At 46.3% G+C, this 71,843-nt stretch overlaps 1 protein-coding gene and 9 non-coding genes across 10 annotated transcripts; all 10 read left to right on the top strand.

Moving 5' to 3' along the window:
• The first annotated feature begins 58,330 nt into the window (after positions 1 to 58,330).
• Positions 58,331 to 60,575, top strand: LOC125536337 (40S ribosomal protein S3-3-like). The gene is made up of 6 exons (XM_048699535.1): positions 58,331 to 58,489; positions 58,575 to 58,722; positions 58,826 to 58,997; positions 59,877 to 59,931; positions 60,015 to 60,146; positions 60,242 to 60,575. The coding sequence occupies exons 1-6, from the start codon at positions 58,460 to 58,462 to the stop codon at positions 60,395 to 60,397; spliced, it is 693 nt and encodes a 230-aa protein (XP_048555492.1). The 5' UTR covers positions 58,331 to 58,459; the 3' UTR covers positions 60,398 to 60,575.
• Positions 60,576 to 60,955: 380 nt separating this feature from the next.
• Positions 60,956 to 61,099, top strand: LOC125541985. The gene has a single exon (XR_007297773.1). It is a non-coding gene; the product is annotated as a small nucleolar RNA snoR135 (small nucleolar RNA).
• Positions 61,100 to 61,174: 75 nt separating this feature from the next.
• LOC125541984 lies at positions 61,175 to 61,319 on the top strand. Its single transcript, XR_007297772.1, has one exon. It is a non-coding gene; the product is annotated as a small nucleolar RNA snoR135 (small nucleolar RNA).
• Positions 61,320 to 61,365: 46 nt separating this feature from the next.
• On the top strand, positions 61,366 to 61,510 carry LOC125541986. The gene has a single exon (XR_007297774.1). It is a non-coding gene; the product is annotated as a small nucleolar RNA snoR135 (small nucleolar RNA).
• A 214-nt stretch (positions 61,511 to 61,724) lies between these two features.
• LOC125541830 lies at positions 61,725 to 61,816 on the top strand. Its single transcript, XR_007297676.1, has one exon. It is a non-coding gene; the product is annotated as a small nucleolar RNA SNORD96 family (small nucleolar RNA).
• A 166-nt stretch (positions 61,817 to 61,982) lies between these two features.
• Positions 61,983 to 62,074, top strand: LOC125541834. The gene has a single exon (XR_007297679.1). It is a non-coding gene; the product is annotated as a small nucleolar RNA SNORD96 family (small nucleolar RNA).
• Positions 62,075 to 62,195: 121 nt separating this feature from the next.
• On the top strand, positions 62,196 to 62,283 carry LOC125541983. The gene has a single exon (XR_007297771.1). It is a non-coding gene; the product is annotated as a small nucleolar RNA snoR118 (small nucleolar RNA).
• Positions 62,284 to 62,636: 353 nt separating this feature from the next.
• On the top strand, positions 62,637 to 62,732 carry LOC125541941. Its single transcript, XR_007297735.1, has one exon. It is a non-coding gene; the product is annotated as a small nucleolar RNA Z43 (small nucleolar RNA).
• A 240-nt stretch (positions 62,733 to 62,972) lies between these two features.
• Positions 62,973 to 63,066, top strand: LOC125541881. Its single transcript, XR_007297721.1, has one exon. It is a non-coding gene; the product is annotated as a small nucleolar RNA snR60/Z15/Z230/Z193/J17 (small nucleolar RNA).
• Positions 63,067 to 63,746: 680 nt separating this feature from the next.
• LOC125541876 lies at positions 63,747 to 63,834 on the top strand. The gene has a single exon (XR_007297716.1). It is a non-coding gene; the product is annotated as a small nucleolar RNA R16 (small nucleolar RNA).
• The last annotated feature ends 8,009 nt before the right edge of the window (positions 63,835 to 71,843 follow it).

Raw genomic sequence — 71,843 nt, 5'->3', positions numbered from 1 at the left:
TATCAAGTGCTGGTGATGTAGGTTTAAGTGCTTCCTCCTCTAATCGGGGTAGCACCTGCGCTTTGGGTAGCTCTTGGAGGGGCGTTCGAGTTTATGCTCTTCGGCCGCAAGGACTTCAGTCCATCTGTCGACTAGCAAATCTTGATCAGCTCTAAGCTGTTGCTGTTTTTTCTTGAGGCTTCTTGCCGTGGCCATAAGCCTGCGTTGAAAACGCTCTTGCTCGACGGGATCCTCTGGCACGACGAATTCGTCGTCGTCGAGGCTTGCCTCGTCTTCGGAGGGAGGCATATAATTATCGTCCTCGACCTCTCTGTCTGCCGCTCTCTCATGAGGGCTGGCTTTCTCCATCCTCCTGTTGAACTCTTGCTGGAGGGGGTTTTCTTCGGCACTCTCCGGAGTATTATTATCTCCCGTGCTAGAATCACCGTTATTTGTTTGGTGGGATTTTGAGCGGCGCCGCTGACGCCGGCGCTTAGGCTGTTTCTTGGAGGGGTCATCCTCCGCTGTTCCATCGCCATCTCCTTCTTTTGGGGTGTCCACCATGTATATGTCATATGACGAGGTGGCTTTCCAGGGCCCAATAGGCGCTGGTTCTTCATCGTCTCCTGCATCGGCGTCCATACCGTCGATGTCTTCGGAGTCGAAGTCGAGCATGTCGGTTAAATCGTCGACAGTGGCTACAAAGTGGGTGGTGGGTGGGCTTTGAATTTCTTCATCGTCCGTATCCCAACCTTGCTGACCGTCCCAACCTTGCTGACCGTAGTCCGGCCAGGGCTCTCCTGATAAAGAGAGAGACTTTAGTGTCTTCAAAATATCGCCGAAAGGTGAGTGCTGAAAGATGTCCGCGGCAGTAAACTCCATGATCGGCGCCCAATCAGATTCGATTGGCGGGGGCGTGGAGGGTTCGGAGTCCGGAGAGGAGTCCGGCTCCTTGGAGTCACGAGTCTCGCGGAGTGTGGGGCTAGTGTTCGGCTCGATCACCGTTGGGATCGCAGCCCCCGAGGCGGCGTCCAACCACCCATCCTCGATCGGCGCAGTTGGCTCCGAATTAAGGGTCGGAGCCGATGCGGGTGCGGCCTCTAGGGCACTGTTCGGCGGCAGAGCTAGATCATGCTCGTCGTGACAGTGCGGCGCGCTCGGCAGTGGCTTGAATCCGCCGAAGATCAAGTCCCCGCGGATGTCAGCCATGTAGTTTAAACTTCCAAATCTGACCTGACGGCCAGGGGCATAGCTTTCGATCTGCTCTAGATGGCCAAGTGAATTGGCCCGCAGTGAGAAGCCGCCGAAGACGAAGATCTGTCCGGGGAGGAAGGTCTCACCCTAGACTGCATCGCTATTGATGATCGTAGGAGCCATCAAGCCTAACGGCGACGACACAGAGGAACTCTCAATGAAAGCACCAATGTCGGTGTCAAAACCGGCGGATCTCGGGTAGGGGGTCCCGAACTGTGCGTCTAGGCCGGATGGTAACAGGAGGCAAGGGACACGAAGTTTTACCCAGGTTCGGGCCCTCTTGATGGAGGTAAAACCCTATGTCCTGCTTGATTAATATTGATGATATGGGCAGTACAAGAGTAGATCTACCACGAGATCGGAGAGGCTAAACCCTAGAAGCTAGCCTATGGTATGATTGTTATTCTGTATGTCGTCCTACGGACTAAAACCCTCCGGTTTATATAGACACTGGAGAGGGTTAGGGTTACACAAAGTCGGTTACAATGGTAGGAGATCTACATATCCGTATCGCCAAGCTTGCCTTCCACGCTAAGGAAAGTCCCTTCTGGACACGGGGCGAAATCTTCAATCTTGTATCTTCATAGTCCAGGAGTCCGGCTGAAGGTATAGTTCGGCCATCCGGACACCCCCTAATCCAGGACTCCCTCACTAACCCTTGCATCTTTTTTCTTTTTAGAGCCAAAGCTAGACCCAGTAAAAAGGCTCGGGTGACTAATCCGCCCGAAGACCAGGTGATTATTGAACCGGAGCAGACTGCTGAACTTGAGGGTCCAAGTGCTGAAGCCACCTTTGATGAACCACCCCCTCAAGATCACAATACTGATGAACAAGCAGAAGTTGATATTGTTGTGCCAGATGATGAACCGGCCAATCCAATCCGGACTAATGACAGACCTTCTAGTCCGGTGAGAACCACTGACACTCCAACAACTCCAAAAAAGACTACTGGAGACAAAGAAGACAAGGTTATCGTTACTGGTATTGGTCACACTTCTCCTGGCCATCCTGTAATTTTGGCAAAACATAGTGCCAAGGAAGAGCGTGCTGCTATGGAGAAAGGCAAATGGAGCACTGATTTATCCAGCTATGCCCATCTTAGTGCTCAAGAGCTCCACTCTGGTTTCCTAAACCGTCTGCACTCAAACCGTGATTATGAAGCCGGTTTGGTGACCTGATGAAGGAGCGCTATGAGGTATTTTCCTCACTTCCCCTTTTCGTAAATCCAAATTTGTCAATATCAACTCAAGTAGCCCCCAAGGGCCGGTTTATGATAACAATCATAAATCGGGACTTTGTAATATATCAATCCTTGCATGCTAATCCTCCATATGTCAAATGATCTTTGGAAACAAACCGTTACGTTAACATTGTATTCCTATAGTTTTCATCGGTGTAGCCCCCAAGGGCCGGTTTAGCTTTCCAAAGTAAACCGGGTCTTGAATCAATGCGTCAACTTTGAACTGATGTACATTAGCCCCCAAGTGGTAAGGATAATGCTTGCATTGTACTTGAGACTTGTGAAAAATATGTTGATGATAGAGCAAATAGGCATTAGCCCCCAAGTACAAAGTGCATAACTTGTTATACGCTTGGTACTTCATAACCTGTTTTGATGATATATCGCACCTTTGTAGGCTGAGCTGAGTAAAAAGGATGCTCAAACCATGGATCTTTAAGAGAATGTTAAATCTCAGCAAGCAGAGGCTTCCAAAGCCAAAGAAGAGATGACCAATGCCCTAGCAGCTATGGAGAAACTGAAAGAAGCCTTTAACAAAGAGCGTGCAGATTGGGAGACAGAAAAGGCCGGTTTAACCAAGAAGGCCGAAGACGCAGAAGCAGCCCTGAAACTGGTGGTTGAAGAACTAACCGAATTGAAACGGTAGATTAATGCCATGACCTCTGATGTCTTTGGTAAGTATCTGCACCTAAAGTTTGTCCAATCCATAACATCTTAGCAAAAGCCGGTTTACTGATGCTTTACTATGACAGGGACCCGCATTACTCATCTGGGCGCCGACGTGCAGATGAAGCTTAAAGCGGCCTATACTTTGATTGAACAATTGTATTCTGGATCCTAGCGAGCCATTTGTACTGCAGCCTATAACGAGCATCCGCCATCGCTGATAAAAAGAAACTATCGAAAAGCTGGCCATGTTGCCTGCCTGGATCAACGAACTGAAGAGATCAGCCGCTAGGTCAGGTGCGCTGACTACGCTAATCCGGGCCAAGGCGTGGATTCCGGATCTTGAACCGGCAGATATCATCAAAGGCTATCCTGGTGTGAAAGAAGACGGCTCAGACTTCAATAACGACGATCTTTGAAGGCTGACAAAGGAGATGCGGCCAATAGCAAGCAAACTGGTGGAGGACACAGATTTATCTCATTTCCAACCGGTTTATGATGCTGAGGGAAAAAGACAGCCTGCGTTGATCCATAATGTTGAAGATCTTGTGCCACCAATCCGTAAGCATACTTACGCTCCTGAGATTGATCCCTCCAATCTTATCCATGAAGAGGCTGTTTTTTAAGCTTTAACCGGAATCGATTGGTCAACAATTGATTTCCAGCATCTGGGGAGGGATGAAGAGATTGTGACCGCGCAAGATGATCCTCAATCGTCAAGCCATCCCGATGAGGAATCCCAAACCGGTGGCCGGTTTATCAGTTGCAGTCTGCCACTTCTTGAAAACAATTATTCAATTTGGGCCGTTTGAAGCGCCTTGTAATAGGATAGCATGAACAACTTATCTACCATGCCATCGAGCATGTTTGTTTTGCTTGTTACTGTAAAACTTGCCATGCCCTTGGGAGTTATGATATGCATAGTCCATTATGATTTTTGCTCCTGCATATAAAAACTTTGAAAGTGTCCAAGTGGTTTACCACTGGACGGGTCATAATGCCCAAATATATATATATATATATAACTTGGATGGATAACCAAGATTGTAATAACCAAATATAAAATAGATGATACCTGTGATATACCTCGTTGGCTGACCAACTGTATGTATAGTAAGGGTGAAAACACCAATCTGGAGTGTTGATGACTCCTTGCCCTCTTGTCGGTTCAAAAAACCATACTGGGCTATAATAGCCATCGATTTGTTCGTATAATGCTGGTGACATCTAGTCAAAACCATACCGGAGCAACTTACTGCCGGTTTAAAAATGATCATGTACTGACAACTAAGCGTTGAAAGCCACGCCGGGTTGTAGAAAAACCGGTTTATCAGAAAATATTCATGCCATCCCTTATAAAAAGATTTAAAACACAAAACACAAAAGAAACATGCAAGGCTTTTCATGGGCTGCCAGGCCCTAAATCGAGGCTTTTCATGGGCTGCCAGGCCGCTGAGTTAAACCATTTTGCAAAGCCTTTTTAAGATGGACCTCAATCTTTAACCAATCACCATTTTAACTTTGACAAGTTCAGGGTCTATGAGATTGACTTGTCAAACGTTCGATGGGTCATACCAAGTTTACCTGGACGGAGTGGCTTACTTAAAAAAAGGCAGGATAACTCGGGGTTTTAGGTGTAGACACCTGGCTTCCAAGCCTGGCTTGATAGCCTATCACAAGGGTTCAAACTTGTTGTTCTTTGAGAAGCAAGGAGCCCCCAAGTAATATTTGAGCTATGCTCAGTGGTTACCTATGTTTGAGTTGTGCTTAATGCAACAGACTCTCTTTGGTTCCACATAATTTCCTTTTGGCTTTAAGCCTATCAAGAGGTGCAGCTATGGCCTGAATACAACCAAGCCCCCTAGTGATTTCCCTTTTTGGTTTTAAACCGATCAAGAGGTGTAGCTATGGTTCGTATACGACCAAGCCCCCTAGTGATTTCCTTCATATCTGTGTGGCTTTATAAGCCGGGTTAATAGAACTCCGCTTTGTAAGTAGAAGCCCCCATGGAACCACACATGATGTAAAAAAGAAACAGAGACCCCGCTTTAACCGAAGCTCCGGTTTATTATATAATATATACATTGTCATAAGTATGTACATAAGAAGAGCATGTGGCTCAAGCGTAGTAAGGCCGGAGAAGAGCTATATTCCGCGGCCGCTTAGTCTCCTCCTCCGATTTACGTGAGTCTTTGTGCTCTCGAACATCGATAAGGTAGTATGACCTGTTATGCAGGTTTTTGCTGACCACAAAAGATCCTTCCCAAGGTGGGGATAATTTGTGCATATCGGTTTGATCCTGGATGAGCCGGAGCACCAGGTCACCCTCTTGAAAAGTTCTGGTTTTAACCCGGCGGCCGTGATAGCACCGGAGATCTTGTTGATAAATCGCCGAACGTGCCGCTGCGAGATCACGCTCCTCATCTAACAGGTCCAGTGAGTCCTGACGTGCCTTATCATTGTCAGCTTCAACGTAAGCCATCACATGGGGCAAGTCATGACGGATGTCACTAGGGAGAACCGCCTCTGCTCCATAAACCATGAAAAAAGGTGTGTAACCCGTCGATCTGTTTGGTGTGGTGTTGATACTACATAACACGGAAGGTAATTCCTCCACCCAACAACCCAGCGTCCGCTTTAAAGGAACAATGAGCCGGGTTTTGATACCTCTCAAAATTTCTTGATTTTCCCTCTCTGCTTGACCAGTAGACTGGGGGTGAGCCACTGATGCTATATCAAGCCGGATGTGCTCACGTTGACAAAATTCCTCCATCTCACCCTTAGATAAATTAGTACCATTATCAGTGATAATGCTGTGTGGAAAACCAAATCAGAATATCACCTTTTTGATGAATTGAACCGCTGTGGCTACGTCACACTTACTGACTGGCTCTGCTTCTACCCACTTGGTAAACTTGTCAACTGCCACTAACAGGTGGGTCTTTTTGTCCTTGGATCTCTTAAAGGGTCCAACCATATCGAGCCCCCAAGTTGCAAACAGCCAAGTAATTGGAATCATTCTCAACTCCTGAGTCGGAACATGAGCCCGGCGTGCAAATTTTTGACAACCGTCACACCTTTTGACTAAATCCTCAGCATCAGCATGAGCCGTCAACCAATAGAAGTCGTGACGAAAAGCCTTAGCCACCAAGGATTTTGAACCGGCATGGTGACCACAATCTCCTTCGTGGATTTCTCGCAAAATCTCACAACCCTCTTGAGGAGACACACAACGCTGAATTGCTCCTGTGACGCTGTAACGATGTAACTCCCCATTGATTATGGTCATCGACTTGGAACGCCGGATTATCTGCCGGGCCAAGATTTCGTCCTCCCGTAACTCGCCCCGGTTCATGTAAGCCAAGTACGGGACTATCCAATCCGGTATAACATGCAAAGCTACCACCAATTGGGCCTCCGGGTCAGGAATAGCCAACTCCTCCTCTGTGGGTATCTTGACCGACGGATTATGCAGTACGTCGAGGAAGACATTAGGTGGCACCGGTTTACGCTGAGAGCCAAGGCGACTTAAAGCATTCGTCGCTTCATTCTTTCGCCGGTCTATATGGTCAACTTGATAACCCTTGAAATGACCAGCCACTATGTCCACCTCTCGTCGATATGCAGCCATGAGTGGATCCTTAGAATCCTAAGTGCCAGATACCTGTTGAGCCACCAGGTCCGAGTCACCAAAGCACTTAACCTGGCTTAAGTTCATCTCCTTAGCCATCCGAAGACCGTGGAGTAAGGCCTCGTACTCAGCTGCATTGTTAGTACAAGGGAACATTAAGCAAAGAACATAACAAAACTTGTCACCTCGTGGGGAAGTTAATAAGACTCCAGCCCCCGAGCCCTCCAATTGCCTGGACCCATCAAAGTGAATAGTCCAATAAGTGTTATCTGGCTTTTCCTCTGGTGCCTGCAACTATGTCCAATCATTGATGAAGTCCACGAGTGCTTGAGATTTGATCGCTGTGCGAGGTGTATACTTGAGCCCATGAGGTACAAGCTCAATAGCCCACTTGGCAATCCGGCCAGTTGCTTCTCTGTTTTGAATGATATCTCCCAGAGGGGCTGAACTGACCACTGTGATAGGATGACCCTGAAAATAATGCTTGAGCTTCCGGCTTGCTATAAACACCCCATACACCAGCTTCTGCCAATGCGGATACCTTTGCTTTGATTCGATAAGCACCTCACTGATATAATAAACTGGTCGTTGAACCGGATACTCCTTTCCAGCCTCCTTGTGCTCCACACCAATAGCCACACTAACAGCCCGGGCATTAGCAGCCACATATAGCAGTAAAGGCTCTTTATCGACTGGAACCGCAAGGACAGGTGGTTCAGCTAACTGCCTCTTCAAATCCTCAAACGCTTTATCAGTCGCATCACTCCAGACAAAGTCATCTGTTTTCTTTAGCATCTGATATAAAGGGATAGCTTTCTCCCTGAGACGACTGACAAACCGGCTCAAAGCTGCAATCCGGCTAGCTAAACGTTGAACGTCATTGATACACGCCGGTTTAGCCAGGGACGTGTGATACGTCTCCAACGTATCTATAATTTTTGATTGCTCCATGCTATATTATCTACTGTTTTAGACTATATTGGGCTTTATTTTCCACTTTTATATTATTTTTGGGACTAACCTATTAACCGGAGGCCCAGCCCAGAATTGTCGTTCTTTGCCTATTTCAGTGTTTTGGATAAACGGAATATCAAACGGAGTCCAAAAATAAAATCTTCGGGAACGTGATTTTCTCACCGAACGTGATCCAGGAGACTTGGACCCTGCTCCAAGGAACAAAAGAGGCGGTCACGAGGGTGGGGGGCGCCCCCCCTAGGGTGCGCCCCCTGCCTCGTGGGCCCCTCGTTGCTCCTCCGGCGTACTTCTTCCTCCTATATATACACACGTACCCCCAAACGATCAGAACAGGAGCCAAAAACCTAATTCCACCGCCGCAACTTTCTGTATCCACAAGATCCCATCTTGGGGCCTGTTCCGGAGCTCCACGGAAGCGGGCCGTCATCACGGAGGGCTTCTACATCATCCTAGCCTCTCCGATGAAGTGTGAGTAGTTTACCTCAGACCTTCGGGTCCATAGTTAGTAGCTAGATGGCTTCTTCTCTCTCTTTGAATCTCAATACAAAGTTCTCCCCCTCTCTTATGGAGATCTATTCAATGTAATCTTCTTTTTGCGGTGTGTTTGTTGAGACCGGTGAATTGTGGGTTTATGATCAAGTCTATCTATGAATAATATTTGAATCTTCTTGAATTCTTTTATGTATGGATTGGTTATCTTTGCAAGTCTCTTCGAATTAGGCATTTTGGTTTGGGCCAACTAGTTTTGGTAGTTCTTGCCATGGGAGAAGTGCTTAGCTTTGGTTCGATCTTGCCGGTGTCCTACCCAGGTGACAGAAGGGGCAGCAAGGCACGTATTGTATCGTTTCCATCGAGGATAACAAAGATGGGGGTTTATTTCATATTGCATGATTTATCTCTCTACATCATGTCATCTTGCTTAAAGCGTTACTCTGTTTTTAACTAATACTCTAATGCATGTGATAGCGGTCAATGAGTGGAGTAATAGCAGTAGATGCAGAATCGTTTCGATCTACTTGTCACGGACGTGATGCCTATATACATGATCATGTCTAGATATTCTCATAACTATGCTCAATTCTGTCAATTGCTCAATAGTAATTTGTTCACCCACCGTAGAATACTTATGCTCTTGAGAGAAGCCACTAGTGAAACCTATGGCCCCCGGGTCTATTCTCATCATATCAATCTCCATCACTTTAATTTTGCTTTGCTTTTTATTTTGCTTTTACTTTTACTTTTCATCTTTATACCAAAAATACCAAAAATATTATATCTATCAGATCTCACTCTCGTAAGTGACCGTGAAGGGATTGACAACCCCTAATCGTGTTGGTTGCGAGTAGCTATCGCTTTGTGCAGGTACGAGGGACTTGAGCGTGGGCTCCTACTGGATTGATACATTGGTTCTCAAAAACTGAGGGAAATACTTACGCTACTCTGCTGCATCATCCCTTCCTCTTCGGGGAAAACCAACGCAAGCTCAAGACGTAGCAAGAAGGATTTCTGGCGCCGTTGCCGGGGAGTCTACGCAAAAAGTCAACATACCAAGTACCCATCACAATCCCTATCTCTCGCATTACATTATTTGCCATTTGCCTCTCGTTTTCCTCTCCCCCCAATTCACCCTTGCCATTTTATTCGCCCTCTCTCTTTATACTCCCTCTCTATTTGCCTCTTTTTGCCCGCTTGCTTTTTGTTTGCTCGTGTGTTAGATTTCTTGTTTGTCGTGATGGCTCAAGATACTACTAAATTGTGTGACTTCACCAATACCAATAATAATGGTTTCCTTAGCACTCCGATTGCTCCTCTTACTGATGCTGAATCTTGTGAAATTAATACTGCTTTGTTGAATCTTGTTATGAAAGATCAATTTGCCGGCCTTCCTAGTGAAGATGCCGCTACTCATCTGAATAGCTTCGTTGATTTATGTGATATGCAAAAGAAAAAAGATGTCAATAATGATGTCGGTAAATGGAAGCTATTTCCTTTTTCGCTTAGAGATCGTGCTAAAGCTTGGTTTTCGTCTTTGCCTAAGAATAGTATTGATTCATGGAACAAGTGCAAAGACGCTTTTATCTCTAAGTATTTTCCTCCCGCTAAGATCATCTCTCTTAGAAACGATATTATGAACTTTAAACAACTTGATCATGAACATGTTGCACAAGCTTGGGAGAGAATGAAATTAATGATACGTAATTGCCCTACTCATGGTTTGAATTTGTGGATGATTATACAAAAAATTTATGCCGGATTGATTTTTGCTTCTAGAAATCTTTTAGATTCGGTCGCGGGAGGCACTTTTATGGAAATCACTTTAGGAGATGCTACTAAACTCCTAGATAATATTATGGTTAACTATTCTCAATGGCGTACTGAAAGATCTTCTAATAAAAAGGCGCATGCGATAGAAGAAATTAATGTGTTGAGTGGAAAGATGGATGAACTTATGAAATTATTTGCTACTAAGAGTGTTTCTTCTGATCCTAATGATATGCCTTTGTCTACTTTGATTGAGAATAACAATGAATCTATGGATGTGAATTTTGTTGGTAGGAATAATTTTGGTGACAACGCTTATAGAGGGAATTTTAATCCTAGGCCATATCCTAGTAATCCTTCTAATAATTATGGGAATTCCTACAACAACTCTTATGGAAATTATAATAAGATGCCCTCTGAATTTGAGACTAGTGTTAAAGAGTTTATGAATTCACAAAAGAATTTTAATGCTTTGCTTGAGGAGAAATTGCTTAAAGTTGATGATTTGGCTAGAAACGTTGATAGAATTTCTCTTGAGGTTGATTCTTTAAAGCTTAGATCTATTCCTCCTAAGCATGATATCAATGAGTCTCTCAAAGCCATGAGAATTTCCATTGATGAGTGCAAGGAAAGAACCGCTAAGATGCGTGCTTCCAAAGATGCCTTTATTAAAGCGTGTTCTTCCAATACTTATGAAAATCAAGATGAAGATCTAAAAGTTATTGATGTGTCCCCTATTAAATCTTTATTTTGCAATATGAATCTTGATGAAACTGAATATGATCTTCCTTTACCTATAAGGCGTTCTAAAAATTTGGAGTATTTAGATCTTAATGGTGAAATTGATGAAAGTGGGATTGAAAGAAATAAAAATCTAGATGTTGCTAAACCCACTATATTGGATTTCAAGGAATTTAATTATGAAAGTTGCTCTTTAATTGATTGTATTTCCTTGTTGCAATCCGTGCTAAATTCTCCACATGCTTATAGTCAAAATAAATCCTTCACCGAACATATTGTTGATGCCTTGATGCAATCTTATGAAGAAAAACTTGAGTTGAAAGTTTATATCCCTAGAAAACTCTATGATGAGTGGAAACCAAGTATTAAAATTAAAATTAAAGATCATGAGTTCTATGCTTTGCGTGATTTGGGTGCTAGTGTCTCTACTATTCCCAAAACTTTGTGTGATTTACTAGATTTCCATAATTTTGATGATTGCTCTCTAAACTTGCATCTTGCGGATTCCACTATTAAGAAACCTATGGGAAGGATTAATGATGTTCTTATTGTTGCAAATAGGAATTATGTGCCCGTAGATTTCATTGTTCTTGATATAGATTGCAATCCTTCTTGCCCTATTATTCTTGGTAGACCTTTCCTTAGAACGGTTGGTGCGATTATTGATATGAAGGAAGGGAATATTAGATTTCAATTTCCATTAAAAAAGGGCATGGAACACTTTCCAAGAAAGAAAATAAAATTACCATATTAAAATATCATGAGAGCCACTTATGGATTGCCTACCAAAGATGGCAATACCTAGATCTATCCTCGCTTTTATGCCTAGCTAGGGGCGTTAAACGATAGCGCTTGTTGGGAGGCAACCCAATTTTATTTTTATTCCTTGCTTTTTGCTCTTGCTTAGTAATAAATAAATTATTTAACCTCTGTTTTGGTTGTGTTTTTTGTGTTTAATTAGTGTTTGTGCCAAGTAGAACCGTTGGGAAGACTTGGGGAAAGTCTTGTTGAACTTGCTGTAAAAAACAGAAACTTTAGCGCTCACGAGAACTGCTGTCATTTTTATTTGAAGAGTGATATTTAGTTAATTCCTTTTGAAGATGATTAATAGATAAATTCCTCACGTCCAGAAATTTATTTTAGAATTTTTGGGGTTCCAGATCTTGCGCTAGCTACAGATTACTACAGACTGTTCTGTTTTTGACAGATTCTGTTTTTCGTGTGTTGTTTGCTTATTTTGATGAATCTATGGCTAGTAAAATAGTTTATAATCCATAGAGAAGTTGGAATACAGTAGGTTTAACACCAATATAAATAAAGAATGAGTTCATTACAGTACCTTGAAGTGGTCTTTTGTTTTCTTTCGCTAACGGAGCTCACGAGTTTTCTATTTTGAGTTTTGTGTTGTGAAGTTTTCAAGTTTTGGGTGAATTCTTTTGATGGATCATGGAACAAGGAGTGGCAAGAGCCTAAGCTTGGGGATGCCCATGTCACCCCCAATATAATCCAAGGACACCAAAATGTCAAAGCTTGGGGATGCCCCGGAAGGCATCCCCTCTTTCGTTCACTTCCATCGGTAATTTACTTGGAGCTATATTTTTATTCACCAACATGATATGTGTTTTGCTTGGAGCGTCTTTCATTATTTGTGTCTTTGTGTCTTAGTATGCCACAATCATCCTTGCTGTACACACCTCTTGAGAGATCCATACATGAATTAAAATTTGATAGAATACTCTATGTGCTTCACTTATATCTTTTGAGCTAGATAATTTTGCTCTATGTCCTTCACTTATATCTTTTGAGCATAGTAGTTTTGCTCTATGTGCTTCACTTATATCTTTTGAGTGTTATAATTTTGCTCTATGTGCTTCACTTAGATCTTTTAGAGCACGGTGGTGGATTTGTTTTAAAGAAACTATTGATCTCTCATGCTTCACTTAAATTATTTTGAGAGTCTCTTAATAGCATGGTAATTTGCTTAATAATAATATGCTTGGTATTCAAGATTTGTGAAACTTTCTTTTGAGTGTGTTGAATACTAAGAAAAGATTGAAGCATGATAATTGTTTTGAGATATGGAGGTGATAATATTAAAGTCATGCTAGTTGAGTAGTTGTGAATTTAAAGAATACTTGTGTTAAGGTTTGTGATTCCCGTAGCATGCACGTATGGTGAACCGTTATGTAACGAAGTCGGAGCATGATTTATTTGTTGATTGTCTTCCTTATGAGTGGCGGTCGGGGATGAGCGATGGTCTTTTCCTACCAATCTATCCCCCTAGGAGCATGCGCATAATACTTTGCTTTGCTAACTTCTAGATTTTTGCAATAAGTATATGAGTTCTTTATGACTAATGTTGAGTCCATGGATTATACGCACTCTCACCCTTCCACCTTTGCTAGCCTCTCTAAATACCGGGCACCTTTCGCCCGTATCATACACCTACCATATACCTTCCTCAAAACAGCCACCATACCTACCTATTATGTCATTTCCATAGTCATTTCAAGATATATTGCCATGCAACTTTCCACCATCTAGTTCATCATGACACATTCATCATTGTCATATTGCTTAGCATGATCATGTAGTTGACATAGTATTTGTGGCAAAGCCACCGTTCATAATTTTTTCATACTTGTCACTCTTGAGTCATTGCATATCCCGGTACACCGTCGGAGGCATCCATATAGAGTCATACTTTGTTTTAGAATCGAGTTGTAATCATTGAGTTGTAAATAAATAAAAGTGTGATGATCATCATTCAATAGAGCATTGTCCCAAATAAAAAAAAGAGAAAGGCCAAAGAAAAAAAAGAAGGCCCAAAAAAAAGGGCAATGCTACTATCCTTTTTCCACACTTGTGCTTCAAAGTAGCACCATGATATAGCGAGTCTCATATATTGTGCTTCAAAGTAGCACCATGTTCTTCATATAGAGAGTCTCATATGTTGTCACTTTCATATACTAGTGGGAATTTTTCATTATAGAACTTGGCTTGTATATTCCAATAATGGGCTTCCTCAAATTGCCCTAGGTCTTCATGAGCAAGCAAGTTGGATGCACACCCACTAGTTTCTTTTGCTGAGCTTTCATACATTTATAGCTCTAGTGCATCCGTTGCATGGCAATCCCTACTCACTCACATTGATATCTATTGATGGGCATCTCCATAGCCCGTTGATACGCCTAGTTGATGTGAGACTATCTTCCCCTCCTTTTTGTCTTCTCCACAACCACCATTCTATTCCACCTATAGTGCTATATCCATGGCTCACACTCATGTATTGCGTGAAGATTGAAAAAGTTTTGAAAAGGTTAGAGTATGAAACAATTGCTTGGCTTGTTATCGGAGTTGTGCATGATTTAAATATTTTGTGTGGTGAAGATGGAGCATAGCCAGACTATATGATTTTGTAGGGATAACTTTCTTTGGCCATGTTATTTTGACAAGACATAATTGCTTTGTTAGTATGCTCGAAGTATTATTATTTTTATGTCAATATAAACTTTTGTCTTGAATCTTTCTAATCTGAATATTCATACCACAATTAAGAAGATTTGCATTGAAATTATGCCAAGTAGCACTCCGCATCAAAAATTCTCTTTTTATCATTTACCTACTCGAGGACGAGCAGGAATTAAGCTTGGGGATGCCTGATACGTCTCCAACGTATCTATAATTTTTGATTGCTCCATGCTATATTATCTACTGTTTTGGACTATATTGGGCTTTATTTTCCACTTTTATATTATTTTTGGGACTAACCTATTAACCGGAGGCCCAGCCCAGAATTGCCGTTCTTTGCCTATTTCAGTGTTTCGGATAAACGGAATATCAAACGGAGTCCAAACGGAATAAAATCTTCGGGAACGTGATTTTCTCACCGAACGTGATCCAGGAGACTTGGACCCTGCTCCAAGGAACAAAAGAGGCGGTCACTAGGGTGGGGGCGCCCCCCCTAGGGTACGCCCCCTGCCTCGTGGGCCCCTCGTTGCTCCTCCGGCGTACTTCTTCCTCCTATATATACACACGTACCCCCAAACGATCAGAACAGGAGCCAAAAACCTAATTCCACCGCCGCAACTTTCTGTATCCACAAGATCCCATCTTGGGGCCTGTTCCGGAGCTCCACGGAAGCGGGCCGTCATCACGGAGGGCTTCTACATCATCCTAGCCTCTCCGATGAAGTGTGAGTAGTTTACCTCAGACCTTCGGGTCCATAGTTAGTAGCTAGATGGCTTCTTCTCTCTCTTTGAATCTCAATACAAAGTTCTCCCCCTCTCTTATGGAGATCTATTCAATGTAATCTTCTTTTTGCGGTGTGTTTGTTGAGACCGGTGAATTGTGGGTTTATGATCAAGTCTATCTATGAATAATATTTGAATCTTCTTTGAATTCTTTTATGTATGATTGGTTATCTTTGCAAGTCTCTTCGAATTATGCATTTGGTTTGGCCAACTAGTTTGGTAGTTCTTGCCATGGGAGAAGTGCTTAGCTTTGGGTTCGATCTTGCGGTGTCCTTACCCAGTGACAGAAGGGGCAGCAAGGCACGTATTGTATCGTTTCCATCGAGGATAACAAGATGGGGTTTATTTCATATTGCATGAATTTATCTCTCTACATCATGTCATCTTGCTTAAAGCGTTACTCTGTTTTTAACTTAATACTCTAGATGCATGCTGGATAGCGGTCGATGAGTGGAGTAATAGTAGTAGATGCAGAATCGTTTCGATCTACTTGTCAAGGACATGATGCCTATATACATGATCATGCCTAGATATTCTCATAACTATGCTCAATTCCGTCAATTGCTCAACAGTAATTTGTTCACCCACCGTAGAATACTTATTGCTCTTGAGAGAAGCCACTAGTGAAACCTATGGCCCCCGGGTCTATTCTCATCATATCAATCTCCATCACTTTAATTTTGCTTTGCTTTTTATTTTGCTTTTACTTTTTTACTTTGCATCTTTATACCAAAAATACCAAAAATATTATATCTATCAGATCTCACTCTCGTAAGTGACCGTGAAGGGATTGACAACCCCTAATCGCGTTGGTTGCGAGTAGCTATCGCTTTGTGCAGGTACGAAGGACTTGAGCGTGGGCTCCTACTGGATTGATACTGTCGGTGTACCAGAGTAGGGGTACCCTAGTATCCCGAACTTGTGCACGGGCAGTCGCAGCATCCCGCGGCAAGGTTTGCCGGGTGACCGCCAAGATCCTCCGCGGCTACTTTGAAGACCATTCAAGAACAAAGTACTCAAACCAAGGCCCCGGCAAGAGGAGCTTGCCGGGAGGGCCAACCAAGGCCCCGGCTAGAGAAGCTGGCCGGGAAGAAGACAAGACCCCAGCAAGAGGAGCTTGTCGGGAAGGCCACTCAAGGCATACCAAGAAAGCTTGCCGCGACGCGCCGTGCGTCCCGGCAAGGCCCGGTGAGCGACAAGTTCCCGAACACGACAAGACGACGACCGCGGCAAGGAGCTTGCCGCGGGAAACCCCCACTTCGTGCCCGCGCTCCAGCACACCCGCCAACGTGTCGCTCTAGGACTCTCCCAAGCACACGTGGCAGGAGGCCGTGCAGCTAGGGGTGCGAGGTGGCAAGCAGGCGCTGACAAGATAACCATCGTGGCAAACGGTGGCGTCCCTAGCGGTCCATTTCGGTACTGTTTAAGCGACACAGACGGGCAATTAATGCCCTTGTCCCCTGTCGCCAGGGTTAGGTATGATAACACTGTAACAGGTAGCTGTACCTACCACAGCACCTTTTCCGTTTTTGCCCTTTACCTCCATTGCCACCTGTGGGTAACCCCTTGAGCATATAAAAGGAGGCCCGTGTGCAACGTAGGGGGGGTTAGCCAGTTCCAACTCTCACACTCGGTCTTGCTAGCCGCCGGTGTGTACTGTAGCACTCCGCGCTCCCGAGCTAGAAATCAATACCAAACCACAAAGCAGGAGTATGGTTTTACGCATCCGTGTGGCCCGAACCTAGGTAAATCGCTCACGTGCTTCGCCTCGATCTGCTCTTTGCGCGACCTCCGCCCCCGCCGAACCGAAAGGGACCCGGTCCGCCGGTCCCATAGGTGCCCGTGGATCAGCAACCCCGGCATCTCTGGCGCGCCAGGTAGGGGGCGTCGAAGTTGTGTGAACCAGATCCGGCGTTCTCGCGAGCTAGATCTTCATCATCTTCATCAACATGCCGCCGAAGAAGAAAGTTTTGGAGGCCGTTGCTCCGTCCGCGCCGAGCCAGCCACCGCCGGAGCAAACGGTTGGTGGGGCAGGCACCGGCGGAAGGACACGCGTCGACGAGGGGACTCACGGTGCTGCCAGGTCCCAGGACAAGGCTGCGCTGCCCATCGGCGGCGTAGCCGGCTCCCACAATGACCGGGCGCACTCCAAGACCTCGGCGTTCGTGCATGCACCGCGCCCATCTCAAGAGGCGCGGGACCGGCAGCGTCATGGTACCCACGGTACCATGCATTCGCTAGATCAAGATCGAGCTGGTGGATCTCGGAGCGCTCAGGACCACCATGCACGTCAACCTGCTGGCGCGAGCGAGACACGGTCGCCTGGACGAGATACTGCTCCTTCTAACGTAGTTAGAAGTCCGAGCATATCCCGCTCCTCGCACCGTTCGCCACCGCCACCCGCCACCGCAGCAGAAGCTTTGGCGCGAGCTCAGCTGCTCCTAGACTACCGTCCAGCGGCGGACAAGGTCGACGACTGGAGAGCCACTATCCAGAGTCTCATCGGCTTCGCCAACGGCGACACTCCACGGCAGCTGAGCGCGTCTCAGCCGCGGCAAGCCAGCCAGGCACGAGCCAGAGACGACAAGACTGGTGGGGGTGCAACTACTGTGCACTCTCCACCCCGAAGGCCAAGATCGTCGACTCGCTGGGTCCACCTCGACAGCGACTCCACCGCGTCGTCAGATCCGCGAGCTCGTCGCGATCAGCGCCAAGTTCTTCAAGAACGACAACAAGAAGACGCTCGTACTCGCATCGAGCGCCGGAGAGAAGTGCGGCGTCAGTCTGACCAGCGCGCTGGGCCCTCTGTTGACATGCATGCACTGGAGGAGCCAGGCGACTTGCCGTACGCGGTAGGTTGCCCTGCGTTCACTCGAGAGCTGCGGCAAGTCCAGTGGCCCAGTACGAAGAATTTCAAACCAGATGTACCCGAGAAGTACGACGGCAAGTCGCATCTGTCGGAGTTCCTCAGCATCTACACCATCGCGGTGCAGGCTGCTGGGGGGCGGGACGAAAAGATCCTTGCCAACTACTTCCCGTTGGTGCTCAAGCCCAACGTCAGGTCCTGGCTCATGCACCTGCCGGACAACTCCATATCCTCCTGGGCTGATCTATGCCATCAGTTTGTCGGCGCCTTCACAGGCGGCCACAAACCTCATGGCCAAGAGAGCGATCTTCACCTGCTCGTCCAGAAGGAAGGAGAGCCCCTGCGCAAGTATATCCAGAGGTTCAGCCATGTACAGCACAACATCCCAAATATCCACCCTGCCGCGGTAATCAGCGCGTTCCATCAGAACGTGCGTAACCGCAGGATGCGGGAGGAGATGGCGATGTGCAAGATTCGGGACGTCAGCGAGCTATATGCCCTGGCCGACAAGTGTGCATGCGCTGAGGAAGGGAGGAAATTCCCCGGAGAAAGCACTGGAGCAGGGGGATCTGACAGCGAGGATGCCGCCCCGGCAAAGAAAAACCGGCGGCGCAACAACAGGAAAAAGCAGAACAAAGAGGTGCTGGTCGTTGAGCAGTCCGGCAGTGACGGCGGTGCCCAGCGAGCCAAGGTCAGTAGCTCCGGCAAGGAGGTTGCCACATGCACCAACTGCCAGGCTGTGGCGGCCGCCGACAAGCAGGACGGCTCCGACAGCCAATACTGCAAGATTCACCACACCAAGGGCCATGACCTCCAGAGTTGCAAGAAAGTCGAGCAGCTTGTCTAGCAACAAAGAGCTGAGTACGAGCGGCGCGACAAGGAGAGGGCCCAAGGGGGTGCTGGAGAATCCGGCAAGAAGCGCGCCGGACCGGGAGGACGACGCGGCAAGGCCAAGCAGCGGCAAGGAGACAGGCCTCCCCGCGGCCGCGACAACGATGAAGATGACGACGACGAAGACATGGATGATGTTGAGACCACCGAACAGGAGTTTCAGAAAGCCACAGAGGTCTTGTGCGTTGACGGCGGTGCTTCTCTGCACACTTCACACCGCCAACTCAAGCAGTGGGCGCGGGAAGTCAATGCAGCGGAACCACCTGTCGAATCGCGCAAGCTTCTGAAATGGTCCAGCACGCCTATCATCTTTGACATTGAGGACCACCCTGATCGCACAACTGCAGTCGGGTGCCTGCCGATGTTGGTTTCACCAACTATCCGCAACCTCAAGGTCACTAAGATGTTAGTTGACGGCGGGGCCGGCTTGAACCTGATCTCCTCCGCTGTACTCCAGAAACTCCAAATCCCTGACAGCGAGCTCGAAGAGACCGGCACATTCCAACGAATCAACCCGGGAAGGAGCAAGCCGAAGGGGAAGGTCACGCTGCCGGTAACGTTTGGCAGTGAGCTAAACTTCAGGACTGAGAGGGTCACATTCGACGTTGCCGATATCCCATTGCCCTACAATGGGATACTTGGTCGTCCAGCACTCGCCAAGTTCATGGCAGCCTCTCACTACGCATATAACATGCTGAAGATGCCAGGCCCGATAAGCATCATTTCTGTCCCTGGCGACAAGAAGGATGCTCTTATCTGTGCTGACAAGATCTACCAGGAAGCAGCAGCCACGGCAGATCGCAATCCACTTGCCGCTGAAGCTCCCGGGGGGAAGAAGACCAAGTCCGGCAAGAGTTCTGATGCCCACTCCGGCAAGCGCACCTCTTCGGAGTGCTGCGCTGCCGTCGAGGACGCACCATCGAGCTCTACCGGCAAGTGCAAGAAGACGATGGCAGCTCCGCCAGAGACGAAGAAGGTGTCCGCCAAAGAGGACGGCACTGGTGGTACCTTCACCATCAGTGCCACGCTCGGCCCTAAATAGGAAAGCGCGCTCGTTACTTTCCTGCGGGCGAACGTCGACGTGTTTGCATGGCAGCCGTCTGACATCCCCGGTGTTCCCAGGAAAGTGATTGAGCACCACCTTGCCGTTTGTCCTCATGCGCGGCCCGTCAAGCAGAAAGTCAGGAAGCAGGCAGTGGAGCGCCAAGAATTCATTGCAGAAGAGATCAAGAAACTGGAAGCAGCAGGCCTTGTCAGAGGAGTGCTCCATCCCACGTGGTTGGCCAATCCTATAGTCGTGCGCAAGGCAAACGGGAAATGGAGACTTTGCATCGATTTTACCGATGTTAAAGCTTGTCCCAAGGACCCATTTCCCTTGCAGCGCATTGACCAGATTGTTGACTCCACAGCCGGATGTGATTTGCTTTCATTTCTTGACGCATACTCAGGATATCATCAGATCTTCATGGCAGAAGAGGATGAGGAGAAGACCGCATTTATTACTCCATGTGGCACGTACTGCCTCGTACGGATGCCTTTCGGATTAAAAAATGCTAGTTCGACATTTGCAAGGGTAGTCCACATTGCTCTTGAGCCACAAATACACAGAAATGTGGAAGCCTACATGGATGATATAGTGGTCAAGAGCGAGGACAGAGCAACCCACATTCAAGACTTAGACGAGACCTTTGCAAATCTGCGCAAAATCAGCCTCAAGCTCAACCTAGAGAAGTGTGTGTTTGGAGTTCCCTCCGGCAAGCTTCTCGGGTTCTTCGTGTCTCAGCGGGGAATTGAAGCCAATCCCGACAAGATCAAGGCCATTGAGCAGATTGAAGCACCAAGGCGCGTCAAGGATGTACAGAAACTTGCCGGTTGCGTGGCTGCTCTCAGCAGGTTTATCTCTCGGTCTGCTGAGCGCGCCCTGCCGTTTTTCAAATTATTGAAAAAGGCAGGTCCAATGAAATGGACTCCGGAAGCGGAGGCTGCGCTGCAAGACCTGAAGAGATACCTGTCCTCCCCTCCAATACTTGTCGCACCTAAGCCACAAGAGAAGTTGCTGCTGTACATAGCGGCAACCAATCAAGTGGTTAGTGCTGCGTTAGTAGCAGAGAGGGAGGCAGATGATGAGCTAGCAACCGCGGCAAGCGCATCCAGCGACAAGCAGGGGGCTTCCCCGACAAGCTCTGGTCCCGACAAAGATGGATCTGCGCAGATGCACGAGGAGACACGAAAGAAAATGGTGCAGCGCCCAGTTTACTTTGTCAGTTCCCTCCTGCAGGGGGCTAGGTCAAGGTATTCTGGTGTGCAGAAATTGCTTTTCGGCCTTCTCATGGCCTCGAGAAAGCTGCGCCATTACTTCCAAGCGCATGAGATCACAGTCGTCACTCGCTTTCCGCTGAAGAGGATACTGCAGAATCCAGAAGCGACAGGCAGGATTGTCGAGTGGGCACTGGAACTGTCAAGCTTTGGCCTCAAGTTTGAAAATACTTCAACTATCCAGAGCAGAGCATTGGCAGAATTTATAGCAGAATGGACGCCAACACCAGACGAAGTGAGAAAGCTAGAAGAGCACTTTGACGGCCTACAAATGGAGCATGTTCCGAGAGCTCACAACGCCATTGCTGATGGCCTGTCGAAGTGTGCCGCACTTAAGTTACCTATGGAACCAGGGATCTTTGTGCTCAAGCTGACTCAGCCGTCCGTAACGCCATCAACTGGACAGAGCAAGAAGAGGAAGTTGGTCTCTGGTGACTATTTGCCGGCAGAGCTTCCCGAAGCCGCCGCCAAGAAGGTCCCCAAGATCAACGCCAAGAGTGCTGAGGAGCAGTCCGCTCCGGCAAGCCCTAGGGTTTGTTCCGTTGAAGCAGAAGCTCCCGATAAGTTTTGCTCCGGCAAGCTTGTCGGGGAACGTCAAGCTCCGGCAGAGGTGTAGCTCCTCGCCGTAGAAGCGGATGTTCCCACAGCAACTAAGAACGACACCGAGAACGCTGAGGAGCAAGATGCTCCGGCAAGCCCTAGGGTTTGTTCCATTGAAGCAGAAGCTCCCGATGAGTTTTGCTCCGGCAAGCTTGTCGGGGAACGTCAAGCTCCGGCAGAGCCGCAGGTTCTTGCCGTAGAAGCGGATGTTCCCGCAGCGGCAGACTTGCCTTTAGTCCTTGTTGTCGAGCCACAAGCTCCAACATGGGCGCAGCAGATTGTCCGTTTCCTTCAAACAGGAGAACTTCCCGAAGAGCAAGAAGAAGCGGAAAGAGTAGCCCGGCAGTCAAGTATGTACCAGTTTGTCGACAAGACACTGTACAGAAGAAGACTCAACGGTGTGAAATTGAAGTGTATTCACCGGGAAGACAGACAAAAGCTGTTGGCAGAGATACACGGAGGCATATGTGGTCACCACATTGGCGCAAGAGCACTTGTCGGCAAAGCATTCCGGCAAGGTTTCTTCTGGCCAACAGCCCTCCAGGATGCAACTGCACAAGTAACCAAGTGTGAAGCGTGCCAGTTCCATTCCAAGCAGATACACCAGCCAGCTCAAGCTCTCCAGACGATCCCTTTATCCTGGCCATTTTCGGTCTGGGGGCTCGACATCCTCGGCCCCTTTCCCCGAGCTGTCGGGGGCTTTGAGTACTTGTACGTCGCAATCGACAAGTTCACAAAGTGGCCGGAAGTGGAACCAGTGAGGAAGGTGACCATGCAGTCAGCCGTCAAGTTCTTCAGGTCGATTGTTTGCCGCTTCGGGATCCCTAACAGGATAATCACCGACAACGGTACACAATTCACGAGCCGCACCTTCATGCAATACGTCCAAGATCTTGGCGCCAAGATCTGCTTCGCTTCTGTTGCTCACCCGAGAAGCAACGGTCAAGCAGAGAGGGCAAATGCTGAAGTGCTGCGCGGGCTCAAGACCAGAACTTTCGACAGGCTGCACAAGTGCGGAAGAAACTGGATCGAGGTGCTGCCGGTGGCTCTTTGGTCGATCAGAACGACGCCAAATCGAGCCACTGGACAGACACCCTTTGCTCTAGTCTATGGAGCAGAGGCAGTTACCCCCACGGAACTCGTATACGGGTCACCTCGAGTGCTCGCTTATGATGAGCTCGAGCAAGAGCAGCTGCGGCAAGATGACGCGCTGCTCCTTGAGGAAGACCGTCTCCAGGCTGCTGTGCGAGCTGCTCGCTACCAGCAAGCTCTGCGCCGCTACCATAGCCGCAGAGTCAATGCCAGGAGTCTCGAGGAAGGCGACCTTGTTCTTCGGCGTGTTCAGTCCGCCAAGAATTCCAACAAGTTGACGCCGAAGTGGGAAGGCCCTTACCGGGTGAAGCGAGTCGCAAGGCCTGGCGCTGTCCGCCTTGAGACCGAAGATGGCGTACCAGTGAGCAATTCCTGGAACATCGAGCATCTTCGTAAGTTTTACCCGTAAGGCGCGGTTGTCGGACCCTGTCCGGCAACCACCCTTCTGTACAAGTCTTGCCGCTGTTGCATGTAATCCTTTGTACAGAGCTAGGCGCAGACCCTGAGCACCAGTAAATGAAGCGCTGACACCCCGGGTTTATAGCATGCATGCTAGGTCGAGTCTCGTCCTTGGTTAGGGTTGATAGTGCCTAACAGCAACTAACCCCTAGCTTAGAGGTCGAGTGTCCGTCCCTTTGCTTTTCTTTCGCTCGCAGGGCTCGCATATCCTGGCCAGACTGCTTGAGGACGAAAAGGAGAAGAAGGGCGCGCCGGCACCTGGCCCCCGGCAAGCCAGTATTGCTGGGGGCTGCGAGTGCCAAGATTCGTCCACGACAAGCCAGAGTTGCCGGGGACTGCAATATCAGATAAGTCTTTCGTCCCTCATCATGCATCCTCTTATGGACTGGGGAATGCGAAACCGCATTTCTTCCCGAAAACTGCCGTGCTCCCTCAACTCTAGGCCCTGGGGCTCGTTCCCGGGGCCAAGTTTGGTCGTAGTCGCGGCAGCAAAGGGATGAAACAAGGAGGCCGCACCCACCTCGTTCCCGCCGCCGTCGAAGGCGTGAGAAGGGTCGAGCGACGTGGGAAGGCGGCAGGGCCTGTTGCCGGGAGACGAAATGTCTGTCCGAGGGATACCAAGGATTTACTTCTTGGCGTGGGTTCAACCCGCGAGACAAATAACCCGGCAAGCATCCCCTTTTCATTAAAAAACATCCCACTCAGGTACAGTCCTTAGAGGATGAAAAACATGAAAGAGAGGATTACAAGTTTTAGATGCAGCTAAGGCCCGAAGGCTTACAAATTACAAAGATAAGATGCCCGTAATCCCTTTCCTGTCCCTCTCTTCAGGAGGTAGGTCAAGGAGGCGAAAAGGGCAAAAGGGGCGCCTAGGCGAGCTACGGGTGCCAGAAGATACCAAGAGAACATCCCGGGGGCCGTCCGAAGGCTGGACGGTGATGGCGGCGCCGGAAGCGGGGCTCGAAGACGGGGCGGCAGGATGTCAGCACACTGTCGAGGGCACCTCGCCCTCGTACTCCGACCTGACGGCCTTGTCGCCAGCCCTCTTCCCCTTCCGCAGCCTCCCTACGCCAGCCGCCCAAGGAGACGACCCCGGGGGGTTCAAGGAGCCGGCGACACGGATGATGGGGTCGCCGGTGCCGCGCGAGGCGGCGCCCGACACCTAGTCGGACCCGCCATCCCGCCGCCCGCTACCCTCATCGTCGTTGTCGCTCTCCTCCTCGTCACCTTCGCTCGAGGGGGAGCCTTCACTATCGGAGGAGCTGTCCACGCAGCACTTCGCCCGAGTGCCGAAGCACCCGAAGACCTTGACGGAGAGGAGATCACCCTCCATCAACTTAAAATGGAGGGTAAAACCCTCCATCAGGCTGTGGATACGGGCGAACGTCTTCCACCCTCGATCAAGATACATCACATTAGGGGCTGGGAATACAACGCGGACTCGCGTGCCGCTGATCCCACAGCCCCTCATGTGCAGTCTCAGTGTCTCGGGCGGGTCCAACTCCATCGCGCTCGCAAACGGAGCTGGAAGCCGGAGGCGACAACGAGGCGCCCGACGTAGCCTGACGAAGAACTCGCAAGGGTCGTCCCCTATATGGACCGCCGTGGGGGAGGAGCCGCCGGCGGAGGCGAAGCTGGCGCGCCGCCCCGTCCGCCTCTTCCCCGAGCGCCTCGACCTCGTCCTCGACCTCGTCCGCGACCTCGCCCCCTCCCTCTTCCCCTTATGGCTGGCTCTGCCACCACGGGCGCGGGAGAGGGAGAGGTGCGCTGTCTGGCGGTGACCCTAGCCGCCACCGATGAAGGGCCTGGGTTCCCTTTCTCCATGGTGAATGAGAGAAAGGGGAGCAGAAGCTGAAGGAGATGAGAGAGTGCGGGCTTCTGTGCTCCCCTCCCGCTCTTTATAAAGGAGCAAGGTGGGGGCTCGGCCGCCCCGCTCAGTGAATCAAGGCACGGGCGGAGCAGGGAGTCGGGGCCAACCCGCTGCCTCTGCTCACGACGGCCCAGTTTCCCACTTCCACCGTCCGCGACCCCAAGCGCATGGGAGCCGCGTGGCGGGGGTGCAGAGCCGAGGCGATGGATGAGGCGGCCTCGCCCCACCCCGTGATCGCGGGAGTAGACGCCTCGAAAACCGCGCACTGGCCCCGTCCAGTAAATGCACCACGCCCCCACGCCTACCTCCGTTTAGGTAGGAGGGCGTGAACCGTCCCCTTCATCATGGCTTGACGCATGCTCGCGGGGCTTAGCCCCGCGCACGCCGCCCACGTCACCCACGACGCCGCGTTTGACGCGTGCCGTTCTGGGCGTGCGCGGTGGAGGCGGAGAGATATGCGGCGTGACCTAGGCCGCGCGTGCCCGTGCACTGTTTTGGGCCTGGCCCAACAGCGCTCGGCACCGTGTCTGGCCCAGGCCCGGGGGCTCCTGTCGGTGTACCAGAGTAGGGGTACCCTCGTATCCCGAACTTGTGCACGGGCAGTCGCAGCATCCCGCGGCAAGGTTTGCCGGGTGACCGCCAAGATCCTCCGCGGCTACTTTGAAGACCATTCAAGAACAAAGTACTCAAACCAAGGCCTCGGCAAGAGGAGCTTGCCGGGAGGGCCAACCAAGGCCCCGGCTAGAGAAGCTGGCCGGGAAGAAGACAAGACCCCGGCAAGAGGAGCTTGCCGGGAAGGCCACTCAAGGCATACCAAGAAAGCTTGCCGCGACACGCCGCGCGTCCCGGCAAGGCCCGGTGAGCGACAAGTTCCCGAACACGACAAGACGACGACCGCGGCAAGGAGCTTGCCGCGGGAAACCCCCACTTCGTGCCCGCGCTCCAGCACACCCGCCAACGTGTCGCTCTAGGACTCTCCCAAGCACACGTGGCAGGAGGCCGTGCAGCTAGGGGTGCAAGGTGGCAAGCAGGCGCTGACAAGATAACCATCGTGGCAAACGGTGGCGTCCCTAGCGGTCCATTTCGGTACTGTTTAAGCGACACAGATGGGCAATTAATGCCCTTGTCCCCTGCCGCCAGGGTTAGGTATGATAACACTGTAACAGGTAGCTGTACCTACCACAGCACCTTTTCCGTTTTTGCCCTTTACCTCCGTTGCCACCTATGGGTAACCCCTTGAGCATATAAAAAGAGGCCCGTGTGCAACGTAGGGGGGGTTAGCCAGTTTCAACTCTCACACTCGGTCTTGCTAGCCGCCGGTGTGTACTGTAGCACTCCGCGCTCCCGAGCTAGAAATCAATACCAAACCACAAAGCAGGAGTAGGGTTTTACGCATCCGTGCGGCCCGAACCTGGGTAAATCGCTCGCGTGCTTCGCCTCGATCTGCTCTTTGCGCGACCTCCGCCCCCGCCAAACCGAAAGGGACCCGGTCCGCCGGTCCCATAGGTGCCCGTGGATCAGCAACCCCGGCAGATACCTTGGTTCTCAAAAACTGAGGGAAATACTTACGCTACTCTGCTGCATCATCCCTTCCTCTTCGGGGAAAACCAACGCAAGCTCAAGACATAGCAACGTGATTGCTGAAATTTTTTCTGGATTAGCCTCAATGCCCCTGTTTGACACCAGAAAACCCAGGAGCTTGCCTGCTGGAACACCAAAGACACATTTGTCTGGATTAAGCATCATCTTATAAACCCGAAGGTTTTCAAAAGTCTCCCTCAAGTCATCTATCAATGTCTCCTCCTTCCTGGACTTCACCACAATATCATCCACATATGCATGAACATTGCGCCCAATCTGTTTATGAAGACAATTCTGAACACAACGCTGATAAGTCGCCTGGGCACTCTTGATTCCAAAGGGCATGGAAACATAGCAAAAGGCTCCAAAGGGAGTTATAAACGCTGTCTTCTCCTGGTCCTTAACTGCCATTTTGATCTGATGATAACCAGAGTAAGCATCCAGACAACACAAACGGTCACAACCCGCCGTAGCATCAATAATCTGATCAATGCGAGGGAGGGCAAAGGGATCTGCTGGACAAGCTTTGTTCAAATCTGTGTAGTCCACACACATATGCCAAGTGTCATTTTTCTTAAGAACCAGCACCAGATTAGTTAACCACTCAGGGTGAAAAACCTCCACGATAAACCCTGCAGCCAACAGCCGAGCTACCTCCTCACCAATAGCTTTACACCTTTCTTCGTTGAAGCGGCGGAGAAACTGCCTGACCGGTTTAAACTTAGGATCTATATTAAGTATGTGCTCAGCGAGTTCCCTCGGTACACCTAGCATGTCAGAAGGATTCCATGCAAAGATGTCTCGGTTCTCACGGATGAACTCGATGAGCGCGCTTTCCTATTTGGGATCCAGGTTAGCGCTGATGCTGAACTGCTTGGATGAATCGCCAGGAACAAAATCAACCATCTTAGTGTCTCTGGCCGATTTAAACTTCAACGCCGGATCGTGCTCCGTAGTTGGCTTTTTCAAAGAAGTCATGTCTGCCGGATCAACCTTGTCTTTATAAAACTTCAGCTTTTCTGTGGCACAAACCGACTCAGCATAAGCCGCATCCCCTTCCTCACATTCCAAAGCAATCTTCCTGCTCCCATGTACTGTGATGGTACCCTTATGACCTGGCATCTTAAGCTGCAGATAAACATAACACTGCCTCGCCATGAACTTGGCATAAGACGGTCGCCCAAACAGGGCGTGATACGGATTCTTGATTTTCACCACCTCAAAATTCAATGTTTTCTGACCTTGAATCATGATCATCTCCAAAGGCCACCTCTGGGGCTATCTTGCCCACTGGATATGCAGACTTACCAGGCACCACACCATGAAAAGCGGTGTTTGACGGTTTAAGATTCTTATCTGTCAACCCCATACGACGGAAGGTATCATAGTAAAGGATATTGATACTGCTTCCCCCATCCATAAGCACCTTGGTGAACTTATACCCCCTAATTTGAGGTGCTACCACTAAGGCCAGACGACCCGGATTATCAACCCGGGGTGGGTGATCCTCTCGACTCCATAAAATTGGTTGCTTAGACCAGCGCAAATACTGAGGCACTGCCGGTTCAACAGAGTTCACGGCCCTCTTGTGAAGCTTTTGATCACGCTTGCACAAGCTAGTGGTGAAGACATGATACTGCCCACTATTCAACTGCTTTGGATTGCTCTGATAACCTGACTGCTGCTGCTGATTCCCTTGATGGTTATAACCTCCTTGATTGCCCTGGTTCCCTTGATGGCCATGTCCGGTTTGATTGCCTTGAAATCCTAAACCGGGGCTGTTGCCTCCATAACCCAGCCCATGAAAACCACCTCCTGAACTGCTGGGCGGGCCATTGTCATATTGAAACATATTGGAGTTCTTGAACTCTCGCATGATGTAACAATCCTTCCAAAGATGTGAACGGTGGGCGCCAACTATCGTGGTTTTGTCACGGCAGATGTCCTCGTGGAAGGACTTAGTCGTGGAGCCATCGCTATGGGTTAGCTTAAAGGGGTTAAACCGGACAAGGGACGCGAGGGGTTTTTATACTAGTTCGGCCCCTTCAATGAAGGTAAAAGCCTACGTCTAGTTGTGTTGGTATTGCTAGGGTTTCGATGACCAGGGAGTGAATCCGCTTTTCCTAGCTCTCGAGTTGTCGTCTGTTGTCCCTAAACCGCTGTCGGGTCGTCCCTTTATATACATAGGTTGACGCCCGCCAGTTTACAGAGTCCCGAGGCCAGATCATAAACGTGTCCGGCTCGGTCTCTATCCTTCCTATCTTGCAACGCAAGTTACATGAGAAGGTCGGTTTACATCTACAGGCCTTAATTCACCTCTGGGCCTTGGGCCTTCGTAAAGCGCCACCATCCTTAGGTCTTCATGGGCTTCTGATCTTCTTGGAGTTAATCTGGCTACTCCTGGCCGGTTTACGTCCAGTAGTAATATCCCCAACAATCATGGTAGTTGTTAAATAATTAACCTATTAGTGCTATGTTATTGTCTTGCCTTGATGTTTATTGTTGTTGTGAGCTTGCAAGTACATTCAATGTACTGACCTGGCGTGTCATGCCAGATTGCAGGTGATGCCATGATTGCTTGATTGCTTGTCGATGGTTACTGTGCGTGCGAGCTAGATCGTGTCCCGGCCAGAGTCCCTCCGGAGTGGAGTTCACCACCTTCGTCGTTGTTCCGCTGCTAGAAGTATTCCGCTGCTACGAGTTGTTCTGCTGCTAGCATAGAGCAAGTATAGTATCGCAGGCGTAGTGTCACCGTGCTGATGTGCTTCTTTGTAACATCAGACCCTTGTAGTATTATTCTTGTAATAAGAGCTGATTTGTTCTATGTCAAGCAGTGCCGTATTCCAGAGACTTCTCCTCGATCTCTGGGCTGGAATACGGGGCGTTCCGGTTTCTCTAAGCCGGGGTGCCACGTGGCTCTCATAATAGATTCATAAGGTAATTTAATTTTCTTTCTAGGGAAGTGTTCCATGCCTTTCCTTAACGGAAATTGGAATCTAATATTCCCTTCCTTCATATCAATAATTGCACCAATCGTTCTAAGGAAAGGTCTACCAAGAATAATAGGACATGAAGGATTGCAATCTATGTCAAGAACAATAAAATCCACGGGCACATAATTCCTATTTGCAACAATAAGAACATCATTAATTCTTCCCATATGTTTCTTAATAGTGGAATCCGCAAGGTGCAAGTTTAAAGAGCAATCATCAAAATCACGGAAACCTAGCAAATCACACGAAGTCTTTGGAATCGTGGAAACACTAGCACCCAAATCACACAAAGCATAGCACTCATGATCTTTAATCTTAATTTTAATAGTAGGTTCCCACTCATCATAAAGTTTTCTAGGGATAGAAACTTCCAACTCAAGTTTTTCTTCATAAGATTGCATCAAAGCATCAATGATATGTTTGGTAAAGGCTTTATTTTGACTATAAGAATGAGGAGAATTTAGCACGGATTGCAACAAGGAAATACAATCTATCAAAGAGCAATTATCATAATTAAATTCCTTGAAATCCAAAATAGTGGGTTCATTAATATTTAAAGTTTCGGCTTCTTCAATCCCACTTTTAACAATTTTAGCATCAAGATCTAAAGACTCCAAATTTTTGGAACGTCTTCAAGGTAAAGGTGGATCATATTCAGTCCCATCATTATCAAGATTCATATTACAAAATAGAGATTTAATAGGAGACACATCAATAACTTTTAGATCTTCATTTTTATTATCATGGAAACTAGAAGAACACGCTTTTATAAAGCAATCTTTCTTAGCACGCATCCTAGCGGTTCTTTCTTTGCACTCATCAGTGGAAATTCTCATGGCTTTGAGAGACTCATTGATATCATGCTTAGGAGGAATAGATCTAAGTTTTAAAGAATCAACATCAAGAGAAATTCTATCAACGTTCCTAGCCAACTCATCAATCTTAAGCAATTTTTCTTCAATCAAAGCATTGAAATTCTTTTGCGAGGTAATAAATTCTTTAATATTAGATTCAAAATCATAGGGTAGCTTATTAAAATTTCCATAAGAATTGTTGTACGAATTACCATAATTATTAGAGGAATTACTAGGATACGGCATAGGATTAGAGTTTCCTCTATACGCGTTGTTACCAAAATTATTCCTACCAACAAAATTCACATCAAAAGGTTCATTATTATTCTCAATCAAAGTAGACAAAGGCATATCATTAGGATCAGAAGAAACACTTTTATTAGCAAATAATTTCATAAGTACATCCATCTTACCACTCAAAACATTAATTTCTTCTACCGCATGCACTTTCTTATTAGTAGATCTTTCAGTGCGCCATTGAGAATAATTAACCATGATATTATCTAGGAGTTTAATAGCTTCTCCTAAAGTGATTTCCATAAAAGTGCCTCCTGCAGCCGAATCTAAAAGATTTCTAGAAGCAAAATTCAATCCAGCATAAATTTTTTGTATAATCATCCACAAATTCAAACCATGTGTAGGGCAATTACGTATCATTAATTTCATCCTCTCCCAAGCTTGTGCAACATGTTCATGATCAAGTTGCTTAAAATTCATAATATCATTTCTAAGAGAGATGATCTTAGCGGGAGGAAAATACTTAGAGATAAAAGCATCTTTGCACTTATTCCACGAATCAATACTATTTTTAGGCAAAGACGAAAACCAAGCTTTAGCACGATCTCTAAGTGAAAAAGGAAATAGCTTCAAATTAACAATATCATTGTCCACATCTTTCTTCTTTTGCATATCACACAGATTCAGCAAACGGATCTTTCATGACAAGATTCAGCAAAGCAGCATTAATTTCACAAGATTCAGCATCGGTAAGAGGAGCAATCGGAGTGCTAATAAAATCATTGTTGTTGGTATTGGTAAAGTCACACAATTTGGTATTATCTTGAGCCATCGTGACAAGCAAGCAATCCGACACACAAGCAAACAAGAAACGAGCAAAAAGAGGCGAATAGAGAAAGAGAGGGAGGATGGAGAGAGAGAGGGCGAATAAAACGGCAAGGGTGAAGTGGGGGAGAGGAAAACAAGAGGCAAATGGCAAATAATGTAATGCGGGAGATAAGGGTTTGTGATGGGTACTTGGTATGTTGACTTTTGCATAGACTCCCCGGCAACGGCGCCAGAAATCCTTCTTGCTACCTCTTGAGCACTGTGTTGGTTTTCCCTTGAAGAGGAAAGGGTGATGCAGCAGAGCAACGTAAGTATTTCCCTCAGTTTTTGAGAACCAATGTATCAATCCAGTAGGAGGCCACGCACGAGTCCCTCGCACCTACACAAACAAATAAACTCCTCGCAACCAACGCGATAAAGGGGTTGTCAGTCCCTTCACGGTCACCTACGAGAGTGAGATCTGATAGATATGATAAGATAATTTTTTGGTATTTTTATGATAGAGAGAAATAAAGATGCAAGTAAAATAAATGGCAAAGGAATTAACTAAGTATTGGAAGATTAATATGATGGAAAATAGACCCGGGGGCCATAGGTTTCACTAGAGGCTTCTCTCGAGAGCATAAGTATTACGGTGGGTGAACAAATTACTGTTGAGCAATTGACAGAATTGAGCATAGTCATGAGAATATCTAGGTATGATCCTGTATATAGGCATCACGTCCGAGACAAGTAGACCGACTCCTGCCTGCATCTACTACTATTACTCCACACATCGGCCGCTATCTAGCATGCATCTATAGTATTAAGTTCAAGAGAACAGAGTAACGCTTTAAGCGAGATGACATGATGTAGAGGGATAAACTCATGCAATATGATATAAACCCCATCTTGTTATCCTTGATGGCAACAATACAATACGTGCCTTGCTGCCCCTACTGTCACTGGGAAAGGACATCGCAAGATTGAACCCAAAGCTAAGCACTTCTCCCATTGCAAGAAAGATCAATCTAGTAGGCCAAACCAAACTGATAATTCGAAGAGACTTGCAAAGATAACCAATCATACATAAAATAATTTAGAGAAGATTCAAATATTGTTCATAGATAAACTTGATCATAAACCCATAATTCATCGGTCTCAACAAACACACCGCAAAAGAAGATTACATCAAATAGATCTCCACAAGAGAGGGGGGGACTTTGTATTGAGATCCAAACAGAGAGAAGAAGCCATCTAGCTAATAACTATGGACCCGTAGGTCTGAAGTAAACTACTCACACTTCATCGGAGAGGCTATGGTGTTGATGTAGAAGCCCTCCGTGATCGATACCCCCTCTGGCGGAGCTCCGGAAAAGGCCCCAAGATGGGATCTCGTGGATACAGAAAGTTACGGCGATGGAATTAGGGTTTTGGCTCCGTATCTGGTAGTTTGGGGGTACGTAGGTATATATAGGAGGAAGGAGTACGTTGGTGGAGCAACGTGGGCCCCACGAGGGTGGAGGGCGCGCCTGGGGGGGTAGGCGCGCCCCCTACCTCATGCCTTCCTGGTTGATTGCTTGATGTAGGGTCCAAGTCCTCTGGATCATGTTCTTTCCGAAAATCACGTTTCCGAAGGTTTCATTCCGTTTGGACTTTGTTTGATATTCTTTTTCTGCGAAACTCTGAAATAGGCAAAAAACATCAATTCTGGGTTGGGCCTCCGATTAATAGGTTAGTCCCAAAAATAATATAAAAGTGTATAATAAAGCCCAATAATGTCCAAAACAGGATATAATATAGCATGGAACAATCAAAAATTATAGATACGTTGGAGACGTATCATGCGGATCTTACTCTGGTAGACCTACGAGGTTCGGTAGTAACTTGATCAGAAGTTTCATGATCATCATCATTAGCTTCCTCACTTACTGGTGTAGGAATCACTGGAACAGATTTCTGTGATGAACTACTTTCCAATAAGGGAGAAGGTACAATTACCTCGTCAAGTTCTACTTTCCTCCCACTCACTTCTTTCGAGAGAAACTTCTTCTCTAGAAAGGATCCATTCTTAGCAACGAATATCTTGTCTTTGGATCTGTGATAGAAGGTTTACCCAACAGTTTCCTTTGGGTATCGTATGAAGACACATTTCTCTGATTTGGGTTCGAGCTTATCAGGTTGAAGCTTTTTCACATAAGCATCGCGGCCCCAAAATTTAAGAAGCGACAACTTGGGTTTCTTACCAAACCACTGTTCATAAGGTGTCGTCTCAACGGATTTAGATGGTGCCCTATTTAACGTGAATGCAGCTGTCTCTAAGCGTAACCCCAAAATGATAGCGGTAAATCAGTGAGAGACATCATAGATCGCACCATATCCAGTAAAGTACGATTACGATGTTCGGACACACCATTACGATGTGGTGTTCCAGGTGGCATGAGTTGCGAAACTATTTCGCATTATTTCAAATGAAGTCCAAGCTCATAACTCAAATATTCACCTCCACGACGCGAGCTTCAATGTTCATTTGACCACATACATCAGTATGTATGATTTCCAATAACTCTGTTGCTCGCTCCATTGTTCCGGAGAACGGAGTTTTAGTCATCTTGCCCATGAGGCATGGTTCGCAAGTACCAAGTGATTCCAAAAGTCCATCAGAATGGAGTTTCTTCATGCGCTTTACACCAATATGACCTAAACAGTAGTGCCACAAATAAGTTGCACTATCATTATCAACTCTGCATCTTTTGGCTTCAATACTATGAACATGTGGATCACTACTATCAAGATTTAGTAAAAATAGACCACTCATCAAGGGTGCATGACCATAAAAGATACTATTCATATAAATAGAACAACCATTATTCTCTGATTTAAATGAATAACTATCTCGCATCAAACAAGATCCAGATATAATGTTCATGCTCAACGCTGGCACCAAATAACAATTATCCAGGTCTAAAACTAATCCCGAAGGTAGATGTAGAGGTAGCGTGCCGACGGCGATCACATCGACTTTGGAACCATTTTCCATGCGCATCGTCACCTCGTCCTTAGCCAATCTTCGCTTAATCCGTAGCCCCTGTTTCGATTTGCAAATGTTAGCAACTGAACCAGTATCAAATACCCAGGCACTACTGCGAGCATTAGTAAGGTACACATCAATAACATGTATATCAAAAATACCTTTCACTTTGCCATCCTTCTTCTCCGCCAAATACTTGGGGCAGTTCCGCTTCCAGTGACCAGTTCCTTTGCAGTAGAAGCACTCAGTCTCATGCTTAGGTCCAGACTTGGGTTTCTTCACTTGAGCAGCAACTGGCTTGCTGGTCTTCTTGAAGTTCCCCTTCTTCCCTTTACCCTTTTTCTTGAAACTGGTGGTCTTGTTGACCGTCAACACTTGATGCTCCTTCTTGATTTCTACCTCTGCAGCCTTTAGCATTGCGAAGATCTCGGGAATCGTCTTATCCATCCCTTGCATATTATAGTTCATCATGAAGCTCTTGTAGCTTGGTGGCAGTGATTGAAGAACTCTGTCAATGACACTATCATCAGGAAGATTAACTCCCAGTTGAATCAAGTGGCTGTGGTACCCAGACATTCTGAGTATATGTTCACTGACAGAACTATTATCCTCCATCTTGCAGCTGTAGAACTTATTGGAGACTTCATATCTCTCAATCCGGGCATTTTCTTGAAATATTAACTTCAACTCCTAAAACATCTCATATGCTCCATGACGTTCAAAACGTCGTTGAAGTCTCGGTTCTAAGCCGTAAAGCATGGCACACTGAACTATCGAGTAGTCATCAGCTTTGCTCTGCCAGGTATTCATAACATCTAGCGTTGCACCTGCAGCGGGTTTGTCACCTAGCGGTGCTTCCAGGACGTAATTCTTCTATGCAGCAATGAGGATAATCCTCAAGTTACGGACCCAGTCCGTGTAATTTCTATCATCATCTTTCAACTTAGCTTTCTCTAGGAATGCATTAAAATTCAACGGAACAACAGCACGGGCCATCTATCTACAACAATATAGACATGCAAAATACTATCAGGTACTAAGTTCATGATAAATTAAAGTTCAATTAATCAAATTACTTAAGAACTCCCACTTAGATAGACATCTCTCTAATTATCTAAGTGATCACGTGATCCATATCAACTAAACCATGTCCAATCATCACGTGAGATGGAGTAGTTTTCAATGGTGAACATCACTATGTTGATCATATCTACTTTATGATTTACGCTCGACCTTTCGGTCTCTAGTGTTCTGAGACCATATCTGCATATGCTAGGCTCGTCAAGTTTAACCCGAGTATTCTGCGTGTGCAAAACTGGCTTGCACCCATTGTATGTGAGCATAGAGCTTATAACACCCGATCATCACGTGGTGTCTCGACACGACGAACTGTAGCAACGGTGCATACTCAGGGAGAACACTTATACCTTGAAATTTAGTGAGAGATCATCTTATAATGCTACCGTCGAACTAAGCAAAATAAGATGCATAAAGGATAAACATCACAAGCAATCAATATAAGTGATATGATATGGCCATCATCATCTTGTGCCTGTGATCTCCATCTCCAATGCACCGTCATGATCACCATCGTCACCGGCTTGACACCTTGATCTCCATCGAAGCATCGTTGTCATCATGCCAACTATTGCCTCCACGACTATCACTACCGCTTAGTGATAAAGTAAAGCAATTACATGGCGATTGAATTTCCTACAATAAAGCGACAACCATATGGCTCCTGCCAGTTGCCGATAACTGTGTTACAAAACATGATCATCTCATACAATAAAATTTAGCATCATGTCTTGACCATGTCACATCACAACATGACCTGCAAAAACAAGTTAGACGTCCTCTACTTTGTTGTTGCAAGTTTTACGTGGCTGCTACGGTTTGAGCAAGAACCGTTCTTACCTATGCATCAAAAACCACAACGCGGTATAGTGATTGCTTTTTGATTTTCAGAAAGAACCATGTTCATTGAATCCGAATCAACTAAAGCTGGAGAAACAGACACCCACTAGCCACCTGTGTGCGAAGCACGTCGGTAGAACCAGTCTCGCGTAAGCGTACGCGTAATGTCGGTCTGGGCCGCTTCATCCAACAATGCCGCTGAATCAAGAATCAACTAGTGACGGCAAGCAATATGCATATACCCACGCCCAAAACTCCTTTGTGTTCTACTCGTGCATATAACATCTACGCATAAACCTGGCTCGGATGCCACTGTTGGGGAACGCAGTAATTTCAAAAAAAATTCCTACGCACACGCAAGATCATGGTCATTTATAGCAACGAGAGGGGAGAGTATTGTCTACATACCCTTGTAGACCGTAAGCAGAAGCGTTATGACAACGCGGTTGATGTAGTCGTACGTCTTCACGATCGACCGATCTTGGTACCGAACGTACGGCACCTCCGCGACACGTTCAGCTTGGTGACGTTCCGCGAACTCATGATCCAGTAGAGCTTCGTGGGAGAGTTTTGTCAACATGACGGCGTGATGACGGTGATGATGTTGCTACCAGAACAAGGCTTCGCCTAAGCACCGCTACGATATAACCGAGGTGGATTATGGTGGAGGGGCACCGCACACAGCTAAAAGATCAATGATCAACTTGTGTGTCCATGGGGTGCCCCCTCCCCCGTATATAAAGGAGTGGAGGAGGGGAGGGCCGGCCCTCTCTATGGCGCGCCCTGGGGGAGCCCTACTCCCTCCGGGAGTAGGATTTCCCCTTTTCCTGGTAGGAAGCCCTTCCAAGTAGGAGTAGGAGAGGAAGGAAGGAGGAGAGAGGGAGGAAGGAAAGGGGCCCGTCCCCCTTCCCAATTTGGATTGGGCTTGGGGGCGTGCCTCCCTCTTTTCCTTTCCCTCTCATCTATTCCACTAAGGCCCAATAAGGCCCATATACTCCCCGGGGGGTTCTGGTAACCTCCCGATACTCCGGAAAAATGCCCGAACCACTCGGAACCATTCTGATGTCCAAATTGTTGGGGAACGTAGTAATTTCAAAAAATTTCCTATGCACACGCAAAGATCATGGTGATGCATAGCAACGAGAGGGGAGAGTGTTGCCACGTACCCTCGTAGACCGAAAGCGGAAGCGTTAGCACAACGCGGTTGATGTAGTCGTACGTCTTCACGGCCCGACCGATCAAGCACCGAAACTACGGCACCTCCGAGTTCTAGCACACGTTCAGCTCGATGACGATCCCCAGACTCCGATCCAGCAGAATGTCGGGGAAGAGTTCCGTCAGCACGACGGCGTGGTGACGACCTTGATGTTCTACTATCGCAGGGCTTCGCCTAAGCACCACTACAATATTATCGAGGACTATGGTGGAGGGGGGCACCGCACATGGCTAAGAGATCAATGATCAACTGTTGTGTATTTGGGATGCCCCCTGCCCTCGTATATAAAGGAGCAAGGGGGGAGGCGGCCGGCCTAGGAGGAGGGCGCGCCAAGGGGGGAGTCCTACTCCCATCGGGAGTAGGACTCCTCCTTCCCTTGTTGGAGTAGGAGAGAAGGAAAGAGGGGGAGAGGAACAAGGAAAAGTGGGCTGCACCCCTTGTCCAATTCGGACCAGAGGGGGGCGCGCGCCTCCTTCCTTTTGGCCTCTCTCCTCCATTCCCGTATGGCCCAATAAGGCCCATATACTCCCCGGCGAATTCCCGTAACTCTCCGGTACTCCGAAAAATACCCGAATCACTCGGAACCTTTCCGATGTCCGAATATAGTCGTCCAATATATCGATTTTTATGTATCGACCACTTCGAGACTCCTCGTCATGTCCCTGATCTTATCCGGGACTCCGAAATCCTTCGGTACATCAAAACTCATAAACTCATAATATAACTGACATCGAAACCTTAAGCGTGCGGACCCTACGGGTTCGAGAACAATGTAGACATGACCGAGACACGTCTCCGGTCAATAACCAATAGCATAACCTGGATGCTCATATTGGCTCCTACATATTCTACGAAGATCTTTATCGGTCAAACCGCATAACAACATACGTTGTTCCCTTTGTTATCGGTATGTTACTTGCCCGAGATTCGATCGTCGGTATCTCAATACCTAGTTCAATCTCGTTACCGGCAAGTCTCTTTACTCGTTCCGTAATACATCATCGCGCAACTAACTCATTAGTTGCAATGCTTGCAAGGCTTTAGGTGATGTGCATTACCGAGAGGGCCCAGAGATACCTCTCCCACAATCGGAGTGACAAATCCTAATCTCGAAATATGCCAACCCAACAAGTACCTTCAGAGACACCTGTAGAGCACCTTTATAATCACTCAATTACGTTGTGACGTTTGGTAGCACACAAAGTGTTCCTCTGATAAACGGGAGTTGCATAATCTCATAGTCATAGGAACATGTATAAGTCATGAAGAAAGCAATAGCAACAAACTAAACGATCAAGTGCTATGCTAACGGAATGGGTCAAGTCAATCACATCATTCTCCTAATGATGTGACCCCATTAATTAAATGACAACTCATGTCTATGGTTAGGAAACATAACCATCTTTGATCAACGAAGTCAAGTAGAGGCATACTAGTGACACTCTATTTGTCTATGTATTCACACATGTATTATGTTTCCGGTTAATACAATTCTAGCATGAATAATAAACATTTATCATGATATAAGGAAATAAATAATAACTTTATTATTGCCTCTAGGGCATATTTCCTTCGGTCTCCCACTTGCACTAGAGTTAATAATCTAGTTCACATCGCCATGTGATTTAATACCAATAGTTCACATCACCATGTGATTAACACCCATAGTTCACATCGACATGTGACCAGCACCCAAAGGGTTTACTAGAGTCAATAATCTAGTTCACATCGCTATGTGATTAACACCCAAAGAGTACTAAGGTGTGATCATGTTTTGCTTGTGAGAGAAGTTTAGTCAACGGGTCTGCCACATTCAGATCCGTAAGTATTTTTTGCAAATTTCTATGTCAACAATGCTCTGCACGGAGCTACTCTAGCTAATTGCTCCCACTTTCAATATGTATCCAGATTTAGATTTAGAGTCATCTGGATCAGTGTCAAAATTTGCATCGACGTAACCCTTTACGACGAACCTTTTTGTCACCTCCATAATCGAGAAACATATCCTTATTCCACTAAGGATAATTTTGACCGTTGTCTAGTGAACTACTCCTAGATCACTATTGTACTCCCTCGCCAAACTCAGGGCAGGGTATACAATAGGTCTGGTACACAGCATGGCATACTTTATAGAACCTATGGCTGAGGCATAGGGAATGACTTTCATTTTCTCTCTATCTTTTGCTGTGCTCGGGTTTTGAGTCTTACTCAACCTCACACCTTGTAACACAGGCAAGAACTCCTTCTTTGACTGTTCCATTTTGAACTACTTCAAAATCTTGTCAAGGTATGTACTCATTGAAAAACTTATCAAGTGTCTTGATCTATCTCTATAGATCTTGATGCTCAATATGTAAGCAGCTTCACCGAGGTCTTTCTTTGAAAAACTCCTTTCAAACATTCCTTTATGCTTTGCAGAATAATTCTACATTATCTCCGATCAACAATATGTCATTCACATATACTTATCAGAAATGTTGTAGTGCTCCCACTCACTTTCTTGTAAATACAGGCTTCACCGCAAGTCTGTATAAAACTATATGCTTTGATCAACTTGTCAAAGTGTATATTCCAACTCCGAGATGCTTGCACCAGTCCATAGATGGATCGCTGGAGCTTGCATATTTTGTTAGTACCTTTAGGATTGACAAAACCTTTTGGTTGCATCATATACAACTCTTCTTTAATAAATCCATCAAGGAATGCAGTTTTGTTTATCCATTTGCCAGATTTCATAAAATGCGGCAATTGCTAACATGATTCGGACAGACTTAAGCATAGATACGAGTGAGAAACTCTCATCGTAGTCAACACCTTGAACTTGTCGAAAACCTTTTTGCGACAATTCTAGCTTTCTAGATAGTAACACTACTATCAGCGTCCGTCTTCCTCTTGAAGTTCCATTTAATCTTAATGGCTCGCCGATCATTGGGCAAGTCAATCAAAGTCCATACTTTGTTCTCATACATGGATCTCATCTCAGATTTCATGGCCTAAAGCCATTTCGTGGAATCTGGGCTCATCATCGCTTCCTCATAGTTCGTAGGTTCGTCATGGTCAAGTAACATGACCTCCAGAATAGGATTACCGTACCACTCTGGTGCGGATCTCACTCTAGTTTACCTACGAGGTTCGATAGTAACTTGATCTGAAGTTACATGATCATCATCATTAGCTTCCTCACTAATCGGTGTAGTAGTCACAGGAACAGATTTCTGTGATGAACTACTTTCCTATAAGGAGCAGGTACAGTTACCTCATCAAGTTCTACTTTCCTCCCACTCACTTCTTTCGAGAGAAACTCCTTTTCTAGAAAGGATCCATTCAAAGCAACGAATATATTGCCTTCGGATCTGTGATAGAAGGTGTACCCAACATTTTCTTTTGGGTATCCTATGAAGACGCACTTCTCCGATTTGGGTTAGAGCTTATCAGGTTGAAACTTTTTCACATAAGCATTGCAACCTCAAACTTTAAGAAACGGCAGCTTAGGTTTCGTGCCAAACCATAGTTCATACGGTGTCGTCTCAACGAATTTAGATAGTGCCCTATTTAATGTGAATGCAGCTGTCTCTAATGCATAACCCCAAAACGATAGTGGTAGATCGGTAAGAGAAATCATAGATCGCACCATATCTAACAAAGTACGGTTATGACGTTCGAACACACCATTACACTGTGGTGTTCCAGGTGGCGTGAGTAGTGAAACTATTTCACATTGTTTTTAACTAAAGTCTAAACTCATAACTCAAATATTTTACTTCCGCGGTCATATCATAGAAACTTTTATTTTTGTTATGATGATTCTCCGCTTCACTCTGAAATTCTTTGAACTTTTTGAAATGTTTCAGATTTGTGTTTCATCAAGTAGATATACTCATATCTGCTCAAATCATCTGGGAAGATCAGGAAATAATGATACCTGCCGCGAGCCTCAATATTCATCGGACCACATACATCAGTATGTATGATTTCCAACAAATCTGTTGCTTGCTCCATTGTTCCAGAGAACGGATTCTTAGTCATCTTGCCCATGAGGCATGGTTCGCAAGCATCAACTGATTCATAATCAAGTGATTCCAAAAGTCCATCAGCATGGAGTTTCTTCATGCGTTTTACACCAATATGACCTAAACGGCAGTGCCACAAATAAGTTGCACTATCATTATTAACTTTGCATCTTTTGGTTTCAATATTATGAATATGTGTATCACTACGATCGAGATCCAACGAACCATTTTCATTGGGTGTGTAACCATATATGTAAACAGAACAACAATTTATTCTCTTACTTAAATGAATAACTGTATTGCAATAAACATGATCAAATCATATTCATGCTCAATGCAAACACCAAATAACACTTATTTAGGTTCAATACTAATCCCGAAAGTATAGGGAGTGTGCAATGATGATCATATCAATCTTGGAACCACTTCCAACACACATCGTCACTTCACCCTTAACTAGTCTCTATTCATTCTACAACTCCCGTTTTGAGTTACTACTCTTAGCAACTGAACCAGTATCAAATACCGAGGGGTTGTTACGAACACTAGTAAAATACACATCAATAATGTGTATATCAAATATACATTTGTTCACTTTGTCATCCTTCTTATCCGCCAAATACTTGGGGTAGTTCCGCTTCCAATGACCAGTCCCTTTGCAGTAGAAGCACTCAGTTTCAGGCTTCGGTCCAGACTTGGGTTTTTCACTTGAGCAGCAACTTGCTTGCCGTTCTTCTTGAAGTTCCCTTTCTTCCCTTTGCCCTTTTTGAAACTAGTGGTCTTTGTCAACCATCAACACTTGATGCTTTTCTTGATTTCTACCTTCGTCGATTTCAGCATCACGAAGAGCTTGGGAATTACTTTTGTCATCCCTTGCATATTATAGTTCATCACTAAGTTCTAGTAACTCGGTGATAGTGACTAGAGAACTTTGTCAATTACTCTCTTATCTGGAAGATTAAGTCCCACTTGATTCAAGCAATTGTAGTACTCAGACAATCTAAGCACATGCTCACTGGTTGAGCTATTCTCCTCCATCTTGTAGGCAAAGTACTGTCAGAGGCCTCATACCTCTCAACACGGGTGAGGGAGTCCTGGATTAGGGGGTGTTCGGGTAGCCGAACTATACCTTCAGCCGGACTCCACGACTATGAAGATACAAGATTGAAGACTTCGTCCCATGTCCGGATGGGACTTTCCTTGGCGTGGAAGGCAAGCTTGGCGATGCGGATATTCAAGATCTCCTACCATTGTAACCGACTTTGTGTAACCCTAACCCTCTCCGGTGTCTATATAAACCGGAGGGTTTTAGTCCATAGGACAACTTCATCATACAACAATCATACCATAGGCTAGCTTTTAGGGTTTAGCCTCCTTAATCTCGCGGTAGATCTACTCTTGTACTACCCATATCATCAATATTAATCAAGCAGGACGTGGGGTTTTACCTCCATCAAGAGGGCCCGAACCTGGGTAAAACATCGTGTTCCTTGCCTCCTGTTACCATCCGGCCTAGACGCACAGTTCGGGACCCCCTACCCGAGATCCGCCGGTTTTGACACCGACATTGGTGCTTTCATTGAGAGTTCCTCTGTGTCGTCACCTTTAGGCCCGATGGCTCCTTCGATCATCAACAATGATGCAGTCCAGGGTGAGACTTTTCTCCCCGGACAGATCTTCGTCTTCGGCGGCTTCGCACTGCGGGCCAAGTCGCTTGGCCACCTTGAGCAGATCAAAAGCTACGCCCCTGGCCATCAGGTCAGGTTTGGAAGCCTAAACTACACGGCTGACATCCGCGGGGACTTGATCTTCGACGGATTCGAGCCACAGCCAAGCGCGCCGCACTGTCTCGATGGGCATGATATAGCTCTGCCGTCGAACAGCGCCTTGGAGGCTGCACACGCATCGGTTCCGACCATTGATTCGGAGCCTACTGCGCCGATCGAGGATCACCGGTTGGATGCTGCCTCAGGGGCTACGATCTCAGAGGCGATCGAGCCGAACTCCAGCCTCGCACTCCGCATGGCCCGTGACTCCGAGGAGCCAGATTCCTCTCCGAACTCCGAGCCCCCCGCGCCCCTGCCGATCGAATCCGATTGGGCGCCGATAATGGAGTTCACCGCCGCGGACATCTTTCAGCACTCGCCCTTCGGCGACATCCTGAATTCTCTAAAGTCTCTCTCTTTATCAGGAGAGCCCTGGCCGGACTGCGGTCAGCAAGGTTGGGATACGGACGATGAAGAAATTCAAAACCCACCCACCACCCACTTCGTAGCCACTGTCGACGACTTAACCGACATGCTTGACTTCGACTCCGAAGACATCGATGGCATGGACGACGATGCAGGAGACGAACAAGAACCAGCACCTGTAGGGCGCTGGAAGGCCACCTTGTCATATGACATATATATGGTGGACACTCCAAAGGATGAAGATGGCTATGGAACAGCGGGGGACGATACCTCTAAGAAACAGCCCAAGCGCCAGCATCAGCGGCGCCGCCCTAAATCCCGCCAAAGCAAAAACGGTGATTCCGGCACGGGAGATAATACTACTCCGGATAGTGCCGAAGAACACCCCCTCCAGCAAGATTCAGCACAGGAGGACAGAGAAGCCAACCCTCACGAGAGGGCGGCGGACCGAGAGGTTGAGGACGATAATTATACGCCTCCCTCCAAAGACGAGGCAAGCCTCGACGACGACGAGTTCGTCGTGCCAGAGGATCTCGCTGAACAAGAGCGTTTTAAACGCAGGCTTATGGCCACGGCAAACAGCCTCAAGAAAAAGCAGCAACAGCTTAGAGCTGATCAGGATTTGCTAGCTGACAGATGGATTGAAGTCCTTGCGGCCGAAGAGTATGAACTCGAATGCCCCTCCAAGAGTTACCCAAAGCGCAGGCTGCTACCCCGACTAGAGGAGGAAGCACCTACATCACCAGCGCATGACATGGCCGACCGGCCACCTCGTGGTCGCGACAGAGAGGCCTCTTGGTCCTCCACTCAAGCCATGCCCCGACGCCGCGTCAAGCATACTAAGGCACGGGAAAATGTGCCCGACCTGCGCGACATACTGGAGGACAAGGCAAGGCAAACAAGATCGATCTACGGATCGCGCAGGCGCCCCACGGCACGTGACGGTGATCGTCACTCCGAATGCAATAAATCTGGCCGGGCCGAACTCAACAGACAAAGCTCCTTCGAGCTGCGTCGTGATATAGCCCAATACAGAGGCGCCGCACACCCACTATGCTTCACAGATGAAGTAATGGATCATAAAATCCCTGAGGGCTTCAAACCCGTAAACATCGAATCGTATGATGGCACAATAGATCCTGCGGTATGGATCGAGGATTATCTCCTTCATATCCACATGGCCCGCGGTGATGATCTACACGCCATCAAATACCTCCCACTCAAACTTAAGGGACCGGCCCGGCATTGGCTTAACAGCTTGCCAGCAGACTCAATCGGTTCTTGGGAGGACCTGGAAGCCGCATTCCTTGACAACTTCCAGGGCACTTATGTGCGACCACCGGACGCCGATGACCTAAGCCACATAATTCAGCAGCCAGAGGAATCGGCCAGGCAATTCTGGACACGGTTCCTAACAAAGAAAAACCAGATAGTCGACTGTCTGGACGCAGAGGCCTTAGCGGCCTTCAAGCATAATATCCGTGATGAGTGGCTTGCCCGGCACCTGGGACAGGAAAAGCCGAAATCTATGGCAACCCTCACAACACTCATGACCCGCTTTTGCGCGGGAGAAGATAGCTGGCTAGCTCACAGCAACAATTTAACCAAGAACCCTGGTAATTCGAATACCAAGGACAAAAGCAACAGGTCGCGTCGGAACAAACAAAAGCGTCGTGTTAACAGCGACAGCAACGAGGATACGACAGTTAATGCCGGATTCCGAGGCTACAAACCCGGTCAATGGAAAAAGCCATTCAAAAGAAATACTCAGGGCCCGTCCAGTTTGGACCGAATACTCGACCGCTTGTGCCAGATACATGGCACCCCCGAAAAGCCAGCCAATCACACCAACAGGGATTGTTGGGCGTTCAAGCAGGCAGGCAAGTTAAGAGCCGAAAAAAAAAGACAAGGGGTTGTATAGCGAGAACGAGGAGGAGCCCAGGCCGCCGAACAACGGTGGACAGAAGGGATTTCCCCCGCAAGTGCAGACGGTGAACATGATATACGCAACCCACATCCCAAGAGGGAGCGGAAGCGTGCGTTACGGGACGTATATGCGATGGAGCCAGTCGCCCCAAAGTTCAACCCATGGTCCTCCTGCCCGATCACGTTTGATCGAAGGGACCACCCCACTAGCATCCGTCACGGCGGCTTCGCCACATTGGTTCTAGACCCAATCATTGACGGATTTCATCTCACAAGAGTCCTCATGGACGGCGGTAGCAGCCTGAACCTGCTTTACCAGGATACAGTGCGAAAAATGGGCATAGATCCCTCGAGGATCAAGCCCACCAAAACGACCTTTAAAGGCGTCATACCAGGTGTAGAAGCCAACTGTACAGGCTCAGTCACACTGGAAGTGGTCTTCGGATCTCCGGATAACTTCCGAAGTGAGGAGTTAATCTTCGACATAGTCCCGTTCCGTAGTGGCTATCACGCACTGCTCGGGCGAACCGCATTCGCAAAATTCAACGCGGTACCGCACTATGCATACCTCAAGCTCAAGATGCCAGGCCCTAGAGGAGTAATCACGGTCAATGGGAACACCGAACGCTCCCTCCGAACGGAGGAGCACACGGCAGCGCTCGCATCAGAAGTACAAAGCAGCCTCTCTAGGCAGTTCTCCAGTTCGGCCTTCAAAAAGCCGGACACTGTCAAGCGCGCCCGGAGTACCCTACAACAAGACCGCCTGGCACGTTCTGAGCTAGCGTAGCAATGCGTCCCCAACCCTAGCCCTCGCGATATAGCGAAACCAGTGCTTCGCGTACATAACTACGCTCTTGAAATACCATGGGCACAGGGGAAGGGGCACTATCACGGCACGCCCGAAATACGGCTTAAACCGCACCAGGGGCTGCCGGATTCCTCTTTTTCTTTTTCTCTCTCACTCTCAGGACTCCATACTTCGGATGACCCGTTCGGCAATTCAACTGTCGCACAAACGATGCAAGATCCAAGAAAGCAGACAAGCTACGCCGCATTATGGAACTCCCAGGTGGTCTCTATTGCGAGCAGTATACCTGTTTTTTAATACAATTCCGCGGCCTGCCCCTGGCCAGGACATGTTAAACCAATTTCTTTTGCTTATCGCACTATTTGTATCGTTCCGCTTTCATAGCAGCCTTTCTATAAACAATGCATAGCTTTTTGTCTATTTTTTGCATTATCCTCTTTTTATGTATATGTTTATCAATAACATGTTGCATCCGTACACTGTGGTACGTCAAAAATACGCTAGGGGCTTCAGTACCCATCAATATGGCGTGAGAAGTCCGTACACTTTCACAAGTGCGGCACCCCGAACTTATAGCACTATATGCATCGGCTCCGAATCATGATTTGGGTCAATAGTTGGGTTTGCCCGGCTCCTATGTTTTGGTGCCTTACGTTCCGCTATATCGGCTAAGGTAGCACTAGGAGAACTACTGCGATTGTGCCCCAGTTGAGCTGGGCTGAGCACCTCAGTAGAGAAAGCTAAAACTGACTGTCATGATGAGGCGAGAGACCGGTCGCTGTTCGAGAGGTTTTTCGAGTCCTTAAAGACTTATGCCGCTTCGAGCGAGGAACCGGCTTTGTCCGGCCAAGGCGTGGATAGCGCCCCGAACTCGGTCTTCCGAATACTAGGGGCTTCGCCGAAATTTAAAATTATAGAGTTCTATGGCTAAGTGAGAGTGTTCAAGCATTATAGTCCGATTGCCTTGTTCGTTGTGCTGAGCGCCTCCCTCGACGGACCCAACATGGGAAAAAGAGCGCTCAGGTTTATCCCGAACACCCCAGCACTAGTGGCATGGGGGCAGAAGCCGACGACTGGCCATCTCTCAATTTTTTGATAAACGGCCGCACAGAAAGTAATATTTTAAATTCAAGCATTGCTTAGCGCATATGAACAAGTTTTCAGCGCACAGGATAACACGAGCGAGTTCATTCAAAAATTACATCCTTGGTACATTTCATCCGCCATAAGGTGGGCACCGGCTAGAACATCCTTGTAATAGTTCTCGGGCTTGCGATGCTCCTTCCCCGGCGGCGGCCCGTCCCTCACAAGCTTCTCACCATCCAGCTTACCCCAGTGCACCTTTGCACGGGCAAGGGCCCTACGGGCACCTTCGATGCAGACGGAGCGCTTGATGACCTCGAGCCTTGGACAAGCCTCCACCAGCCGCCACACCAGTCCGAAGTAGCTCCCAGGCAGGGCCTCTCCAGGCCACAGCCGAACTATGAAGCCCTTCAGGGCCTGTTCGGCCGCCTTGTGGAGCTCGACCAGCTGCTTCAGCTGGTCGCTCAAGGGCACAGGGTGTCCGGCCTCAGCGTACTGAGACCAGAACACCTTCTCCGTCGAGCTGCCTTCCTCGGCTCGGTAGAATGCGGCGACATCGGATACGCTGCGGGGAAGATCTGAGAATGCCCCTGGAGAGCTCTGGATTCGGGTAAGTAACAAGTAGTTTACTTTTATATGTCTGCTTTGCATAGAGAATGCCTTACCCGCCGCTATCTTTTTCACCGCATCCAATTCCTGGAGGGCCTTCTGGGCTTCGGCCTTAGCAGATTTGGTAGTTTTAAGGGCCGCAGCAAGCTTGGACGCTCGCGTCTTCGAGTCGAGCTCCAAACTCTCATGTTTTTTCATGAGAGCCTAAAGCTCTTGCTGCACCTCGCCGACCTGCGCCTCAAATTTCTCCCGCTCGGTGCGCTCCGTGGACGCTCTCTTCTTGGCCTCGGACAGCGCCTGCTTGAGGGTCGCCACCTCAGTTGTGGCCCCTACAATAAGCAGTATACTCCTGTCATTTTTTGCAATTGCGTCTTCTTATAGGCATTTTTTCTATAAGGTATCTCTTACCTTCTTTCTCCTCAAGCTGCCGTTTGGCAAGGCCGAGCTCTTGCTCGGTTCGCTCGAGGCCCTGCTTCAGGGCACCCACCTCCGCAGTCAGTGCGGCGGTGGCCAGCAGCGAAGCCTGCATACGTATATTGACTCCTTTTTAGTTAGACTCCTGCGATATTTAATAGATCCTCTATTCGGCTTTTCTTTTCGAACGCCAAACATAGCATCAGGGGCTACTGTCTATGCGGTAATATTTTTACATATTTCTACTTACCTCGAAGCCTGTTAGAAGGCTAGCACAAGCTTCAGTAAGTCCGCTTTTGGCGGACCGAACCTTCTGGACCACCGTACTCATGATGGTACGGTGCTCCTCGTCGATGGAGGCGCCCTTAAGCACCTCCAGCAGATTGTCCGGCGCCTCCGGTGGATGGAGGACGCCGGCTCAATAGGCTTGCTCCTCTTGGCAGGAGTTTGCCTGCCGCGGTCCGGAACCGTTGATGATTCCGGCGCGGTGTCCGGCTTAAAGCCGGACTTGGAGCCCTGGGGGGTCTTGTCCCCTTTACTCCTGGAGTCCGGGAGGTTGCCTCGCGGTTCCTCCTGGACCACCTCCTCTTGCCCCGGAGCTTGTCACGACGCCACTTCAGCGTCATCCGCAGCACAGGGGGAGGCAGCGGGCGGAACTGAATTCATGTCTGATGAATCCAGGGAGCCGCTCGACGACTCGTCGAGCCCGTCCTTGGGCGGGCTGCATGATTATATTCGACATTAGGGAAAGCTGCGCAACAAAAGGAATATCATGAGTTACTCTGGTATCCGAACACTTACGATTTCGCCGGACGCTTGGCCCTGTCCGGCCACTCCTCTTCGTCCTCGTCGGCGTCGGGGACATAGTCCGGCGGAGGGGTTTTCCTCTTCTTGGACCCCTCGGCCTCCCCTACTAGGGTGGCCTTCCTCTTCTTTCCTCCCCCCGCTGGAGGGGGAGAGGTCTCTTCTTCTTCCTCCTCCTCGTCTTCACGGGAGGAGTGCATCTCGGACTCATCGGACGACGAGTCCGACACCACCATATGCCGGGAACTCTTTCGAGTCCCCGTGGCCTTCTTCTTCTTGGCCTTCTTCTCCGGCACCACATAAGGTGCCGGAACCAGCAGCTTCACTAGGAGAGCAGGGGCTGGGTCTTCGGGCAAGGGAGCCGGACAGTTAATCAGTCCGGACTTCGCCTGCCAATCCTGTCAAAGGTGAGGGAGTTTAGATCCCGCATAGAGTCAAACTATGAAGAAAACTTAACATCCTGTAAAAGATGAAAATATTTTACCTCGCCAGCAGGACGCTGCGAGCTGAATCCGCGGTCTTCGGAGGCGGATGTGGGAGCCTCGGCGCCTTTGGTTAGCCCCTTCCAGACATCTTCGTACGTCGTGTCGAAGAGCCTGCTCAGAGTTCGGTGCTGCGCCGGGTTGAACTCCCACAAATTGAAGTCCCGTTCTTGACACGGAAGGATCCGGCGGACGAGCATGACCTGGACTACGTTGACAAGCTTGAGCTGCTTGTTCACCAGGGACTGGATGCATTTTTGCAGTCCGGTCACCTCTTCTTCGTCGCCCCACGACAAGCCCGTCTCCTTCCAGGACGTGAGCCGCGTAGGGGGTCCGGATCGGAATTCAGGGGCTGCGATCCACTTCGGATCGCGTGGCTCGGTGATGTAAAACCACCCTGACTGCCACCCCTTCAAGGTCTCCACAAAGGAGCCCTCGAGCCATAGGACGTTGGCTATTTTGCCCGCCATGGCACCTCCGCACTCCGCCTGGTTGCCGCGCACCACCTTTGGCTTGACGTTGAAGGTCTTGAGCCAGAGGCCGAAATGGGGGCGGATGCAGAGGAAAGCCTCGCACACGACGATAAACGCCGAGATATTGAGGATGAAGTTCGGGGCCAGATCGTGGAAATCTAGGCCATAGTAGAACATGAGCCCGCGGACAAATGGGTGGAGAGGAAAACCCAGTCCGCGGAGGAAGTGGGGAAGAAATACTACCCTCTCATGGGGCCTTGGGGTGGGGAGAAGCTGCCCCTCCTCAGGAAGCCGGTGCGCGATGTCTTTGGACAGGTATCCGGCCTTCCTTAGCTTTTTGACATGGCCCTCCGTGACGGAGGAGACCATCCACTTGCCTCCCGCTCCGGACATTGTTGGAGAAGGTTGAGGTAGGAGTGCGGGCTTGGGCGCTGGAGCTCGGGTGCGCAGAAGATGGATAGGCAAAGGAGGAAGAAGGCGTAGGTAAAAAGGTGGATCCTTATCCCCTTATATGGGCGGATGCGACTATGCGTCCCCACCAGCCTAGTAAAACTCGCTTGCCTCCCAAGCGCCGTGATAAATGGCGCGGTTGGGTTACCCACGTCCGTATTGATGAGAATCCCGTAAAGGGGGACACGATCTCTGCTTTGACAAGACGTGCCAAGGAAACCGCCTCACAAAACACGCTGAGGTGGAAAAGTGAAAACGATTCGAATAAAGGCTTGGCCGTAGTGTGATGTCACGCTGCGGAATACGTCAGCAGATTAGATTTGTGTTAATATTATTCTCTCTGTGGCAATACGTGGAAACTTATTTTGCAGAGCCGGACACTACTCTTGGTGTTTACAAACTTTTATGAAGAATTTGGAGGAGGAACCCGCCTTGCAATGCCGAAGACAATCTACGCGCCGGACTCGTCGTCATTGAAGCCTGGTTCAGGGGCTACTGAGGGAGTCCTGGATTAGGGGGTGTTCGGGTAGCCGGACTATACCTTCAGCCGGACTCCAGGACTATGAAGATACAAGATTGAAGACTTCGTCCCGTGTCCGGATGGGACTTTCCTTGGTGTGGAAGGCAAGCTTGGTGATGCGGATATTCAAGATCTCCTACCATTGTAACCGACTTTGTGTAACCCTAACCCTCTCCGGTGTCTATATAAACCGTAGGGTTTTAGTCCGTAGGATAACTTCATCATACAACAATCATACAATAGGCTAGCCTCTAGGGTGGATCCTTGATCTCGCGGTAGATCTACTCTTGTACTACCCATATCATCAATATTAATCAAGCAGGACGTAGGGTTTTACCTCCATCAAGAGGGCCCAAACCTGGGTAAAACATCGTGTTCCTTGCCTCCTGTTACCATCCGGCCTAGACGCACAGTTCGGGACCCCCTACCCGAGATCCGCCGGTTTTGACACCGACAACGGGCATGAGTATGAAATACCAATTTCAACTCTTGGAACATCTTATATGCTCCATGGCGTTCAAAACGTCTTTGAAGCCCCGATTCTAAGCCGTTAAGCATGGTGCACTAAACTATCAAGTAGTCATCATATTGAGCTAGCCAAACATTCATAACGTCTGCATCTGCTCCTGCAATAGGTCTGTCACCTAGCAAAGCATTAAGGACATAATTATTCTATGCAGCAATGAGGATAATCCTCAGATCACGAATCCAATCCGCATCATTGCTACTAACATCTTTCAACTTAGTTTTCTCTAGGAACATATCAAAAATAAAACAGGGGAGCTAAACGCGAGCTATTGATCTACAACATAGATGTGCTAATACTACCAGGACTAAGTTCATGATAAATTAAAGTTCAATTAATCATATTACTTAAGAACTCCCACTTAGATAGACAACCCTCTAATCCTCTAAGTGATCACGTGATCCAAATCAACTAAACCATAACCGATCATCACGTGAAATGGAATAGCTTTCAATGGTGAACATTATTATGTTGATCATATCTACTATATGATTCACGCTCGACCTTTTGGTCTCAGTGTTCCGAGGCCATATCTGCATATGCTATGCTCGTCAAGTTTAACCTGAGTATTCCGCGTGTGCAAAACTAGCTTGCACCCGTTGTAGATGGACGTAGAGCTTATCACACCCGATCATCACGTGGTGTCTGGGCACGACAAACTTTGGCAATGGTGCATACTCAGGGAGAACACTTTTATCTTGAAATTTAGTGAGAGATCATCTTATAATGCTATCGTCAAACAAAGCAAGATAAGATGCACAAAAGATAAACATCACATGCAATCAATATAAGTGATATGATATGGCCATCATCATCTTGTGCTTGTGATCTCCATCTCCGAAGCACCGTCATGATCACCATCGTCACCGGCGCGACACCTTGATCACCATCGTAGCATCGTTGTCGTCTCGCCAATCTTATGCTTCCACGACTATCGCTACCGCTTAGTGATAAAGTAAAGCATTACAGCGCAATTGCATTGCATACAATAAAGCGACAACCATATGGCTCCTGCCAGCTGCCGATAACTCGGTTACAAAACATGATCATCTCGTACAATAAAATTTAGCATCATGTCTTGACCATATCACATCACAACATGCCCTGCAAAAACAAGTTAGACGTCCTCTACTTTGTTGTTGCAAGTTTTACGTGGCTGCTACGGGCTGAGCCAGAACCGTTCTTACCTACGCATCAAAACCACAACGATAGTTTGTCAACTTGGTGATGTTTTAACCTTCGCAAGGACCGGGCATAGCCACACTCGGTTCAACTAAAGTTGGAGAAACTGACACCCGCCAACTACCTGTGTGCAAAGCACGTCGGTAGAACCAGTCTCGCGTAAGCGTACGCGTAATGTCGGTCCGGGCCGCTTCATCCAACAATACCGCCGAACCAAAGTATGACATGCTGGTAAGCAGTATGACTTATATCGCCCACAACTCACTTGTGTTCTACTCATGCACAACATCAACGCATAAAACCTAGGCTTGGATGCCACTGTTGGGGAACGTAGTAATTTTAAAAAATTTCCTATGCACACGCAAGATCATGGTGATGCATAGCAACGAGAGGGGAGAGTGTTGTCCACGTACCCTCGTAGACTGAAAGCGGAAGCGTTAGCACAACGCGGTTGATGTAGTCGTACGTCTTCACGGCTCGACCGATCAAGCACCGAAACTACGACACCTCCGAGTTCTAGCACACGTTCAGCTCGATGACGATCCCCGGACTCCGATCCAGCAGAATGTCGGGGAAGAGTTCCGTCAGCACGACGGCGTGGTGACGATCTTGATGTTCTACTGTCGCAGGGCTTCGCCTAAGCACCACTACAATATTATCGAGGACTATGGTGGAGGGGGGCACCGCACACGGCTAAGAGATCAATCATCAACTGTTGTGTCTTTGGGGTGCCCCATGCCCTCGTATATAAAGGAGCAAGGGGGGAGGGGGCGGCCGGCCTAGGAGGAGGGCGCGCCAAGGGGGGAGTCCTACTCCCGCTTGTTGGAGTAGGAGAGAAGGAAAGAGGGTGAGAGGAACAAGGAAAAGTGGGCTGCACCCCTTGTCCAATTCGGACCAGAGGGGGGGCGCGCGCCTCCTTCCTTTTGGCCTCTCTCCTCTATTCCCGTATGGCCCAATAAGGCCCATATACTCCCCGGCGAATTCCCGTAACTCTCCGGTACTCCGAAAAATACCCGAATCACTCGGAACCTTTCCGATGTCCGAATATAGTCGTCCAATATATCGATTTTTATGTCTCGACCATTTTGAGACTCCTCGTCATGTCCCCGATCTCATCCGGGACTCCGAACTCCTTCGGTACATCAAAACTCATAATATAACTGACATCGAAACCTTAAGCGTGCGGACCCTACGGGTTCGAGAACAATGTAGACATGACCGAGACACGTCTCCGGTCAATAACCAATAGCAGAACTTGGATGCTCATATTGGCTCCCACATATTCTACGAAGATCTTTATTGGTCAAACCGCATAACAACATACGTTGTTCCCTTTGTCATCGGTATGTTACTTGCCCGAGATTCGATCATCGGTATCGCAATACCTAGTTCAATCTCGTTACCGGCAAGTCTCTTTACTCGTTCCGTAATACATCATCTCGCAACTAACTCATTAGTTGCAATGCTTGCAAGGCTTTAGGTGATGTGCATTACCGAGAGGGCCTAGAGATACCTCTCCGACAATCGGAGTGACAAATCCTAATCTCGAAATACGCCAACCCAACAAGTACCTTCAGAGACACCTGTAGAGCACCTTTATAATCACCCAGTTACGTTGTGACGTTTGGTAGCACACAAAGTGTTCCTCTGATAAACGGGAGTTGCATAATCTCATAGTCATAGGAACATGTATAAGTCATGAAGAAAGCAATAGCAACAAACTAAACGATTGAGTGCTATGCTAACGGAATGGGTCAAGTCAATCACATCATTCTCCTAATGATGTGATCCCGTTAATCAAATGACAACTCATGTCTATGGTTAGGAAACATAACCATCTTTGATCAACGAGCTAGTCAAGTAGAGGCATACTAGTGACACTTTGTTTGTCTATGTATTCACACATGTATTATGTTTCCGGTTAATACAATTCTAGCATGAATAATAAACATTTATCATGATATAAGGAAATAAATAATAACTTTATTATTGCCTCTAGGGCATATTTCCTTCACAAATATAAGCTTCCAATCCTCAAAAAAAATATCGATCTTTACGCCCCGACCATTTCAAGACTCCTCGTCATGTCCGTGATCAAATCCGGGACTACGAACTACCTTCGGTACATCAAAACACATAAACTCATAATACCAATCGTCACCGAATGTTAAGCGTGCCGACCCTACGGGTTCGAGAACTATGTAGACATGACCGAGACTCATCTCCGGTCAATAACCAATAGCGGAACCTGGATGCTCATATTGGTTCCTACATATTTTACGAAGATCTTTATCGGTCAAACCGCATATCGGTATACGTTGTTCCCTTTGTCATCGGTATGTTACTTGCCCGAGATTCGATCGTCGATACCTTAATACCTAGTTCAATCTCATTACCGACAAGTCTCTTTACTCATTCCGTAATGCAACATCCCGTAACTAACTCATTAGTCACATTGCTTGCAAGGCTTATAGTGATGTGCATTACCGAGAGGGCCCAGAGATACCTCTCCGACAATCGGAGTGACAAGTCCTAATCTCGATCCATGCCAACTCAACAAACACCATCGGAGACACCTGTAGAGCACCTTTATAATCACCGAGTTATGTTGTGACGTTTGGTAGCACACAAAGTGTTCTTCCGGTATTCGGGAGTTGCATGATCTCATAGTCATAGGAACATGTATAGTTATGGAGAAAGCAAAAGCAACAAACTAAACGATCATCGTGCTAAGCTAACAGATGGGTCAAGTCAATCACATCATTATCTAATGTTGTGATCCCGTTAATCAATTGAGAACTCATGTCTATGGTTAGGAAACATAACCATCATTGATTCAATGGGCTAGTCAAGTAGAGGCAAACTAGTGACACTCTGTTTGTCTATGTATTCACACATGTACTAAGTTTCCGGTTAATACGATTCTAGCATGAATAATATCATGATATAAGGAAATATAAATAACAACTTTATTATTGCCTCTAGGGCATATTTCCTTCAATCACACCACGCCCCTTTTGTTGCTCGACTCTGCAGAGTTACCATCGAGTGCCAAGGGTGGTACCTCATAATGCACTCCAGGTGATGACTCTGTAGTGTAGCTATTCGGTCGTGGTCATCGATGGTGATTCCTCGTTGACCACTCCTGATACGACTCTGTCGTGCAACCCCTCAAGTGTGAACCTCAAGGGTGGTTCCTCTTACGTTCACCTTGATGATTTCAATAGTGGAATTCACCGAGGGTGATTCCTCATGTTTTCCCCTTGATGTTTGGACACCCGGTTACCTTGACTTTACTTGAGACCTTGGTCAAAGTCAATCGGGCCCGGAGAGCAACCACAAGATAATTACGTGGCACAGCCGGGCATTCTGGGCCCTTGCCGTAAGTCCACGAGACGGGGTGACGGGGTCACATCGATCATGAGTCTCTGCTTGTCTCCGCAAGCTAATAATACACTATGGTTTGGGCATTTGTTCTGAGTTGGCCTTTGGCCTTTACGCACTAACCACCATGCGAGAATAGTTATGGGCCTCAACGACGTAGTATCAACCGAAGCTTTGTCAGATGTCCAGTTCAGCATTGCGGCACGGCTGGGCCGACACCATCCATGTAGAGGTGAAGCTTAGACCCGCCCTGCACGCAACGACCCAGAGTGCAACGGGCGATGGGCCCAGCCCCCGGAGTGCTTAGGATGTAGACCGGCGGGGACCTCTCTGCTGAGCCTAGATAGGGCTATGACGTGTTGATCTTCCGAGGACGGGCATTGATCCAGAAAAGTGTGTCCGACCAGAGTAATCAAGCGTGTTGGAAAACGTGGTGCACCCCTGCAGGGAAGAATTTCTATTAATAGTCGTGTCCACGGTAACGGACGTTCGGACTTATATCCTGATCTTTTACAACTAGAAATGCATACTTGAGATATGTGGCCCCGAGATTGCTTTCTCGCAGGGAGTCGAGGAAGGATCTGTGGGCATTAATACTACAACATGCTTGTTAATTATAAATTGCTATTCTTTACTCTTCCACATGCTGCAAGATGCTTGGAGCTGCTTGAAGATGCTAGTCTTCGATAAGCTAGGCCTTGGCTAGGCCTTCCTCTCTATTCTGACATTCTGCAATCCATAAACGAGGTGAACCTGAGATGTCCTCATCATGTACTATTCATAACATGATTTGACTTTTTTTAAGTTGCAGGTCTAATTTGGGTTGAAATCCAGAACAATAAAAGTAGTTTTTTCCCACACACTAAATTTTTTGTATGATTTTTAGGACGCGAATATCTAGCAATCATCAGCCAACGAACAAATTTGATCACCATGGGGGCGATCAACCAGTGAATGTTTTCGTTCACTAGGTTGGTGCCATGGAGCAAGCATACCAGCGGCCCATTGTGGAGCACATATGATTTTTTTTGTTATAAGACAATTTCAAAACTTGCCATCTGATCAATACACAAAATCTCTAAAAATGTCATGGACTAAACAACTACTTCCTAACATTTTACAACCAATCTGAGAATCAGCTATATATTGAATAGTTCTATACCACAAAATGATATTTTGACTTAAATCGCCAACCATGAAAAACCTAAATATGCCAAAGCCCAACAAACTATGTTTGCCATCACTTCCACCGATAAACAATGACATGATCTTGAGAAAACTTGAAGTAAACATTTTTCCTAGGAATGTGTCATGATACTTTGCAAAATTGCCATGGCTTTGGGAGCTTTATATCTTAAATTTGCAACTGGACATATTCGGAAATTACCATGTCAGAAATTTCAGAATGTGTACGTTGGTGGAGAAGGCTGGTGTGGGAAGTTCCGGGGAGGGGGAGGCGCCCGACGACTAAGAGCGGAGAGGAGGGATGTGATAATAATGGAGAGGTCAATAAGATTTGTGCATTGCATCTGACGACAGTACGTGCGTTTGGCAGGAACGTAAAAAAATCTAACATTCCCTGGATAACATTTTCACTTTAGAGCGTGTGTGATGTGCATTTGGACAATCGGTGCGCCGATAGCCAGGGAACTGCCAGAATGGGCGACGGCCCGATAGATAGCCACGGCGGCCCGACCGGCCTAAACATTTATGCAGCAAAACCCTAACGCCCGATCGATCTATTATATATTCGCAGCCGCTCCTCAACATTTCTATCCAAACCTAGGGTTTATCTACCGCCGCCGCAGCCAAATCATCTCCGTCCCCCTCCCACTCCCCCTCCCGCTCCCCCTCCTTTCTCCAACATGGCTCTCCAGATCAGCAAGAAGCGAAAGGTACGAGACCGAGCCCTCTCCCTTCTCGATCCCCAACTTGATTAGCACGACATGTAGATTCTTACGCGCCGTTGCTCGCTCGCAGTTCGTCGCCGACGGCGTGTTCCTGGCCGAGCTGAACGAGATGCTGACCCGCGAGCTCGGGGAGGACGGCTTCGCCGGCGTCGAGATCCGGGTCACCCCCATGCGCACCGAGATCATCATCCGCGCCACCCGCACCCAGAACGTCCTCGGTACGTGCATTTGCCGACCGCAAGCATCCCGTGCCTGCCTATTGTTTTCGACGCCGGATCTGAGGTTTTGTTGCTCCGGTGGCTGGCGATGTTTGACGTTCAGGCGAGAAGGGCCGGAGGATAAGGGAGCTGACTTCGGTGGTGCAGAAGCGCTTCAACTTTCCGGACGGCGGTGTGGAGCTCTACGCCGAGAAGGTCCTGAACCGCGGCCTCTGCGCCGTCGCTCAGGCCGAGTCCCTCCGCTACAAGCTGCTCGGTGGCCTCGCCGTCCGAAGGTTATTCCTGAACCCACACGCTCTGGAACTTATATTAATTACATAGTGTACTACCATGTCATCTTCACAACATGTCTGGCTCATTAACGCCGGACTTGTGTTCGATGGTGACAGAAATCAATTGTAACCCTCCATTGCTTTCTGTAAGCAGTTGATGCATTTTGCTAATGTTTCCATTGCTTTCTGCTTTGGAGAGAACATGACCAATGAATCTTCTTGAAGTTAGGGTTCTCGTTCTGCCGTTTGCCGGACGTCATCTATAAAGCAAATAGGTCATTTTATGCCAACTTTGTGTCGGAAGATGACTAAATTACCTGTGCCAACCAGGCTTCATTTGCTGAGAAGCTTTGTCTATAGGTTTCTAATGCTTTCCTAACTGGTTGGCCACATTACCTATAATTGGCTTTCACAAGTCACTTGTGTCAGGATATAAAATTGCTTAGCTGAATCATCTTATTGCGAGTCTTATCAATTGTTATTCGGGTGCTCTCTTTCTACTTGGTGATTGTAATTAATTGTTGCCCTCTATTGCATTTTGTAATCAGTAGATGCATGTTGCTACTAGTTTCTAATTTGGAGAGAACAGTACCAACGAATCTTGTGCCGTAGTTTGCCATGTCATCTATAAAGCAAATAGGTCTCTATGCCAACTTTGTGTCGGAAGATGACTAAATTACCTGTGGCAACCAGGCTTCATTTGCTGGGAAGCTTTGTCTATAGGCTTCTAATGCTTTATAACTGGTTGTCCTCATCACCTTTTGGCTTTTGCAATTCTTTTCTTATGTTACGGCTGGAAGTTAAAATTGCTAACTGAATTGTCTTACTATTATCAGTTGTTTGTTGGGTACTCTTTGTCTAATTTAGTTTATGTACTTGCAGAGCATGCTATGGTGTACTCCGATTTGTCATGGAGAGTGGTGCGAAGGGCTGTGAGGTACCTTTTCTGTTGACAATAGTTTTTCTTGTTTTGATTTGAGGCAATTTAGCTCATGTCCTTGGAGCATTCCTGATTTCTAGGTTATTGTGAGTGGGAAGCTTAGGGCACAGCGTGCTAAGTCCATGAAGTTCAAAGATGGCTATATGATCTCTTCTGGCCATCCTGTCAACCAGTATATTGATGGAGCTGTGAGGCATGTTCTTTTGAGACAGGTTTGGGGCCTACTTCACATGGAATTAGTTGCTATAAATAAATGGTGTTGTTAGTTCACATAACTTAGCTGATCTTATATCTTATTTGCTTTCAGGGTGTGCTGGGTATCAAGGTTAAGATCATGCTTGACTGGGATCCCAAGGGGAAACAAGGACCATCTACACCTTTGCCTGACCTTGTTACCATCCACCCTCCTAAGGATGAGGATGAGTTCCTGAGACCTCTTGCAGCAGAAATTGCAGTTGCTTAAAAGTGAAAAAATTGGTTCTGCCTAGGGGTATATAGGAGTTTAGGTTGACTGACGCTATGGTTTCGGATTATGTAGTTATACTTTTTATTTATGATGGTCGTGTACTGGTATGAAAGGGCTTTACCTTTTGAAGTTCAATCATCAGTATCCAATATATGCTTCAAGATTTCATGTTGCATGGTATTGTTAGAATGCATGGTCTGATATACAGTGATGTGTAAACCTTAGTGCTACAACTTGCTTGGTATATCTGTGTTATCTTCTGTTTATGTTATGCAAGTCAAAAAACTATGATCAGTAATTTGTAGGTTCCATGCTGCCAAGTTTTATGCACATCATGCAGGATAGTGGTGATGACTGCAGTAAGATTTTATATGCTTTCTGCAACAATCACTTCCCTCTCAACTAATCTGACTTTTCTCTGTTTTTTTGCGATTGTTTTCTGTTTCCATAACAGCATTACAATACACTTGCCTTCTCTGTTCTTTGTCTTGATGAATGCTTTTGAGTCTATTTGCTTAGCAAACGAATTTGTTACACTTTTCCTCCCTTTTAGCTTTTGCAGGATAAGTGTGTATCAGTTAAATGCTTTTTCTATGCATTTCTGGCTGAAAGTGTTTCCTGCTATATTAATTTGTGGAAAGTGGGCAGTTGGGTTGAGCTTGATAATCTCTTTCGCCAACAATCATTTTCCTCTCATTAGCCTTCCAAGATGACTGCATCTGAATCTATCTGCTTTGCATCGAAAGTTCTTTTGCTATTTTCTCCCTTGTTGCCTTTGCAGGATAAGTGTGTATCGGTTAAATGCCTTTTGATGTGCATTTCTTACTGAAAGTGTTTCCTGCTATATTAATTTGTGGAAAGTGGGCAGTTGGGTTGAGCTTGATAATCTCTTTTGCCAACAATCATTTTCCTCTCATTATATTCTTCAAATGTATCTCCATTGTTATATATATCCCCATACTGCCTTTGCAGGATAAGTGTGTATCGGTTAAATGCTTTTTGCTGTGCATATATTACTTAAATTGTTTCCTGCTATATTAATTGTAAGAAGGTGGGCAGTTGGGTTGAGCTTGATAATCTCTTTTGCCAACAATCATTTTCCACCCATTTCAAATGTATCCCATTGTTATTTCTATGCTTTCGGTATCTGTACTCTTTTGATAAAAAAATATCTTTCGAGGTCTGCTTGCAGGACTAGTATAATTGGCACTGAACTTTGGTTTTCTCAACAATCATTTTTGTCATTTGACCTTGTTTTCTATTCTAACCTTTTGTCCCCATGTTGAAGTTCTATGTTGAGGTTTTTGAGACATTTGTTCAGGTTTGGCCAGTGATGAAAAACCTATTATTCATACCATCTTTCGGGACTGATTGGTCGCTAAGCGCCCATGCTGTCATTCTGCAATTCTGAGGTCAAATTGAAAACTGTTTGTCTTTGTTTCTGGTTATCCACTCTTTAATTATTGAATACTGTTTGTTTAGTTCCTTGTCTTCCACTCCTTAATTTTTAGTTTTTTTGACACTCCCACAATCCTGAGGTCTTTTTGCTCATGCTGAAGAATTCCATTTAATTGATTTGGTTTGGCTGGTGATGAAAAACCTGTTAATCATACCATCTTTTGGGACTGATAGGTCGCTATGCGTCCATGCTGTCTTCCTGCAATTCTGAAGCCAAATTGAACAGCTCTCAAGTGTCTACTAGTTGAGTTGTCTTGCATTCTTTAATATGTTAATTTTTTTGGACGCTGCGCAATCCAAATTTTTTTAGGGCTACAGATTCCAAATGTTGTGTTGTATGTATGAAGATATGCACTGGGCTCTGAGCAGCAAACATTGTTGCCTTATGATGGAGATGCATTTGCCTAGAAAGCATTGTCTGATGTCTCAACATTGCACTTAACAACCATTTGCTTAAAGTTGCATCAGGGCTGCATTGTACCAAGGCCTTGGTTCTTTGTACCATCGTCTTGCTTGCCAGATTCGGCTGTAGTCAAACCACTAAGGAAGGAAATCTGGTCGGCCTGTCAATATTAATGGGCAACCCGCTTACCAACCGTCCTCCATTTCATATCGTTTTTCTTCCATTTTGCTGTAAAATTCTGCAAGTCTGTTGGGGATGGCATTAGTGCTACCCTGTTGATTATGCAGTTCTCAAGTTCTGGTCATTGTTGATTTTGTCCAGTGTATAAAGCAAGCTTGGATTTTGTGTCTGGAGCATGCTGCAATTCGTGTTTGAGGACGGTGAAGATTGATATTTGGTCTCGTTCGTCGTAACTGGCATCTTCTTGCCTTGCCGACCATTCTGCTATATCACCACCCATATTCTGAGTCCTTTCTTCTAGAACAAAATGCTTTTCCCCCCTGGTTAGATCTTCTGCTGATGTGTTTTTACAATTTAAGCGGTTTGCTTCTGTTAGTGGCCAAGGATTAAACTAAATTATAGACAAGCATATGTCTGAATTTTTTTCATGTGGAACAATCTAATCTTCTCTATGAGGCCAATGATCTTGCTTGATTCATAATGTGAATCTTTCTTTGGGATTCCTGTCATCTTCGTTCGCTATTGGTTTTTCAAGGTTGAATGATGATCACAAGTGCATAGTTCATATGATCAAATAATGATTACTTGAACAAAAATAGTCTTTCGCTCCTATCTGACGACCTTTGATCTCAGCCCTATTCCAGGATTGTTTTTTGCAAGGTGCAGATATCACCGCTCATATTCATCATTTTATTTTTGTATTTTTTTGTAATTAAACCATACTATTGGACAAAAATTGTTTCAGCTCTATTCCATGTTGAAATCATAATTTGTAATTTAGGTAGAAATCTGTTTGTTTTCGTGGTTCTTTACTTTGTCTGAGTTGGGGTTATATGACCGAGCAAAATAGTTGATTTGTTTATTTGTATGGATCTGGGGCCTGTTCGGAATCCACCTGCTCCCTGAAATTTCGGAATATGTGGAGTACCTACATGCGCGCTCCATGATTTTTAACTGAAACTCCGCCTGCTCCTGGAGCGGCCGGTCTCCGAACAGGCCCTTGGGTAGTGATGAGGAAATTCACTCAGTATCATCTTCTAGATGTAATTATTCAATTGCTACGTTCTTACTGAGCTCCTGTCTGTTTGCTATTGAGGTTTCTTATGCTATTTTTGTTGTTTGATCTTTCTTGATGTTCTCTTGGTTTAAATATTTCTTGATGAGGTTTCCCGTCATCTGTGCCTACCCATGTGGTTGGCTTTTGCATCTCATATGGTTTACTTATAAACCCTTTGCAGCCATTTCTCTGGGGTCAAATGGTCTAACTGAGATTTTGTTATTTTTCTCAAAATTTGAATTCTTCCTGCTGGCAATTGAGGATCAGATATCCTACACTCTCAATGGACAATTCCATGTGTGGACTAATAATCTCCGCTTATTATCTGATGCCTTGCAATCTTTGATATGTTTTCAGAACTCTGTACTTTTATTTTAACTTCTGTGAATTAATTTGGTTGATGGCTGTGATTTGAGTTACCTGTGCTTCTGATTAATTGATGAAGCACAAGTGAAAAAACATGCTTGAATAAGAACATGCAAAAACTGTTAAGAATAATTAACTCAAGGTCAATTAGGGGATAATCCCGGCTCTTCCCGTGCATGTAATCTCACGATGTGGGAACCGTCACAACGGTTTCTCCCTGGAGCGTCGCCTCTTAACCGTCGTCTCCAAAGACGTCTGTACATGTTGTATATAAAGGATCCAACACTATCAGTAAAGACATTTGATTCATTTGATTGTCTCTCGATCTTTATTTGAACATGTTATCAGCACGCTCCTAGCGGAGCAACGCGACGGTTCCTGGCTACTGCATCGCCCGTGAGTTTGACGGCTACAGCTCTTGGTTTGCCGTGGTGACGCCCGCGAGTTCGACGGCTACAGCCCTTGGTTCGCCGTGGTGACGCCCGCTACCGCGGTGGCTCTCGGCCCGGTGGAAGCACTTCCAAGCGGCAGCCTTGTGTCGTACATGGCCATGACCTGTTCATGGCACAGCGCATCGTTCGAACGACCTGTTCACGGCAAGACAGAGTACAGAAGAATAACGAGAAGAGAATCGGAGACTCAAGGGAGACTCAAGTCAAGCACCACGCAAATTGGTGTACCAGCTTCTAATTGCTACAGAGGAGCAAGGTGCTACTTCTCCAATTTTCTTCATGGCTACAGAAAATTGCTTTACCACGAACATAATCTTGCCTTGACACTGGACGGCGGACGAAGGCATCCATGGCTAGTGGCATCGCCTGGCTTCAGTCCCCGCTGGACCAAGCCGGTTCCAGCGGCTTCGTCCCTGTTGCGCCGCGCCCCGCGGGCCCTGTTGCCAAAAAACTAATAGAAAAAGCGTAGAAAAGCTCAACAGAAAAAAAGTTGTTGTAGTTCAAAAACATGATTAGCATTGTTCTCAGAGCATCAAACAGCATGCCGTCTGATGCTTCTACTTCTGTCAAACCAGCTTTAGATTGCTCAGCTTCTGAACAATTGCCCTGAAATGTTTGCTCCCGGTATTCATTGAAGGTGTCATTCCCTGAGTCATGTTGGTGATTATTCTTGTTCAATTCCAAAGGGTTCCCAGAATTTGTATCTTTGCTTACAAACTGTTATTAAAGGAGACAACAAAAAAAGATAATAAAATCATGTGGCTGAACACTCCATCTGAAACCATCTAAAAACCATAACAGGGTAGAAACAACCCGCAGGTTTGTCTAAAAATTCAGTTTGAATAAAATGTGGTTGAATCCCAAACAAACCTGAAACTAACATATTGGACTTGCATAAAAAAAGTGAAATCAACAAAAAGGGCTATCAAAAAAGTTTTATATATACTTCACATTCTACATTTGTTAAAAACTGTCATCTCAAAAACGACAAAAAAAAAACTGAACTCTCAGAGCCTCAACTACGAATTTCCACAAACTATAAACTGGATATCGCGAAAAATCAGTCTCAGTTTACCACCACAAAAGGTCTCACTGAAGAATATTTTGCGTCACATAGGTATCAAAATTTGTACACTAAAAAAAATCATTACCCCAACCACAAAAAAATTATCGCTGAAAACCTATTTTGATAGGAACTTCATGTAGAGCATGTCCCCATGATTCAACAAAAATGAACATGATGTACATAGGATCAAACAACACAGGTCATACTCTGACAAGAAAATGCAATTATAGAAGTGGCAATTTAAAACATTTAACATGCTATTTACATCTTGTTGAACAAAGTGAATCGACCTGTATTGTACTTGTATTCAAGCACTACTTTCAACAAAAAAACAGCTTCAGCAAAACCCAACATATAATGAGCTCAGTCTGAAAAAAATACATTCAGACAAAAATTCAGAGTGCATCCCTTTGGTTTGTACTTGTCCAAAATCACGTAGAGAGCCATGTTTCTGGTTGCGGCCCAAATGAAATCATCCACACACACCAATTCCCCGGATGATCGCCCCCTAACCCATCACATGCCCTTCCTCAAGCCTAGTTGCAAGTCGCGTGTGCTTGCAAGTGGCATGAAAAAAATAGAAGACCCCAGTTGCAAGTCGAGTGTCCGCTTGCAAGTGGCATGAAAAAAATAGAATACCCAGTTGCAAGTCGAGGGTCCACTTGCAAGTGGAATAAAAAAGAGAAAGACGCAGTTGCAAGCCGAGGGTCCCCTTGCGAGTGGCGGTTGCAAGTCGAGGGTGCACTTGCAAGTGGCATAAAAAGGAAGAAGATCTGGTTGCAAGTTGAGGGTACACTTGTAAGTGGCATAAAAAAAATAAGACCCAGTTGCAAGTCGATGGTCGACTTGCAACTGGCATCAAACAAGAAGACCCAGTTGCAAGTGGAGAGTTAACTTGCAAGTGGCATAAAAAACAAAAAGACGCAGTTGCGAGTCGAGGGGCGACTTGTAAGTGGCATGAAACAAAATACCCCAGTTACAAGTGGAGGGTCGACTTGCAAGTGGCACGAAAACAGAAGTCCCAGTTGCAAGTCGAGGGTCAACTTGCAAGTGGCATCAAACAACATGACCCAGTTGCACGTCGAGGGCGACTTGCAAGTGGCATCAAACGAAAAGACTCGGTTGCAAGTCAACCCTCGACTTGCAAGTGGCATCAAACAAAAGACCCAGTTGCATGTCGAGGGTCAACTTGCAAGTGACATCAAACAAAAAGACCCAACTGCAAGTCGGGGGTCAACATGCAAGTGACATGAGACAAAATGACCCGGTTGCAAGTCGAGGGTCGACTTGTAAGTGGCATCAAACAAGAAGACCTAGTTGCAAAAGTCGTGGGTCAACTTGTAAGTGCCATCAAACAAAAGACCCCAATTGCACATCGAGGGTCGACTTGCAAGTGGCATCAAACAAAAGACCCCAATTGCATGTCGAGTGTCAATTTGCAAGTGGCATCCAACAAAAAGACCCAACTGCAAGTCGAGGGTCAACATTCAAGTGGCATGAAACAAAATGACCCGGTTGCAAGTCGAGGGCCGACTTGTAAGTGGCATCAAACAAGAAGACCTAGTTGCAAAAGTCGTGGGTCGACTTGTAAGTGCCATCAAACAAAAGACCCCAATTGCACATCGAGGGTCGACTTGCAAGCGGCATCAAACAAAAGACTCCAGTTGCATGTCGAGCGTCAACTTGCAAGTGACATCAAACAAAAAGACCCAACTACAAGTCGAGGGTCAACATGCAAGTGGCATGAAACAAAATGACCCGGTTGCAAGTCGAGGGCCGACTTGTAAGTGGCATCAAACAAGAAGACCTAGTTGCAAAAGTCGTGGGTCGACTTGTAAGTGCCATCAAACAAAAGACCCCAATTGCACTTCGAGGGTCGACTTGCAAGTGGCATCAAACAAAAGACCCCAGTTGCACTTCGAGGGTCAACTTGCAAGTGGCATCAAATAAAAAGACCAACTGCAAGTCAAATCGAGGGTCAACATGCAAGTGGCATGAAACAAAATGACCCGGTTGCAAGTCGAGGGTCGACTTGTAAGTGGCATCAAACAAGAAGACCTAATTGCAAAGTCATGGGTCGACTTGTAAGTGCCATCAAACAAAAGACCCCAATTGCACTTCGAGGGTCGACTTGCAAGTGGCATCAAACAAAAAAGACACGGTTGCAAGTCGAAGGTCGACTTGCAAGTGGCATCAAACAAAAGACCCCAGTGGCACGTCGAGGGTCGACTTGCAAGTGGCATCAAACAAAAGAAAACAATTGCAAGTCGATGGTCAACTTGCAAAGTGGCATCAAACAACAAAAAAATCGAATGCTACATTCCATGACAAAAATCAAAAAGAAAGAAACAGCCCAACCGAAAAAATGAAAACAAAAAAACAACTAAAAACCACAAAAAACCGCTTCCCAGATGAAAATTCATAGCTAGAGCACATATAAAAAGAACATGCGGTCCACGCGAGACAAACATCGACAAAACCAAACGCCAAAAAAACTACTTCGCGTGCACACTAGCGAGTGCTTTTCGAGTACAAATCTTATATCCCACGGAAGAAAATGAGACAAAAACAAAACAAATCAAAGCGGCATCTACGTGGCCCAACAATGATAAAAACATAATACATCAGCCTCCTGTAATGGACAAGCAAAGACGGCTCAAAAACCTGGTGTACTCGCCCCGCTCGAGTCAAACACTAATTTTGTAGCGAAAAATATATATGTACTGGTAAATGTAGATGTGACATAGCTATTCTTGTATTTGAAAATGTTCATAAATTTTAAAAATTCATGTAAATTTTAGAAATAGTCCAAAATTTAAATAATTTTCATGAATTTTAAAAGTGTTCTCGAATTAAAAATTTAAATAATTTTCATGAATTTAAAAAAGTGTTCTTGAATTAAAAATATAAAAATATAAAATAAAAGAGAACTAATAAAATATAAACAGAAAAGGAAAAGGAAACAGAAAAATGAGAAAAAAAACAAATCAGAGCGACAGGATTGGAAAACTGCAAGCTGATCGTAAGCTCACGTCACAACTGGCCGGCCCTGTGCACCATAATAGACTAGAACCATTTCTCGAAAAAAGAACGACCGAACACATGGGCTGAACAAACACACGCCTAACACACACACACACACACGAGGCCGGCGGAACACATGGGCCTGAACAAACACACGGACAAACACAGGCGTGCGTGCGTACATCGCGAAAGAAACCAACAGAGCGCTAAAACGAATAATTGTGATTATTTGTATCCAACGGTTCTAGATTTAGATGTGAGATAGCTATTTCGCATCTAGATGTGAAATAGTAAATCTGATTAATTAAATCCTTACACTTCTTCTAATCCATGCTTAGTGTAAGTATCATCATCATGAGAAATCTCCTCCAAAAACCTATGGAAAAAATATGAGGAGATAGATGTTTGATATGTTGCTAAAACTCCTTCAAACCTAGTGGGAAAAATAAGGAGAAAATGGTACAACATATAATGGTCATTGTCTCTTTTAACTCAATACGAGAAACTCATAGAGTTTAGAGAACAATAAATATGTCATTATCTCTTTTAACTCAATACGAGAAACTCATAGAGTTTAGAGAATAATAAATATGCCATATACTTTTCCAAAAATCCAGTGGGGAAAACAGAAAGTATGACATATGATCTCATGTTGATATTGCCTCATTAAAAACCTTTATGAGAACCTGTAAAGTAAACTCATGAAGGAAAAAGAGAGTATAATATGATGCATTGAACACGAACAATTCATGAAGATACCCCCTCTGATTCTTGCAAAATCCCAAGCCGTCACATACCAAAACATAGAAGTTGGTAGAGATCCGCTGAACAAATCAGTCGCATGATTTGACTTGCAAGATATGCAATATAGTGATATTGCTTATTATGTAACCTGTTTGCATTCGAGCAACACAAGAAATATTATCGTTGAGATAATGTTTGGTGAATGTAGCCATCTTCCGAAGACTCTTCATGAGAGGGCTACTAGACCTAGTAGGAACACTAAACTTGTCTACGATCTGACATAGTGGGGATCTGATCGATGTATCCAATGATATTGGTGTTCAAATTTCTCCAAAACTGAAAGACTAGGACAAGATGTTTCATGCCTTGGAGATGAAAGATATTCTTTAGTACCAACCAATTGTGTTTGGTCAATCCAATGGCATATGGAAAGTTGAGTCCCAATATCTCTTTTCCAATGAACTACCATGAGAGTTATGGATGGATAAGATTTGTTCACAATGAATTTCTCCAATATATTTTGGATATAGACAACGTAATATACCATAATGTATGAATGAAGGTGCTCAAGTTGTAGTAATGAGCGGTATTTCGGTTTACCCAAATCCTTCATTTAAACTCCGCCATTTAGATGATTACATGTGTCGTCATTACAGACACACAAACATGGATAATCATCATTGTAGGAGTAATCCTTGTGAATAAGGAACTCACTACGTCGGTTGTACCAAATGTACCGACAATAATAATAAGTCATATGGTGACTTATTGATTTTGCACGATGTATGTTGCATTTTGTACTTCGATTCATAATTAAGGTTTCGTCGGGAACCATCTATATCTGAATCTAGTGATCTACATGGATATGTAATCACTATATCTATCAACTGCAAAGATAGATGATTTTGAACTGCCAATGATATAAGTTATCGGAAAGAGATTCCACCTCTAGAGAATAGTTGGATATCTGCGTGAACCCTTGTGCCACAATACTTGCTCTTTGTTTCACCACCTCCTTGTTCTCAATTCTGTTTCCAGAAGAAAACTGGTTTAGGTATTGCTTATGAATACCTTTCCATTATTGAGCAAGATCATTTCTACCTAGATTATACCCTTTGCTTGAGTTTAGTCCGAGTGTTGATCACACTTTGTCATGGCCATGGTCTTTGGATCTGAATCACTTGAAAGGTTTTGCAATCTAGTTGAGAAATGTATGTCGACAATTGTAGACTTTCGGTTATATGATTCTCCAGAATCTATATATCAATATATAGTTGATGGAAATATCGTTACCCATAGTGACTGCTCGCGATTTCCCAATGCGATTGAGTCGGGTATTCCGATGTCCCGGTCATTGTGTGCACTTTGACCTGGGTGTATACTACCCATTAGATGTCTGTCAATGTGAAGTTGACTTGCATTTACTGATTCATAGGCCTTGATGTCCTTGCTTGTGAGAAGCTGAATGCTGATGTACTTCTGCCATACATCTCCCCCCTGTTGCTTTGAACGGGGAGTGGAGTCGATTTTGTTGGTACCTCCACTCTTTCAGGCGTACTTTTACAGGATTGTAGGATTGTGTGACACCTTTATAGTCAGTAAATGAATCTGGCAGGTTATTTGCAATGTGTTGCAAATCTTCTAAACGCATGGTTTAGATCTTTGAGTACGTGGATTTGAGGCAGAAATGTGTTGAACATTCCACTAATTTCCTGGCATTCTTTATGGTACTTGAAATCTCCTCCTAATGCCTGGAAATGTTCCTCATTGAATCAGCATACTGGCCTTGAATAACTCCCCATGCGAGGGGCTTGAGGTATTGACGGAAATACAGTTATTCCTCACATATATCCCAACTATATGTTTCCACGTCATATCATTAAGGACTTTGAGCAAGTAGACCATTAAGCAACACCTCATCCCCTTTTAATAGTATTGGCTTTTCCTATGGACTCAATGTGATTTTGGATCACTAAAACTGAAATGAAGAGTCTTGAGCTTTAGCCAATCTTTGTCCTTAGCATTTTGAAGGGGTTCCACATCCTCTTGTCCTTGCCATGCCATTGTTGAACTCATCTAAAATATACTAGATAAATATATTAGTCCAACAAAAGATACGTTGACATTAATTACCAAAATCACCCAGGGAGCACTTGTACTTTCAATCTCTCCCTTTTTGGTAATTGATGACAACATACATTAAAGCTTTAGATTGAAGATATACATGATAACAAGTAAAGCTTCGGAAGGACATGTAACATGCATCTTGGCTATATGCATCAGAGTAAATGATGTAAATAATAAGTGTACCTCCATGTTCATGAATCGTTCTTGCAAACAATATGTACAATAGCAAGAGATCGTCATGCACATAAGTGTGATGCATATACTTACCTTGTGGTCTTGAGAAAGCTTTGGAAAGAGTAGACTTGAGAAAATAGGGTTAGATAACACAAGAACACTCTAGGTAAAGCAATTTCAGGAAACCACAAGAGTACCAAGACTGGGATGACATGTAAAGTGTCAGTACTAAGTACTTCATTTAGATAAAGACATGTCCCCAAGGGTTTAAAAGATATGCAATGAATTCCCAGGATTTTTCTCCCCTTTAGATAGCACAAACACTTTCACATTCTCCCCCTGAATGTGATATTGGATAATGGGAGAAGGTAGGGTGAGATCAGAGCTGACTA

Source organism: Triticum urartu, chromosome 2, assembly GCF_003073215.2.
Source record: "Triticum urartu cultivar G1812 chromosome 2, Tu2.1, whole genome shotgun sequence".
NCBI lineage: Eukaryota > Viridiplantae > Streptophyta > Magnoliopsida > Poales > Poaceae > Triticum > Triticum urartu.
Note: the sequence above shows the minus strand (reverse complement) of the source record. Positions and strands in the feature narration are given on the sequence as shown.

Coding starts and splice junctions, on each gene's coding strand:
- LOC125536337 (XM_048699535.1), top strand. CDS start 58,460: ATGGCTCTCCAGATCAGCAAGAAGCGAAAG. Junction 58,490..58,574: donor AGATCAGCAAGAAGCGAAAG/GTACGAGACCGA, acceptor GCTCGCTCGCAG/TTCGTCGCCGACGGCGTGTT. Junction 59,932..60,014: donor GTGGTGCGAAGGGCTGTGAG/GTACCTTTTCTG, acceptor CCTGATTTCTAG/GTTATTGTGAGTGGGAAGCT.